At 44.0% G+C, this 71728-nt stretch overlaps 2 protein-coding genes across 3 annotated transcripts; one reads left to right on the plus strand and one right to left on the minus strand.

Moving 5' to 3' along the window:
- Positions 1 to 1439: 1439 nt before the first annotated feature.
- Positions 1440 to 42613, minus strand: LOC121299669 (inositol 1,4,5-trisphosphate receptor type 3-like). Of its 2 annotated transcripts, none has more exons than XM_041227558.1 (56): positions 42227 to 42613; positions 37225 to 37295; positions 35551 to 35672; positions 34023 to 34109; positions 32977 to 33135; positions 31376 to 31474; positions 31159 to 31242; positions 29988 to 30134; positions 29640 to 29735; positions 29072 to 29116; positions 28307 to 28446; positions 27941 to 28040; positions 27494 to 27654; positions 26614 to 26755; positions 26281 to 26442; positions 25610 to 25782; positions 24993 to 25112; positions 24085 to 24522; positions 23583 to 23727; positions 22727 to 22871; positions 21034 to 21230; positions 19812 to 19932; positions 19454 to 19508; positions 19167 to 19332; positions 18756 to 18932; positions 18501 to 18575; positions 18081 to 18200; positions 17499 to 17621; positions 16919 to 17119; positions 16560 to 16811; positions 16238 to 16363; positions 16031 to 16156; positions 15596 to 15716; positions 14657 to 14835; positions 14221 to 14369; positions 13754 to 13862; positions 13365 to 13455; positions 13006 to 13181; positions 11554 to 11713; positions 10782 to 10960; positions 10434 to 10634; positions 9471 to 9581; positions 7570 to 7665; positions 7089 to 7190; positions 6691 to 6774; positions 6342 to 6452; positions 5825 to 6143; positions 5380 to 5549; positions 5081 to 5245; positions 4518 to 4710; positions 4287 to 4391; positions 3892 to 4019; positions 3208 to 3373; positions 2954 to 3114; positions 2401 to 2562; positions 1440 to 2253 (listed from the first exon to the last, which is right to left on the minus strand). In XM_041227558.1, the coding sequence occupies exons 1-56, from the start codon at positions 42313 to 42315 to the stop codon at positions 2140 to 2142; spliced, it is 8016 nt and encodes a 2671-aa protein (XP_041083492.1). In that variant the 5' UTR covers positions 42316 to 42613; the 3' UTR covers positions 1440 to 2139. The 2 variants fall into 2 exon arrangements, with proteins under 2 accessions (XP_041083492.1, XP_041083491.1); XM_041227557.1 differs by having other exon boundaries at positions 11542 to 11713.
- A 23136-nt stretch (positions 42614 to 65749) lies between these two features.
- Positions 65750 to 71436, plus strand: LOC121300294 (ETS-related transcription factor Elf-3-like). The gene is made up of 8 exons (XM_041228803.1): positions 65750 to 65908; positions 66571 to 66717; positions 67556 to 67891; positions 68248 to 68346; positions 68743 to 68835; positions 68951 to 69067; positions 69656 to 69851; positions 70161 to 71436. Exons 2-8 carry the CDS (start codon positions 66579 to 66581, stop codon positions 70270 to 70272), a joined length of 1092 nt encoding a protein of 363 aa, XP_041084737.1. The 5' UTR covers positions 65750 to 65908; positions 66571 to 66578; the 3' UTR covers positions 70273 to 71436.
- Positions 71437 to 71728: the final 292 nt, after the last annotated feature.

Genomic DNA, 71728 nt, shown 5'->3' on the forward strand with positions numbered 1-71728 from the left:
GTTTTCGAAAGTTTTCGAAAAAATGCTGTAAAGAATGCTTTCAAAAATAAACATGTTAATAGTTTATATTTATCAATTAGCAAAATGCAAAGTGAGTGAACAGAAGAAAAATCTAAATCAAATCCATATTTGGTGTGACCACCCTTTGCCTTCAAAACAGCATTAATTCCTCTAGGTACACTTGCACAAAGTCAGGGATTTTGTATGCATATAGTCAGGTGTATGATTAAACAATTATAGCAAACAGGTGCTAATGATCATCAATTCAATATGTAGGTTGAAACACAATCATTAACTGAAACAGAAACAGCTGTGTAGGAGGAATAAAACTGGGTGAGGAACAGCCAAACTCAGCTAACAAGGTGAGGTTGCTGAAGACAGTTTACTGTCAAAAGTCATACACCATGGCAAGACTGAGCACAGCAACAAGACACAAGGTAGTTATACTGCATCAGCAAGGTCTCTCCCAGGCAGAAATTTCAAGGCAGACAGGGGTTTCCAGATGTGCTGTCCAAGCTCTTTTGAAGAAGCATAAAGAAACAGGCAACGTTGAGGACCGTAGACGCAGTGGTCGGCCAAGGAAACTTACTGCAGCAAATGAAAGACACATCATGCTTACTTCCCTTCGCAATCGGAAGATGTCCAGCAATGCCATCAGCTCAGAATTGGCAGAAAACAGTGGGACTCTGGTACACCCATCTACTGTCCGGAGAAGTCTGGTCAGAAGTGGCCTTCATGGAAGACTTGTGGCCAAAAAGCCATACCTCCGACGTGGAAACAAGGCCAAGCGACTCAACTATGCACGAAAACACAGGAACTGGGATGCAGAAAAATGGCAGCAGGTGCTCTGGACTGATGAGTCAAAATTTGAAATATTTGGCTGTAGCAGAAGGCAGTTTGTTCGCCGAAGGGCTGGAGAGCGGTACACGAATGAGTGTCTGCAGGCAATAGTGAAGCATGGTGGAGGTTCCTTGCAAGTTTGGGGCTGCATTTCTGCAAATGGAGTTGGGGATTTGGTCAGAATTAATGGTCTCCTCACTGCTGAGAAGTACAGGCAGATGCTTATCCATCATGCAATACCATCAGTGAGACATCTGATTGGCCCCAAATTTATTCTACAGCATGACAACGACCCCAAACATACAGCGAAAGTCATTAAGAACTATCTTCAGCGTAAAGAAGAACAAGGAGTCCTGGAAGTGATGGTATGGCCCCCACAGAGCCCTGATCTCAACATCATCTAGTCTGTCTGGGATTACATGGAGAGAGAGAAGCAACAGAGACTGCCTAAATCCACAGAAGAACTGTGGTTAGTTCTCCAAGATGTTTGGGCCAACCTACCTGCCGAGTTCCTTCAAAAACTGTGTGCAAGTGTACCTAGAAGAATTGATGCTGTTTTGAAGGCAAAGGGTGGTCAGATTTTTCTTCTGTTCACTCACTTTGCATTTAGTTAATTGATAAATATAATCTATTAACATGTCTATTTTTGAAAGCAATCTTACTTTATAGCATTTTCTCACACCTGTCTGAAACTTCTGCACAGTAATGTATATTTATAATATTACAATAAGATCAAACGGTCAATAAAGACTGCAGCCGGCACAGTTTGGTTTTAGCAGCTACGTTTCTAACGTTACCTTAAAGAAAGATCAACTGCCTACTAAGAATGTGCAAAGACAACAAAGAAAAAACTAAAAGGAACGGAAGATTATGGCATAATAAACCCCACCCCTTTAAGAGTTTGTATTTACATTTTAACTGTACAATTAACAAGGCTTTGAAGTTTACATTTGGCAGCACAGTGTCCAGCAGACCAGCCTTCCCTTCTGTGTGATTCATCTTCTGGGTGAGTAAACGCATTGGGAATGTATTGTTATCCTGGGCAACTTGCTTAAACAGTCTTGTGCAAAACATTGAAAATGTGGGGTCCCTTAATAACTCCTGGTCCTGCTGGTTGATTGATCGGTCAGCAAGTCAAACCAACACAGGACAGGGTTTGATCATGCCCAGCAGCACCCTGGGTCTCCAGCACCCACTCCACTAGTCCCATGACTGTGCGGTCCTGCTCAGCTTACTGAGCTGCTGCCCGGTGTTGTAAACAGTGCGAGTGTCTGCCGCTCGAGAGCCACGGGACGCCGGTTAGGACTTGACAATCTGGTGGTTTCCTACCCCTCCTCCAGCGGTGGCGGCAGTGTTGTTGTTCTGGACATCCACGAAGCCCATGCGCTGCCGTCGCTTCCTCTGCTCCGTCATCTACGGGAGAAAAACAAACAAAGAACAAAGAACAATGTAGGCGTCACGCCAATAAAAACACAAACATAAACCCTGGCAGTGGCACAAGCGGCTCCTGTTTGAAGCCTGTGGGAGACATCGCTCTCACGCCGGCGTTGCGCTGCGTACCTGCTCCTTGAGCTCCACCAGCTGGCCAGTCAGGGTGGACACCAGCTTCATGGTGGAGCCCAGCTTCTCCTGCAGGTTCCTCAGCTCGTTTTGCTCCCCTTCCGTGTCGTTCACCACCAGGGACATGGCCTGCATGCGCGGGAACCAATCCAGGTTCTTATTCTGCAAGAATGCCGCACTCAAACGCATCAACACACATGACAAAAAATACCATTCAGTCACCGTTAAGATTATTTATTAATTGAGGAGTTTTAAAGGTGTAGGGCTGTATTGTTCTTTCAGTGGCTGCTACTGAGACAAGATATCACAGGGAAGTTAAAAAACAAAATAGCGTTATGACTTTGTCTCCAAATGCTGCGATGCAAACAGCTTTTACACATACAGCCCGTAAGTTAACTGCACAATCCTATCTGCAAGTGCAGTTGCATCTCCCTGTGCGGCAGCCGTTACAAACCCACAGACTTGTCGAGGTGTGGCCCATCCCGTAAATCTTTTATTAATACAGCTCATGAGCTTGCCCTTCATTGCTGCGGTCCTTCGGTGCGATCCTTACCTTAATCATCATAGCCACATAGCTCTCAGGCCCGGTGTAGTCAGTCCTGTCCTTCTCCCGGACCAGCACGATGAAATAAAGGTAGTTCCAGATGTTGTGTTCCATCTTCACATGCTCTTCAAAGGAAACTGTCTTGTTGTCAAACTTGTCTCGTTCGAGCCCTGGACAACAAGGCAAGAGAAGGAAAGTTTGGGAACAACAATGCAAAGCCTCTGCAAACTGCCTTTGGCTCACTACACCAAACCACTACCTACCGCAGATGAAGCAGGTGGTCTTCAGGATCTCTTCCTTCCTCTGCTTCTCACTCCTGAGATCGGCGAAGGTGTCGATGATCACCCCAAAAATGAGGTTCAGGACGATGATGATGACAATGAAATAGAACAGCAGGTCATAGACCACACGAGCCGGGAACAAGGACTCCTACAGAAGGGAAAGAGAAGATCCCATGAACTGGGCTCTAAGCTACGCTAATACTGTGCTCCTAGTCAGTAAAACTGTTTAACATGCTCAGAGGAGGAGATGCATGTACGCATTTCTAGTAGCAAGCTTGCGGAACTGGGATTTGAGAAAGCAGTGGAGTTTATTCAGGATTCCTGTATCTTGATACCACCATGTGACAATAAACAAGACCTCAATCTCCCAGCCATTGCAGTCTGGGTCAACCCTGCCCCAACCTCAAGGGGAATAAACAGTACATGATAAAGACTTGATATGCAGTTCAATGCCTGGTTCAAGCAGGGTGGGGTCAAGACAGGGTAATCACCCCTAAACTCAACTGCAGTTGATGGAAATTTAGCAATATAACTAGGCTGGAGAAACCAGCCTCCCAATTAGGAAGTATTGTCACAAAGGAACAGGGGACGAACCTGAGGTTTCTCACAAACAAGTAAAACAGTTTGGAGGTTTTTATTTTTCTGCTGGATGGGGAGTTTCCTTACGTCTTTGGATGGCTTGCGGAGCACATCTCCCACCCCTCCTCCGTTCCGGAGGCCGTGATTCATGACCGTGACGATGCACATCAGCAGGGTGTCACAGGCACGCTCCCTGTCCTCCTCCTCCTCCCCTCCTGCACAGAAAGCACCGAGACAACATTCAGAGCCGTGGTGACTGCCAAGCACACTTCAGATGTGTACTTGTGAAGCTGTACCAGACTACTCCAAGCTCAACACAAAACAAGAAACAGACTGCATAGATCTATAAAATGAGTGAAGCTGGGACAAGGAATGCATTTGTACTTCTCTTCCCAGTGCTTCTTAACACTTTAAAAGCAGAACACTTTGAAAAAGGTTCCGAAGAGGATAACGAGTCTAAGGCTAGGATCTCAGCGACTCACCATCAGTGGCTGCAGGGACATTATCTTCAGCAGCACAGCTGACTTCATCACTGCTACAAGAGCTGACAAAGTCCTTCATCGCCTCCCCCTGTCTGGTGAACATGGCTGGAGGAGAGAGGAATTCACAAAGTGAGAAGCATCAGAAAAGCATTCACGCAACAAAGAAGAAAATACAAGCACATTTCCCTTCCACTGCATGCATTAACAAAGAAGTTTCCAATCCAGGCTGACCGGTGCTTTTGGGCTGGGGCAGCCGATCGACCTCCATGATGAAGTCATCCTTGAGGCAGAGGAAGCCCACGATGGAGAAGAGGTAAACCAGGATGAGGGCCAGCAGGGCGGTGAGCAGAATGGAGCGCCCATTCCGCGTCACGCTCTTGATCACGTTGAACAGAGTGTCCTCTCGGTAGATCAGGTCAAACAGCTGGGCAGCGGGGAGGAAGAGGGAGGAGAAGGGCCAGGAGTGGAGGGGAGAGGAAGACGAGAGGTTCAGGTGCAATAGGGTATAGGACTAGGGTTTTGGTTGGCACAGTATAAAGAGTAATATGATTCAGTTGGTAAGTTTAGAATGACGTGCCAGTTATATACAGGATGTATAACTCTACCGCGGTTACAAAGCGGAACAGTTGTGGCCTCCATTACGTCAACACACTAGTACTTGTAATCTTGTAATAAGGCGGAACACAAATGACTCTTACCTATCGCACTCCATTGTATTACTGGACTTTATTATAGTCTAAACTGTTCAAGACAAACAGAGTCCTTCTTGGAAGCGTGGCTCCTGCACTACCTACCAGGATGCTGTAGAAGAGCTCGTGGACGCAGAGCCCCAGCATGCTGGTCACCACATAGGCCACGTGGTACAAAAACTCCACGTCCATGATCATGGCTTTGTAGCCTCGGATGAAGGTGCCAAGATTCCCCACGAAGCTCACCAGAAACACAATCTTATTAATGAGCTGGAAGAATCAAGGAGAGAGGTTTAGACCTCTGCAACAGCAAAGTTACATTTATATGTACAAAGGTTGTTACAAACTATATATGCACTAATTAATACAAAACAATATTAACAATACCACAGAGCCGTGCTTACATTGAAAGTTCCCAGAAGGATGAGTGTAGGTCCTATTCCAAAGTATAAGATGGAGCGCAGGATGAGGGCCACGGAGAGAGGCTGAAGCCCCTGACGCTGGGTAAAGAGAGCCATCACAGACACACAGACCATGACCCAGAAGAGTATGTAGAGTATTGAGGAATCCACCACTGAACAGAGAGAGAGACAGAGACAGATGAGGGCAAGGGGTTCAGGGTACAGCCAGACCCACACAGGCACCAGCTCAATACAAAGCCTGGTTCATACTACAAATTAAGCTGGATTTCTTTTCTCTCTAGTGAAGATGCTTTCTCCTGGTGGTCGCAAGCATGAACCAGCCTCTAGGTCGACAAAATAACAGCTCACCCGCAACTCACAGCAGCAGGCTTCAAGTGCAGTCCAGGAGAAATCACTCCACAGACGCTGCTAGCTGTCCCTTTCTTACCCATGGGTCTGGAGTCGCTGTGAGGGTAGAAGAAGGCGATGATGAGGTTGATGAAGACGGCCAGGTTGAAGGAGATGCTCCCCCACAGCGGCATCCTCCGGGAGAACCAGTAGAGCACCGGCATGCTGCGCAGCTTCTTCTGCCACTCCATCTCGTTGTGCAGGAAGCAGGTCTGCTCGAAGAAGTCGCTCACCTTGCTGCCCTGCTCATCCTGCTCCGTGGTGGTGAAGACACGGTGCTTCGACTCCTCCGTCAGGTACTCGCAGATGGGATGCACTGGGAACACAATCTGCTCCATGCTGCGGTCATCACGCACGATCTTGAGAGGGAGTGGAGTTTCACCATGATGCCAACTGTGTGACACTGAACATGCTGCCACCTCGTCTGAGATATGCATCCCAGATGAGGGTCAGGTTTGTTAAAAGGGACACTTGAAGGACACAACCCCCCCACCCCCCCACCCCCCCCCCCCCACCCCCCCTTGGGAACTGCCCCCTACACACGTTCCCATCCCCACCTCGATCTGCGAAGTGTGCTTCTCGTAGTACTGCAGTGGATCTTCTTCCTCCTCCACAACTGGCACATTGGACTTCAAGATCTGAGTCAGCTGACTGTTATTGAGGGTCAGCTGGAAGCAGGGAGATGAGAGCAGAGTCACTACATTGTTCCAAACTCTCACTTGCACACACAGTCGAGTAATGCCCCAGAGCAAAACAACCACAACTAAACTAGCAGTGGAAGATTATTTGAAATGTGCACAGGAAGCACACAAATCATGACTAACAGAGAGTGCAGCGATCTGCTGTGCAGGAGCGGAGCCGCTGAACGCAGCAGGAGCAGCTCAGTGCACAACCACGTTTTCTTACCATGGATGAGATGCCCTCCACTCCCTCCCGGGTTCGTTTCTGTGGCTTCAGAAGTTGGTGGAGCTGCTTGTTGTGTCGAGACAACTGGAATGAAAATCGCACAGGGGAGTGAGAGCGAGCGGGAGAGACAGAGACACGTTTAGCACAAGGAAGGTGGTGGTCACTATTAGAATAAAACGCATCTCTGAATGCCCATGCCAGTACAGCAGTGTTACAAACAGACACTGCTGCCATTGTCTTTGTTGCAATGCCGGCTAATGAAAGACAAAATAACCAATCTCTATTCAGAACCAAAAGCGCTGCGCTGCTCTCTTAGGCAGTGCTTGATGAGAAGGGAGTTATTACAAGAATGTGTAAGCCAGCAAAATCGGCCCCATTTAAGCAACCCAGAGCCTCACCTGTACGGCCAGGATGTAGATGTTGTGGCCGACCTCTCTAGGCGACACCTCCGAGTCCTCACACTCCTCCTCCTGCCGGTATGCCTTCTTTATCACATCCACCTGCAAGAGAACCGGGAGAGCTAGGGCTAACTGAAGCTGATAAAATTAAGTTTCACCAGGGTGCATTGATCTGTATTGGTATTAAAGACAGAGTGCTGCTCTTCAAGAGCGCCACAAGATCTTTTAATGTCCACAGAGTAGACCGGATCCTGGATTAGCAGCACCTCATCCAAAAGAACTGAACCCCACACAACATCGTATTATTAATCTATTAGAGTCCAGAACAAAAATCACCCAACACTGAGCAACTAACACCATTACACCCGGTTTTTCTGGGAGGTCACCCTGCCCAAGTGCTGACCAAGCCCAGCCTGACTTACCTCTGATAGCAGAAAGCCTGCAGTGTTTAAAAAAAGGGTTAATTGTACAGCTTCCTTACCAGCTCCTGTGGCCGGAGGTTGAAGAGGATCCTCTCTGCGTTCTCGCTGTCGTGTCGGCTCTCCATCAGAGCCAGCAGCAGCTTAGATGCATTGTCCTGTTGCAAAAAGAGCACGGGGAAAAATCACACAGCCACACAGGACAGCGAGCAGCACCTCTATAGAAATCAGACAGGACAGCGAGCAGCACCTCTATAGAAATCAGACAGGACAGCGAGCAGCACCTCTATAGAAATCACACAGGACAGCGAGCAGCACCTCTATAGAAATCACACAGGACAGCGAGCAGCACCTCTATAGAAATCACACAGGACAGCGAGCAGCACCTCTATAGAAATCAGACAGGAGAGCGAGCAGCACCTCTATAGAAATCACACAGGACAGCGAGCAGCACCTCTATAGAAATCAGACAGGAGAGCGAGCAGCACCTCTATAGAAATCACACAGGACAGCGAGCAGCACCTCTATAGAAATCACACAGGAGAGCGAGCAGCACCTCTATAGAGTCTCATTACAGTAATCAACCCATCCAAGCATCAGACACTCAGAGGCACAAAACACTGTCAGCAAAAAAACCACTCCTCCACCCCCTAGAGTACCTGGCTCATCTGAATAAGAGTGGATTTCATTTTTACTTCCCTGGGATTCAATATGTTGCTTCACAGTAGATCCCAAAACCTTTTCTATGTTTTCAGAAGTTCTTTTTACAGATCTTGTTCTTATTCTTTAAAAGAGTGTTCTGGAGAGCAAAATAATCAATGTGCAAATCTGACTATGGGCGAGTTGGGTGACATCAAAAGTTGAGATGAGAATTTTAAACATTAAACAAACTCTAAAGTAGTGGTTAAACGTTGAATAATATACTAGATGTGTAACCGGTCATGTGACAAATTTGGGCGGATATTATAAAAAGGAAAGGGTGTGGCAATTGCCTCCAAGCAGCTTTTCTAATTGGTTGCAACAGAAAGATTGACACTGGGGCGGGTTTTATTCTGGGTCGATCTGGCGCTTCATTGGTGCACTGTATGTTCATGCTGTAGTGGGCGTGGTACGGTTCAGTCGACACAGGGTAAGAAAGGCGTTTTTTTCTGACGTTTGTTATATATTTTTAACAAAATTGCATCGCTAAGAAAACCGTGCTATGTAAATAATTATGCTAAGATGGAGTTACCAAATGCAGAAAAGCAAACACCCATAACAAACAGAACGCTCTAGATGGAGACTGTGAACACGTACAAAACGATTTTAAAAGGAAGTTTGTATTTTCAATATGAACTCAGGAGAACGCGTAAGTGTAAATTAATTAAGTATAGGCTTTCATGTACCAGTTCACTTGTATGCAAATCATTTGTTATTTTTTTTCCCCTGATATCTATGTAATCTGTCAAAACAAACAATAAATTGATTTCTTGTTTGCAGCACGATCTCTGACCAGTAGAGTTAATATAGCAATGTACTGGAATCTGTGCATTTGATAGATTCTGTAACATATGTAATCTGATTTTTAATTATGATTATTGGTTTTGTTTTTTAATAATAATAATAATAATAATAATAATAATAATAATAATATAATTTTGTGCCCACAGGGCCAGCACAGGTACATCTCAATAGGGCAGCACTAATACAAACAGAGACATTTACTGAGAAAAAATAATAAAACAAATGCTTTTAAAAAGACCAAATTCCCATTGGCCATAAGGTATATTATATTATAATAAGTATATATATAATATATATATATATATATATATATATATATATTTATATTTATATTTAATTTATTTTTTTTTTTTTTAATTTTTATTTATTGATTTTTTTTTAGTATTGCATGCAGGAAAGCCACTATAAGACCATTACCTTTACTAAAAATGTGCACGGATGAAGCCCCCCTCCTCCTTACCTTCAGCTGCAGCACCAGCTCCATGCGGTAGTGACACAGAGGGCTGATGTCATTGAGGATGAGGGCTGTGATGATGTCAATGCCGTTGCACTCGTGAGCCACGATGGAGGTCTGAAACACAGGAGCCACACATTGACACAGAGCACACCTGTACTGGATTCAATACAGCACAGCAAGACAACTAGATCTGAAACCGCAGAGCTCTGATCCACCAGTCAGCCTGTTCTATTGCAGGGGGCTACCGAAGGTCACTGATCGCCGAACTGTCAGACAGAATGTCGAGCTATTAATAAAAAATAAAGAGGAACCAAACAAAACACGACATTGAAAGAGGTAAATAAACCCGGAAATTAGAGATTTAAAAGGCGTACATTTACAATGAGGCACTGTTTACCAGCTTGTAACCATGATAAAGCACTGCTACGTTTCTACAGTGGCACCCTTCCCTTCCCTTTGGTTAATGCTCTTCAACCCATTGAGTATCACATTCAGTTTTCTTTGACAAAGTCAGAACACAATTCTCAAAGTTTCCAGTTTTTTAGAAGAGTAAAATGACAGGCATATTTACAACATGTATTCCCTATGTCCTATTTTTTTAGGACAGTCAGACGTGCCCGTAATCAGACCAGTGAAATTTCTCGCTTGCTATGAAGATCAGTAGAGCTTTCTCATCAGTGTAGGTAGAAAAACACCAAGCATTGTTAGGTTTCAATTTCTTATTTTATATCGAGGAGTCACAAAAGCATCGAAAGGTCTCTTTTGACTTAGCTTTTACGGTTAACAAAATTAGAGTAAGTTTCATACGGATATAATTAGAGAAAATTGAAATGACAGGTAGATGCCAGTTAAAAGTGCAAAGTAGCCTGTCTTCAAATGAGGACAATGGCTCTTAAATGGGTTAAATCCAGGTTGCAATTCTGAATGACAGGAGTCTTGTTCTGCCTGGCTGCCTGGGCAGCCTACCTGGTTCTCCTGGCAGGGTCCCTGGCAGTACTCTGTGAGGGTCTCCAGGGTCTGGATGATGAGCCCCACGTTGTTCTCATTGATGTAGAGCCCCAGCAGGCCCAGCCCCCCTGTGGTGCTCCCGCACATGATATCCAGAAACTGCAGCGTCTCGCACACCAGGTTGTAGTTGGTCTTGTTGTTCTGGCAGCGCAGGAAGTTCTGGATGGGGAGAAACACAGAGCTTGAGAAACAAGAGGAGGGGACACTGCAGCTACATGGGGTTGGAGAGCCAGGGATGCTCCTGTTTTCTATCTATATACAATGACCCCTGTTACACACGCCGTGTGCTCAATGTTCTGTGCTGACCTGCAGGTCATGGTTGTGGTTCTCACAGAGCAGCTGCAGGAAGCGCAGGATGGGTTTCATGATCAAGACGCCCGGGCCCATCTCTGCCTCCGCCTCTCCCTCTCCCTGCTCCGGCTCGGCCGCTTGGGCGGGGGGGTATTGAGAGGGGGCCCCAGGGACCAGGAAGTGGGCCGGCCCACCTGGGGACAACAGTCACAATGACAGCATTACACAAACTTACTCAAAGTGCTACCAAACTTTAAAAAAACACATCACTTACCGTCGCTGTGTTGTACATATCGCTAGAATATTTTTCTTAACACAAACGCATGAAGATTTTTATTGATGCAGGCAGCAACAGCAAAAGCAATCTGTTTTGCTTAAACTATGTGCATATTCAGTAACACTTTAAAACAACTGGCTATTAAGTGGAGAAAGACTTGGCACAGATGGTCCCTTCTTTACTCAGAGGGTGGTGAGGGTATGGAATGGGTTACCTAGCCAATAGTCATGCTGAATCATTGATATCCTTTAAGATCCTTTTGAGATCAACTGGCTACTCAGAACTGGACAATCATCAATGCTCTCCTCTAGTGCTCATTGTTTTAATCAACATCCTAAATGATCACAAGTCTTACAAGGGACACGGTCAACTGTAAACACTCCATATTTTTGGAAAATCCAATCTAAAATAAGCATCCCTCTCCACCCTAAACCCTGCTATACAGTCTCCAACGTGCAGCTTGCTACTCTCTTCCAAGCGTGCTGTGCTGAGCCTCACCGTCGATACTACCTTCCAGCTCTTTGTCCTCCTTGACCTTGTTCCCCAACTCGCTCACATTCACCGACACCGTGGCCTTGATCTCCTGATGCGCGTTCTTCATGTGGTCGTGAAGCACTTTGAAGAACTTCTCAGACTTGTCGGAGCCCATCATCAGCTTATAGAATGAGTTCTGAAAGGAAGAGGGGTGACACAGAGTTCAGGGCCGCTGATATCACAGGTCACTGGAACTTGCTTGGGGCTCCACCGGTTTAGTCCAAGTTAGAGTCCATAATCTCTCTTTCATATGACATGTGAAATTCAATGGACCGAGTTTATAGCTGTATATTAAGATTGGAAAGCTATTCAATGGCGTCTGGAGTCGCCAGATGGATTTCAGTTGTACCTCCTGCAAAAGCCTGTGCTGGGCAGGGATCGTAATGTGAGCGACAGATTGCACTTCACTGCTGTCCTGGTCAGCTATAATCTTACTGTACTCTCGGAGTACGGCAGCATCACACCTGATGCTTGATGCTGGGTTATTGGAGAGGACTGGTAGCCATGGTAATGATGCAGACTGAAATGACTACTGCCCAATCTCTGGAGTGGCGTCGATTTGGGTGTCGATAGACAGCTTGAGCAATATTCAGCTGCCGATAGGACCAATGCTTGTGTTGCCAGCAGGGTTCGCTGTAGAGCGATAAGGAGAAGCAGTCCCTGCTGGTTTTATCTCCCTAACCCACAGGAGCGCCTGGGCCAACACGACGCTCCCTTTGGAGGCCCCAGCAAAGACCGGCCTACAGCATAGCGTTGATTAACCTGGTGTGTCGGCACTAGAGGACCACTGACAGCTTCAGCAACAGGCCCTTGCGCAACAGTGTCATAGGCCGAAGAAAGGTCAACGAAAGCAGCTGCTGTTTTCAGTTTACGTTGGAAGTTACGACCAGCTCTGAAACCTGCTTGCTCTTTGGGGATCACTTGCTCCAGGATCGGCTTCAGTCTTTCCAAGAGAAGAAGTCGCTTCACCAGCTTGTAGCAAGTGCCGAGAAGGGATATTGGCCCGTAGCTTTTGGGGTCGTCGAGCTTCTTTCTTGGCTCAAGGATGGCTAGGACCTTGGCGGTCTTCCATTCTTTCAGTATTTTGCTGGAACTGTGAATGTTGGTAAAACGTAGGGGTGGCAAAAATATGGAAAGTGTATATCGATAATATCAAAGTCTTCCAAAAAACACAGAAAAATATAATAACTCAACTGCAATAAATAATGTATTTATTAGCGTTACCGTTACAAGCCTACTTCTTATTATTTAAAAGGTAGAGCAGAGCGGTTTCAGTCAATTTGGTTACGCAGTCCCCCAGACCCTGCCAGCCAATCAAAGCACTACTGAGGTGACGCTTCACAGCCCAACCCATCGAAAGCCCTCCTGAGCAAGCACCACACCATGTTCTAGAAGAGGCTCAATGGAACAGATGGAAAGCTGAGCTACCTGTATCTCGGTGTTGCCTCCCTCCAGCAGACAGATGGCCAGCTGAATGCTCTCCTGGAAGATCTTGTTGTTCTTGGAGCTTGTGATGAGATCTGTCACTAGCTCGGTGGCCCCCTCTCTGTCCAGGCGGCACTGGATGGCAGCGATGGTAGCCCAGTCTTTCTCCAGATCGGCACCTGGAGACACAAAGAGAGGAACGTAGAGACATGGAAGCTGATTCAGTACAGAAGACTCTAGCTAATCCAAACCCTGCTAGTTGTAATCTATAAACTGAACTCTGCTACCACAGCGCAATGCTGAGGGTTTACTGTATACTTCCATGTGCCTGGGGCAGTTCTACAGTATAGAAGAATTATTACCTGCTATACTTCCCGCAGGCAGCTCCCCCTTGCCGCTGGGCTTCTTGTTGTACAGATAGTTGTTAAGAAGGACTGTCCTTAAAGAAATTGCCTGCGAAGAAGAGAAGGGGTGGCTGCATTAAGAACAGGCACCGCTGGCACAGGATCAATTACACTTCAATTATTTTCATGCTAAATAAAACAATTACAAAAGTTCCATTAATTACTATGAACAACTGGGAATTCCTTTCTATTTAGATGCATCGATTAAATAAGCAGCAAACTTGACCAGTAATAGAAATGGCCTGACGTGCTTAAGTGGGGACAATTACTAAAGGCTTATTTTTCAATTTCTCCAGCTCTGCATTGGTTTACAGTTTACCAGTTTATCCAAAGAGGCCAGTGCCCACCTTCTCATCGAAGTCGTGCTTTTTGACCAGCATCTGCTGCAACGTACGCAGCACCTTGATACACAGCTTCTCATCGGAGGACATCAGGCTCTTGGTGTGCTGAATGAGCCTGCATACGAAACAGAGCCGTCCCGACAATGAGCAATCGGTTCACAGCAATGCATTCCCTCCCTTCTCACTCGAACCTCAACTCTCACAAGCCCCTGATCCTTCTGCTGAAGATCCTATAGTTTATCCAGGAGTGCAAGGCGTGAGGCTCAGCATTTGTGGTTCAAATACAGCAGTGTTTTTATAATGGTAGCAGGATGAGACTGCTTGACCATGGTCACATTCTGAGTTGTAAAAGGTTTTAAAGCTTTCATTATTCCCTTTCAATAGGTTTACAGTACATGTGTACTTGAATGCAAACAGACAAGTATGAAGTTCAAATCCCGACAAAATCTAGGCCTCGAAGCCTGCAGACTCACTTGGAGAGGAAGCCACCGGTTTCACAGCGGATCCGGGCATCGGTCCCCTCCATGAAGAGCAGCTCGGGTTTGTGCAGCACGTCCACCAGCACCGACAGCTCTGTCGCCACCAGGGGCCTGAGGCGATCCTCCATCGTGTTGATGACGTCCTTCGGGGAGACACACGAGGGTCATGTGTCAAACATGACCAGGACCAACACACTTTACAACACCCCGCAGGAAGAGAAGAGAAGTAGTTTCCTCACCCCCACCCCCCACCCCCACCGCTAAAATATATAAATGAATATACAAGGCAGACAATGTATTTAGACTTACATCCCTCCTCTAGTATCACTCCCCTGCTTGTCTGGAGCAGCTGTTTTCAACCTTATACTTACAAAACAAAAGAAAGAAAGAAAGAAAGAAAGAAAGAAAGAAAGCCAGTCCCGGGCCCTACCTGCAGCTTCTCGATGACGTTCTTGTAGTCCCAGGGGTTCTGGGCGGCAGCGCGAGTGCTGCGTGCAGAGCTCTTATAGCTGGGGTTGTTCCTTGACAGGGTTCCCAGGGTGCTGTGGCTCAACAGGGTGCTGATCTGACTGTCCAGATCCATGGGCAGGACGATGGAGCGGCTCTTAGCTGCAAACCACACAGAGACCCGTCATCCAGGGACAAGGATAGGACACAAGGTTACGACATGCAAAGCGGTCAGAACACTGTTCAAGAGAGACCCCAGCTTGACAACGGACGGGCTTGTTGGCGGCGCACCAAGATAGCTTTACCATTGGACAATGCAGTGGAGTTTTTGTGTTTTTGTTTTGCAAAATGGGCTAGGCCCAGGGCGTGCGCAGAGATGGGTGATGTAGCTGCTTGCACACAAGCACAACCGGAAAGAAATGGCAGACATGGGACCAGCACTGGCCAGATGAGCTGTGTAAAGGGTGTTTTACACATTGAAAAAATATGAATTTCGTATGATATTTAAATATAACTGGTGAGCAATTTTTTCAACTGGCTTATCCAGTTGATATTTCCTGTATTACTCGTCTGTGATACGTGAAACACCTGCTCATTAATACCAGCGACAGAGCGCATGGGGCTAGAAAGATCATTTACAAACCCTTATCTGGAGCGCTGCATGGGACTAGGAAGATCATCTACAAAGCCTTATCTGGAGCGCTGCATGGGGCTAGGAAGATCATTTACAAAGCCTTATCTGGAGCGCTGCATGGGGCTAGGAAGATACCAAGTCAATATAAATCATGCAACACTACTTTGTTTCTTATGATTTTACCATAGAATTCTGATTCAGCATTTTAAAGTCATCACTTCCTAACTGAGCTCTGGCCACCCCAGTCAAACCCCCCTCCACTCAGCTATCCCCTATCCTTGCGCCTACCTGTCAGTGCCAGGGTCCGGATGCAAGCCTCCACCAGTCCCTTGTGTTGCTGCTGAAGCCAGGGGCAGTCGAGAAGGCGGACAGTGGACAGGAGCAGCTGGACCATGAGGGTGTGATGGCTCTGCCGTTAAGAGATTGGAGACATTTAATATGCCAAATCAGATTGATGACGGAAACAAAAAGAATACCCCTTTCTGGATTCAAATGAGTCTAAATGGGATGCCAAAAGAGATTTATAATGCATGCTAGGAAAACCAAACATGCACCATTGCTTTAATTCCCGTATCAACCCCTCAGTTTAGTTTGCTGCCTACGTTCAGCTATGCGCTAGACTAAGGGATAGGCAGCCCTGACCTCTGCTACAATAGACGTTTAAACTGAGAGAAGCCAGCCATGAAGAGAACTCAGGAGTCACACTGGCACGGGGCATGGTACCTGCAGTGAGGTGCTGTTCTCAGAAAAAGGGGAGCTGAAGAAGGCATTGATGGTGTCCAGGACCACGGTGACCACGTACTTCTCCAGGGTAGGGTCTGATAAACGCTTCTCTCGCTTGTTGCACACCTGGGGAGGAACAAGCAGTGACTAAATTGTGCTGATTGAGTACAGTGTGGAATCCAGCCTGTGTTGTTTTAACAGCCCTACCATGGCCATGTCCACAGTGAAGTTATCGAAGAGCTTCCAGATGTGATTGCTGGTGTAGATCTCCTTCATCTCTACCTCCGTGTCCACGTAGCAGTGATTCACAAAGTTCACGTAGGCGATCTTCACCTGTAAGGAAGACAGGGAAATGCACAGCTGAGACGCTGAACCGAAAGCAGGTTGATTGGACTGTATTCCATCAAGTAACACCAGCTGCCTTACAAAAAGACACAACAAATATCAATTGATCTGAAATTGTGGGACATGAGTTTTTCCCCCAGGAGAATGCGCTGTTGGGTTGGGACCTCATGAAGCTGGCAGTTACCTCTGTGATGCAGTCCTCGTGCGTGATCACACGCACCACGTCTTCCAGGGGCAGCAGCGAGGTGCACTTGATCTCTGTGTAGACGTTCTTGCCCTCGGCACAGGCAGCCAGCAGCTCCACCAGGGAGATGTGGTACCTGAGGGGGCTGTGCTCCTCCACCCCCTCCCGCGCCGCCGCCATCATCTCCAGCATGACACCGAACGAGGCCTTGTCATTGTAGAAGACAACCACATCCTCCCCTGCATTCGTCAGCTAGCGAGCGAGCGAGAGCGAGAGAGAATGAATTAGAGTCAGAATGCACCAGTATCATGACTGACATGTCAAATTGTCCGTTGAGAAGGACAGCGCAGCAAACCCACCTCGTTCATGGTCATGTCCTGGCACTTCTTGACGTACTTGCCCTCTGCCTTGATGATGGTGTGCAGGAAGTCCAGGTACTGCACGTGGCGCCCGTGTGTGGCCAGGCAGTGGATGAAGTGGTGCAGCACAGCCTCGCTGATCTCCGTGCACAGCTGGTAGTTGTTCATGAAGATGTGCTTCACCGTCTCTGCCTCCAGGAGCTGCAGTAGGGAGAACGCAATAAACTCACACAAACAGGCAACTCGCATCACGCTCTGCATTTACACAGGAGAGGATGGGTTTAGAAACATTCAGAATTTTCTTTTGTAATTTTAGTTGCTTTCAAGTTATTAAAAAAATAGAAACTTTTTATATAAACTGTATGGACTCATACAGTTTTGCTGTAAAGTTAAAAAATAAATAAATAAATAAAATCACAAATGCTTAGAGGTTGAAATCCCACACCTGGTGTTGTGGTTATTATCTAACCCCTGCTATTTTTCTAACAGTCCATCCCTACTCCTGCTCCTCTCCTCCTTCACCCACTCCTCCACCCCACCTCCCTAGCTCCGCTGTCCCTTCCTCCCCAGCCGCACCCACCCCTGGGTTGAGGAAGAGATTGAGGTGCTTGTGGAGCAGAGCCTGGTTCTCTTGGTTTCCTTGGCAGAACTTCTGCAGGAAGTGGTGGGTGTGTTTGATGATCCCCAGCATCTTCGCATCAGTCTGAAGAGCAGAGTCACACAGAGAAAGGGAAAGAGGAACAGGAGGAGACCAGAGCAGACATTCGTTTAAAAACAAAACACAACCAGTGTGCTACCAGACATGTAAAACAAGGAGGAACAAACTTGGAGAAGGTTTGCAATCTGCCTTCCCCAGAATTAGTGATTTATACCACCAAGAATTCCATTTATTCATCATTAAACAGTAACTTTGGAAGAGTGCTCCGATAATACATAAATATCACAGTTTATATTGTGTAAGGAAGTGTCATAATTCACCATGCAAGATTCATCTCTATACCAAACGACTACAGGGGAGGAACACTCTAGGACTGAACACATGCTAGTATATACAGTAGCATTACAAATACATTTGCTTTTTCCTTTCTTTTAGACGGAGACTGAAAAGTTCCTCCAATGCCGAGTCCTTCTAAAGGAGATACTTCAAGGCTGCCGCTCCCACCTTGTCGTAGGGGATCTGCAGCAGGTCCAGCATGACCTTGTGTGCACCCATGTTCTTCAGCAGGCGCTGCTGCTTCTTCCACACACCCCCACCGCACATCTTATTGAGCTGCTCCAGAATCTGGGGAGGAGCAGGACAGGTGTGCTCAGTTACAGGGAGGCTACAGATATTCAGCCTATTCGCATCTCTGTATTAGAATTACAGAGCTCATGATCGGCTCGGAGAACCAATATTATATATATATATATATATATATATATATATATAATATATATATATATATATATATATATATATATATATATATACACACACACACACACACACACACACACACACAGTACAATTTGAGTTCCTTTGTACACCTGGCACATTGCATTTCTCTGGTGAGCTTTATTGCCCTCCAGGTGCTAGTGGTACCTCTTTGACAGTCTTGTAATTCTCACTGCTCTTTTCAGATTTTGCCTTCTTCGTGGCCTCGTCTCCTGCAGGAGGCTGGAAGGGAAAGTAAAGGGAGTGAGACTGCAGTGAGACCAGCTGTGTAAAGTGACTGAAAGCTGCTGTATGTCAGGAGTCCTGTTTTGTTTCTTGCTAGTTTGTTACTGTTACAGCAGTGTTATTCCTCTCTGAAGGTTTGCCTTGCTCTGAAACGAAATCCTGTACTGAACACCACACCTTCTCCTCTTTCTCCTCCTTTTCCTTCTTGTCCTTCTTGTTCTTCTTGCCCTCTCCTCCGCTGCTCTTCTTCTCCACCCACAGCTCAGACTTCTCTACCATGGTGCGCAGCCGGTCCAGGTCTGACTTGATCTGCTTGTAGTTATCCACATCCTGAGTAGAGATCAGCAGCTGGACCTGGAGGAGAACAATCACTGGGGCAGTCAGGGGCACGAGGAAAAGAGCAAGGCAAGAAGGGGAATGAACAAAAAGAAGAAGAAAGAGATGCAGGACTCAGTTTGGATCTGGTCTCAGATTCAGAAGTTTAAGCAACAGGTCTCAAAGAGGAGGAGGATCTGTTTTGAAGAACAAGATGATGAAGAAAAGCACCAAGAGCAGCAGGTGGAAGAGCAGGGGTGTGTGTCCCGGTACCTGTTTGAAGGTGTGCAGCACCTCGTTCCTCTGGCTGAAGTGCTTGAAGAGGAGCTGCAGGGCCCCCGAGACAAGAGGGGGGTAGTCGTGCATCGTCAGGTGGATGAGGACCCTCAGAAACATGCGGCCCCCCTCGTCATCCACCTCCAAGATGCTGTTGCCCTTCCTGAAGCAGAGAGGAATCATTTCATTGCACGAGCGGGAGAGCAACCCCGATATTCACTTAATAACAAATTGAACTGTGAAGAGGAGAGAGAGAGAGAGAGAGAGAGAGAGAGAGGACATACCCTACTCCAAACATGGCCTCAGCTTGTTCTCCAATGCGAAGCAGGTTAATTGTTGCTGGACAGAAGCAAAACACATACAGAATAACTGAAACCAACTGTTTGAACTCATCAAGACACAACTTCCTCCCCACTCTTGGGGTTAACACCACAAGACTGGAATTAAGTGCAGTCATCGAACGAGCAATGACATGAATTGAATGACTATAAAGATCTACTCATCTAGAGATCACAGAATCTAGCAGGTCATTTAAAGAATTCTCGATCATGTCAGCTGGCGTCAGGGGCACGGCACTCTTGTATCGGAGATGCTCGGAGCGCGCTCAGCCCACCCGGGGTGTAGTGTGAAGGGTCTACCTACCCGCCTCCTCAATGGAAGCCGTGGCGTCGGCGTCTCCCATGGGGTACACCTCCACAAACTCCTTCTTGAAGACGGAGAGCAGGAAGGAGATGCGGTAGTCCAGCCGGACGTTGAGAATGAACTGGGGGAGAGAGAGAGAGAGCCACCGTGACACCGTGCTGCAGGCTGGGTTTGCACCGTGCAGAGTGCAGATCTACGGAATGTCTTGGCAAGGTTTTGGGATCGTTGAGCAGTAGTGCCGCTCACTATTACACAGTAGTTGTTGTTCGGAGGCTGCACTGTGCTCTACTTGTGACTGACCTTTTAAATGGATAGTTTCTACTTTAGCACTGGAGCAAAGCGTTTTACAAATCGACAGCAGCAGGATGAAATAAACAGATTATAGCAAAAACAAACTCCAGCAACAATCGATAGCTTCCCAGCAGAATCCACTGAAACTAAAGCGAGCCGATCCGGTTTGGCTCACAAAAACAAACACCGCCAGTGTCCCCGATCCAAGCCGTGGTACTGCGCGTCTGTTTCCACAGATTGAAATGCACTACACTGCTCCCTGCTGATACCTGTGCCCTGGACAGTAGAACAAGACAAGGAGGGATCACCAAGGTTTTAAAATCCACTGTCTTTCATCTTACAGGCATTAGGCACATTATCATTGCCTCCCCCACTATAGCTGTGCTTAAACAACGTTTGATCTATATAAATATTTCAAGTACTTAAAGTTCCCAGCTAGTACTTGGCACCAAAGGGGTTGTTATCAATACGCTTTGCAGTGCCCTATCCGTTCTAATGAAGTGCACTAACAAGGGTATAATCTGTACATACAAACACAGCTAACACACACTCAAACTACTCGGGTGCTGCCTGTGTAAAGAACAGTTACACGCACCACAGCTCTCCAAAAGATGGTTCTGAAGTTTTTGAAGTTAGAGATTTAGGTTATTGGAGGTCATGCCTAGCCACAATAGACCCTGAATAGTCTATTTTTTACTGATGTCTGGTGGTCAATAAGACTCTATTGAGGGTGGCGCTTCTGTAGACACCTACAGTGTTAACGCAATACCCCTGCCTTCATGCAACTTGCATGTAATCTGAAACAGCTGAATCTACATCTGCTTGCTGTAGATAAAGCTCTTAAAATGAAATGCCACCTGAAGTTCTTTAGCATGCTTTGCTTTGATTTTCCCCCAAGGTGTGCTGCAGTAAAGTGCAGGGCTGTGCTCACCTGCATGATCTCCAGTATCTTGATCTTGGTGTCCATCACGGTGATGTCCTGCTTGTCGATGCTGTCCTTGGGCTTGCCGTGCAGGTCCGCCCCGACACTGGTCCGGCTCGATGGGTGGAACGGAGACTGTTTCCGGTTCAGGACCATGGTGGACATCATCTGCCCCACCCCGTGGATCGACCGCTTCATGTTCTTCCCTGGAGACAGGCTCGTTCGTTAGTTAAAGACTAAAACAAATCAGGCCTGTGAAACCAGCCGCGAGTCAAGAAGACAAAGGTTTTGTCTAGTGCCGTCTTCAGTGTAGGTTAGATCTAGAGCCCCGTGTTTTACACAAATATGAAACAGCACGAAATAAAACAAAATGCAACCTATAAAACGAAATAAAACTAAAAATCATTATAAAAGCAAACAGAATGACATTTTTAAAATGGGAGGTTTATACAAAAAATACTTTAAATACTTGCAATCGTAGTTGGCAAGGCTCAGTCCTTACCGAGGACACGGTCTGAACGGAAACGGAAGCTCTGGCAAGCGCTTGCACAGATGTATAGTTTGAAGCGAGTCGTTTGGGAATTGTGATGGAAGAGAAGAGACGTTTGTTTCTAAAATGACTGAACCGCGCACAACAATTAAACAACGCTGCAAAGAATTTGAGCATGAGGGGATGTATGCAGCGGACGTTGACAAAATAACGACGTGCAGATTCTGCAGCTGTGCGCTGGAACGGGAGTCGAAAGAGACCGTCGTTAAGCACTAGCTGTTTATTCCTTTTTGGGAAAATATGGCTTGTTTGCTTATATTTTGTATCACTATGCTAATTCTTTGTTTTATTTCAAGTGGTACCAACTTTGCATTGGAGCAAGTGCTGTGTTGGTTTTGAATGGATTTGAATGAATGAATCTGCTTTGCTTAGTGTTTAAATACTGAGAAAACCCAAGCGTGTTGTATACTGGATCCCTACTTCAGTGCAATGGGATTGAAATACAATGGGTAGATTGTTGTAAGTGCAGTTATTAATACATCCCCACAATAGCAGGGCAGTGTAAATATGTTTTATTTGATCTTATTGTATTATTATAGCAGGCAGGGGCAGTATTTACTGTAAACAGGCAGTTCATTAAAGAGTGAGGGACAGCACGTTACCATTGCTGTCGCTAATGAGAAATTATGATAACTAAATTATTTTTCTGTGCAAGGTCTGTTTATGTGAAAAATGTTAAAAAAAAAAAGCCGATAATGTTTAATGAAAAATATATATGTAGTTCAAATATGATGTACACTATTATTGATATACATCTATTGGGGTTGTTTTATAAATGTGTATCTGTAATAAATATAAAAAAATATATAAAATTAAATAAAACATTTGTGAAAAATATAATGAAAAATTATAAAAAAAAAAAAAAAAAAAAGAATTTCACGGGTCTCCAGTTATTTCTTACATCATACAAAATACAGTGTTCTGGGTGATCAATAAAAGATCACTGAACAGTCCCAATACTTGGTCTCCCTAACTCTTATGTTCATTGACTTGCGTTCAGGAGCAATTTTTCCGTTCTAGTTTCCCTCTTTCACCACAGACATATGTAACACATGCCAGAGCAGCCAAAAGTGTCATCTAGTGCAAAGCTCCTGTGAACCAAGCTACTGTGCTGGCTCTTGCTGCTATTAACAAGAAAGCATTTTCTCTCACCACTGAGGTCCTCTGGGAACATGTTCTGCATCATCATGGGGTTGGGCACGCAGTCTATGATCCCCAGCAGCGTCCGGGTGAGGCGCAGGAGCTCATAGAAGCTGTAGAAGCCGAAGTAGATGAGGTGTCGAGCCAGGCTGATGACCTGCAGCAGCGGAGAGAGGGGACTGCAATCAGGGAGAGCAGGACGGATTTACCTGCGGAGCACAGAGGAGCTACGTGCGCAAACGAGGGGGAAACGGGCCCTACTGTGAAGCAGATGCAAAGGCACGTATCGAATGGTATCGCACTAGCAAGACAAGTACTGAAGACAAGATCAGTTAATGTATTCTGAGTAGTTTCTTGCCCTTCAACACTGCAGACCTGAAATCAGGGTCAGGAAAGAGAACTCCACTCAACACTGCAGAGCACTCTAGCAGTATAGGAAAGAGAACTCCACTCTCAACACTGCAGAGCGCTCTAGCAGTATTGGAAAGAGAACTCCACTCTCAACACTGCAGAGCGCTCTAGCAGTATTGGAAAGAGAACTCCACTCTCAACACTGCAGAGCGCTCTAGCAGTATTGGAAAGAGAACTCCACTCTCAACACTGCAGAGCGCTCTAGCAGTATTGGAAAGAGAACTCCACTCAACACTGCAGAGCACTCTAGCAGTATAGGAAAGAGAACTCCACTCAACACTGCAGAGTTGTACTGGAAAATGACCCCCATTCAAATCTGCAGACCAGTAAACAAACTAATATCTGTACCTACTTAGTGCTTACTCATTTCAGAAGCACAATGTCTTTGCACACGAATCACAGTAGAGCTATGCAGTGTACATCTGTTGTCTTTGTGGGGTGTTGTCTAAGCTCTTACCTCATAGGTGAGTTTGTTCTTCTCCTCGTTGGCGAAGGGGAAGTCGTCGTTAAGCACATTGTTGAGGTATTCTTCCACGAAGCCCATGGTGCTGGAGAACGTGTTCTTCTTGTTGTCCCGCGAGTCGTTCATGTTGGAGTCGTAGCTGAGGAACAATAGGGACTGAAGTTCAGAAGCCATCTCAAACTACTACTAGTGTGGTGCGCACACCAAAACACACTCAAACAAACAGAGTTCCAGGTTGCGTTTGCAAACAAAAACACCCTAAAAGATTTATAGAAAAACAGTTCTGAAAGAAATTAGAAATGCAGACTTGTCTGACAAAGTGCATCAGGATTAAATATGAATTACAGGGCAATCATTGAATACGAAACACTACACAGAATACCAAACAAAACTTTATCACAGTGAAGCAAACCAGAAGAAGATAGAGAAGCAGACAGACAGTTTAGCAGCAGCCTGAGTGAAGCAGACCGGATTACAGACAGGGGGCGCCTCTTACTCTTTGATGGTGATGCTGGTGGGGATCTCTGTCCAGAGCCGTGCGAACCTGACCGAGGTGACGAGCTCCTGGGGGTCCCGGTCCACGTGGGTGTGCAGCATGAGGTGGCAGAAGGAGGCGCGCAGGTCGTAGGGGAGCATCTCGTCCGCCATGCACAGGAAGATGAGCTCCACGTCCAGCTGCTTGGAGATGTCATCGATAGCCAGGTACTGCCGGTCCAGGCACATGCGGGCGTACAGCTTCAGCTGGTATCGATAGTAGGTGAGCACGTTCTCATCATGGCTGTTCCCCTGCCTCGCCTCCATGGCCAGCTGCCTCAGACCCTTCTCACGCTTCTCGTTGTTCTTGTCCATCCAGACCAGCCACACCTCGTCCTCGTCCACATCGTCCTCCATGCCGAACCCCGAAGGGTGCACCAGCTCCTTCGCCATACGCCGCCTTCCATAGGAACAGCAGGGCGAGAGAGGGAAGGTGAGCGAGAGGGAGACAGAGGGAGTGAGACAGAGAGAGAGGACGAGCATGAACTGTAAAAAGGACTCCACTCTATGAATCCTCATTAAAAAAAAAATAAATCCTCACAAATCTTTAATGGCCACGCTATGGTGTTATAAAGAGTCTTTGAGAGTTTACATTAGAGCCAGAAGTTTTGTGATGATGGGTTTATATGCTAATATAAATATGCTATACTATACTATATACACTAGAACAATGGACTGGCCAGTTCTCTGACATGAATTATTTCCCTTCAAATGTAACAAATACCACATAGCCCATCGCAGGATTAACCCTTCAGCAGTCTGGATGAAACATCAGTATTGGTGTTGTTGAGCTGGCTGAGATAATATCAACTAAACCAGATGAAAAGGAAAGGAAGCAAGCCTGGCATTGTCCAGAGCAGGGGCACTCACTCAGTTCTGATGAGGATGTCCTGGTTCTTGGGGTCCAGCACACACTTACAGATGAGCTCCTGAGTGACCGGGATTGCCACGTGATTGGACACACACAGGTCTGACAGGTAGTCAAGGAATCTGGGAGAGGAGGGCACTGGTCACTCAGACAGAAACACAAACAGAAGCAGACGGCTTTCACACTTCAGTCGCATTTATGAAAGAGATAAGAATGCTATCAGATCTCTAGAGACACATTACACCTGCATAGACACATCTTTTTGGCTGTTTATCAACATTACATCAAACAAACAAAAACAGCTGAATTGAAACTAGCTTTTATAGTAGGCTTTTTGTATACTCAAATGCATGGCACTCTTGTCTCACTGGTTAAGCATTCAATCCAATCTCGGGGGGAGGTATTTCAAGCATGCAAAGACGGTTATTGGAGACATGGATTAAAAAGAAAAAAAAAGATACAGCGCATGCACTGCTCCCCGTTCCACGACAACATGTAATCGAGACTGACTGCGTGTATGTGCTTCTGGGTTTTTGCTAGCGCGTGCCGAACCCGACATGCCTCAACGCAGCACTGTGTTTAACCGAATCCCCTCCTCAGTTGGCAGAGCGCCTCCTACCTGGGCTCTCGGTTCTTGCGGACGAGGTTGACAAAGGTCTCCACCTCTTTCTTGGTGATGTGTTTCTCTAGCAGCTTGCGGTTGTTGTGGAGCAGCGCGGTGATGGTGTCCTCTGCCAGGACGTCATAGCCGATCTGGGACTGCATCACCCCGAACTGCTTGGCTATGTGCTCCTGGGGCAGGCAGAGAGTGGAAGGGGATCAATTAGCTGCAATGCTGACAATGCAGATACATTGTTTTACACCGTTTAGGCCATTTTGCACATGGTTTGGGTAACATGCATTTGACCGGCTTTACTTTTCTAAATTGATGAATTACTGAATTGTTATGAATTGGATTTGCACCATATAATGTGTAACTCAAACTAAATCAAAACATATAATTACGTACATATTGTGTACACATTGTGTACTTATATTATGTACATATTGTGCAAAAGCACAGTAAAGCATAGGTAAGCATTGTAAAGCATAAAAAAAACACATGGCAAATCATGGTAAACTATGGTAAATGCATTGTACAACCATGGGAAAAGTATGGCAATCACAGTGCAAACTTTTTAAGGGCAGTCTTACTTTCACCAGTGTGTTTGAGCCCCATGGCTGCCCCCCTACCCCCCTCCTCTGAAGCCTGCTGGAGCTGGTGCTCCTGGGTCTGGCCCCCAGCAGTACCTGGTTCTTGCGGTAGTCCTCCTGGGAGTGGCGCAGCACACGGTAGCACAGCCGGAACATGTACTGGTATGGGCCATTCTTCTGGTCAGACAGCTCCTCCAGCCGCAGCATGGGCCCCTCTGTCCCTTTGTCCGTGAAGGGGGTCTTGATGATCCCAAAGATCTGGGGAGACACACAGTCAACAGTCACCCTCGCTCTGGCTTTACAATCAGCGCACCCATAACCCTAACCCTGGGCCAGCGGCGATACCGAAAGCAGGAATACAAGGCAGCTGTTGAATGTGAATTGCAGCTGTTGCCTCTACTGTTTGCGCCCGTGTCCTGCAGCATCTACCTGCTTCAGGATATTCTGCTCCCTCATGAGCTTCTGCCTCTCCCGGTTGGCCTTGGTCATGGTCACGTCCAGCACGTTCTGCCCGGTGTTGGCCGTGTCCACCACGAAGAACACCAGGTCCTCCAGAAGCTTGATGGCAAACCTGTTCCAGCAACGAGTCAGAGACAGGTGATCAGCTGGAACCTTAATTAAAAGGCAGTTTAAAACTAGACAGACGCTTGTGCTGAAGGAAAGCTACTGTATTCTTGAAACTCCAAAACATGCGATTATTTGCATTTGCAACCAGCTGGTTTTAAATCGTTTCGGAGCTTCGCTTCGCAGTTCAAGACACCTGTACAGTTTTCACAGAGCGCTCTTACTTAGAAGTCAGCTGTGGGATTGATTTACAATGTGTTTTGATACAACGGGACACTGTCTATGCTTATTTAACTGAAAAAAAATAAAAATAAAAACTGCCAGACATGCAACACAGGCATTATGTGAGGGACACCCTCCCCATGCCACCTCACCTCAGATCACACCTGCTTGGGTAGCATGAAAGAAGAAATGTATTTGGTTACAATCAAAGGAGTCAGAAAAGTAATTGTGACACAACTCAAAGAACCAACATCCTCAACTGGTGGTAGATTATTTGCTAAAGGATCTGTGGCCATAGTACTACAACAGAAAGCTGAATCCAACATTCTTACCAACCACCCCCATCACTGTACAAACACCTGAATAATCTTTTTCAATACAATCAGTTTTCATTTTTAAAATGTACATTCTGGCTCACAACACATTCACTGGGTAATTCAACCTCGTCTCGCTCAACTGCGACCACGGTCTGCTTGCGGAGGGCACAGCCGGCTCCCGAGGGTATTAAAAAGGTAGCGTGTACCTCCTGTCGTTGTGGTTGATGAACCCTTCGCTCAGTTTATCCACGACTGTGGCTAGCATGAGGCTAGCATCGTTGGCAAAGTCCAGGTCCCAGATCTCGGAGACAGGCACAGAGACAATGGCAAACGCCTCCTTGTCCTCCTTGGTGGGACAGGTCCCCAGCTGTCAAGGCAATGGACGAGTGTGTTATACGACGTGTCACAGAGTGGGGGCGTCTCCATTGGGCTTAACCGTTCAAGTTCCAGGCACGTGACAATGTATTAATTAATTATGCTGTTGCACACGCATCCATAACTATTAAACTCTGAACAGTGCTGAATTTAGAAACGCCAAAAAGGACCTCAATTCAGTGAAAAAGGTTTAGACTGGATACTAATGCCAATATCAAGTGTAGTGCTGTGATGCTGGTACTGCTGGTTACCAGCTAGAAGGTGTGAGTGGTGCTCACCATCAGTCGGATGGGCCTCTCCTCGTCGATGTCAATGGGAACACTGGTGCTCTGGATCCAGGTGTTGGTGCACAGGTGCCTCAGCCTCACATAGGAGTTCCTTCAATTAACAACACAGGCAACTGTTTAGTCTCAACTAGCGCTAAATGGCTGCTGGATTTTAACGAGACTTAGACTTGCACACACTGCTAATATGTGTTGCCACAAAAAGCAGGAAAACTATTTTTTATAGCATTGTATAGATCAGAATCTTAGAAAGAATCTCTCTAAGTAAATCTTTATTGCTCATCAGAGGAGGATTCCTTTCTTACACACCGGTTTTAGAAATAGGTAAGCATGCAGTCCGCTGCTAAGCAGGCGCAGTACCTGGGCACGAAGGAGTCCGTTTTCTGCAGCGTGGTGGGGTCCAGTTCGAAGAGCGACGCGATGTCGTTCCCATGGGGCACAGCCACCAGCTTGTACTTGATTTTCTCGCCTGCGTTTCTCTTGCTGCACGAGCTGTCAGTCTGGTGGGGAAGCACAACAAGGGAGTATTGAGCAAGAAGCACAAGAGCGACACAGATGGCTCTCATGAGCACACAGACAGACCGGTTTAACAAGTGGCCAGGTTTCATTCAGTGTCAGGTGTATATATATATATAGATATATGAGAGAGAAAGAGAGAGAGCGAGAGAGAGAGAGAGAGAGAGCGACGATTCCAAGTCATACACCTCCCAGAAAAATTCTGAAAATCATTTAAGGAAACAAAAAGAAATAAAAGGAAATAAAATAAAAAACTATGAGACATGGTTATTTACATTTTAAATGTATATTTTGTCCCTCATTTTGTGGCAATTCGTTATAAATTCTGCAGCAATTTTAGCGATTTCTTTATTCTCTCCCAGGATTAATTTTAATTGGGATTCCTGGTCTAAGTGGTGAAACCTGTTAATGAATTTGGGGTAGTAAATATTTCTAGCTTTGTATACACTACAGTGCACCGTACCCAATATTGCACAGTATAGTGCACCGTACCCAGGGTTGACTCTTCATGTGGTGCATTTCTCAACACTCTCTCTGCTCTTTATAAACACGTGTGTGCGCTACACAGTTCAGATTAGAAACCTGCATCTTCTTCACACTGCTGCTTACCGAGGACTTTGCTTCCACACTGTCTCCTTTGTAACTGGGGTTTTCCTGCACGGTAAAGAAAATGAAGATTATAAAATCAGCACAGTTTGGGCTTTCCACTAATTCCCCATTCTTGCCATGCTGGTTTACTGCAAGCTACAGAAATTCAGACCCTTTCCCGACACCCCTTTGATCAGTATTCATACTAGCGATTTGTTTATTGCAACTCATGTTTGACCATTATAGAAAATTAATACAGATTTTTAAAAAAAAAAAAAAAAATTAAGTTGGGCTAAATAAATAAAAGCTAATCCAAAGTGACCTACAAGTCTGAACTTCATTTAAGAACATAAGAATAATTTCAGGGAGGGAAGGCCATTCGGCCTATCAGTGCTTCTCCAGTTCCTAGTATCTGATTGACGTAACCAAGCTGGTTCTTCATGAATGCCAATGTTAACATTTCCTTTCTTAATGTGTCCTCTGGCACTAGTTTCGGTGCCAGCAGGTTCAGATGAGTGACCGTCAACTCTAATTGAATAACTCAGCACAGCATTGCCTGTGCCTTGACCCCAGTGGGGTTCCTGCTTACCGCTGCTGCCATATAGTGTCCGGTCGCCAGGTGTTTGAACCTGTAGAGGCTGTTCCAGTGGCCAGCGCCTCCCCTGCAGGGGTCATGGTGGACAACCTGTACAGAGAACAAACAAGCCTTCACAAAGAAGCACATCTGTATAAACCACTTTTGTAATCTAAAAATGAATTCTAAATAATTAGAAAAGCATGCCCAATATGAATCCCTACCTCTAGTCCATGCTGTCCAATAATGAACTAAACATTACAAATAACGTTTTGTTTTTAAAACCGATTGCATTATGGAGCGCCCTACCCAAGCCAGTCCTTCTTCCCAGATAAGCCCTGCCCCCCCTGGCTCTGGACTCACCTCCACCTCCCACAATGCGTTGGAGCTGGTAGCAGAGGTGGCAGACTGCCGCAGTGTGGTCCGCAGGAAGACGTGCAGCTTGGCTTTGTACTCGTCGCAGGTCAGGAACTTTTCCTGCTCAGCATGGAAGAGCCGGACCACATCGCCCTGCGCAGAACACGACACAGACCTGTGAGACTTCTTCCCGGACACACAGTTCAACAGGAGACAGACCCCTTCCCAGACACACAGTTCAACAGGAGACAGACCCCTTCCCAGACACACACTTCAACAGGAGACAGACCCCTTCCCAGACACACACTTCAACAGGAGACAGACCCCTTCCCAGACACACACTTCAACAGGAGACAGACCCCTTCCCAGACACACACTTCTACAGGAGACAGACCCCTTCCCAGACACACACTTCAACAGGAGACAGACCCCTTCCCAGACACACACTTCAACAGGAGACAGACCCCTTCCCAGACACACACTTCAACAGGAGACAGACCCCTTCCCAGACACACACTTCAACAGGAGACAGACCCCTTCCCAGACACACACTTCAACAGGAGACAGACCCCTTCCCAGACACACACTTCAACAGGAGACAGACCCCTTCCCAGACACACACTTCAACAGGAGACAGACCCCTTCCCAGACACACACTTCAACAGGAGACAGACCCCTTCCCAGACACACACTTCAACAGGAGACAGACCCCTTCCCAGACACACACTTCAACAGGAGACAGACCCCTTCCCAGACACACACTTCAACAGGAGACAGACCCCTTCCCAGACACACACTTCAACAGGAGACAGACCCCTTCCCAGACAAACATTTCAAATTATATTTTCATGGAATGTTTTATAGTTACGAATTTCCCATAACTTTTTTTTTTTTTGCCGTCACGTTGACTTGCTATTATAAGCTGCTTCAATACTGCAGTTCAGTATTGATCTAATACTGTATGTGAGAAAGGAGAAAAACAAACACTGCACAGTAGTCAACAAGCAGTCCCCAGCCAGCAGTGAATTGAACTGAAAGCTAAATGAACTGCAAACAACTACTGATAAGGGACCATGCTTAAAAGTGAACTCTGGACCTCAATTAACAAAGCAGGGAAAGAAACAATATAGTCACTTCCGTGACAGAAGCAAAGCTAACTGGGCAGCCTGTGACTCACCCCCTTCAGCACCTCCTCCCTGTGATCACTGAACATCATGAACAGGTTGATCTTCCAGCTCGTGTTGCAGTTCACAGAGTTCACCTACGGGGGGGGGCAAGAGAAACGTTCAGACCCATTTCATTAACCCTTTCAAACACGAGCCTGCAAGCGCTCCGGGATGCCTGCACGGTGCTACAGAGCTGGAATGTGCCCCTTGCTGCTGTGCTGCTCTCACCTCTTTGAACCCCGGGTGGTCGGAGAGCTCGTAGTTGCTGGCGTGAAGTGGCTGCCCTGCGTTCAGAGGGTTTAAGATCACTTTGTCTCCCACGACCACCTGCAACACAGACACAAGAGTTACACCAGCAATCAGCATCATAAGGATCTGACACAGACAACAGCTCCTTTCACTGGGGCTCTCTGTAAAGCAGCTTAAGGCATGGGCTTGCAGGAAGTGATCGTTGAGTCACAGCAACTGTCTTTTCGCCGTTACACAGAGGAAGGATTGTCAAGTAAATCAAAGACTGGGTGTTTAAGCACACAGGCGGTGGACACACATTTGTGCATGAGATTTGCAGAACAAACCGAGGAAATGTGGAGTGCTGCTTATTTAGACTGAATTCATACATCACTGATCGCCTCACTTCCTGGACTTCCACTTAACCCAAAATATCCCTGCCGTTACTGTGATTTGGGGATCTTTCCGAGAACAACAGAGGATGTGCACACGTATACTTTGTTTTTAGAAGGGAAAACAGAAGGAAGCACAAATGAACTTCTGAACTCCTCAGCACAGAACACAGCTTTATAGCCGGGTTCCTGCAGAAGTGCTTCAGCAAACCAGCTCTCCTGAGAAAGCTGAACCCATGAGCCTGTGAATATTCACAGGTGATCGATATAAACTGGCTACTGCAGTCAGACACTGTGCAGACATACTGGTTTCCAGGCTCTCCTGGCAGTATAGCACAGAATCAATCTGGCTATTGGTACTCAAACAAACAGGAGCTATCAGAATGAAGGGAAATACTGCTGCTGTTATCACCTAATGCACCTGCTTTTTACCTATGGAATACTCCAATGGAAGTGTTTTCACTGTGCACAAACTTAGCAGGGGCGCGGACTGCTTAATATCCCCGCACCCCATTATTTCAATAATAAAGCTAGACAAGACGAGCTCTGAAACCCTGTGCTGAATTTCAAAGGTCATGCAGCTTTGTTCCGCGACAGTGCTTTGTTGAATGTACGGTGGCAGCGTTTTAAAAGCCCCAGCTGCGTTTGTGAGATTAGAACCATTATTTTGAGTTATAGTAGTGATACACACTTCTGACTACATTAAATACAACTGGCTCAATTAAATAATAAGGGACCTGGTTTGAACAAGCAGCTGGAGCACCAGAGAGGACCACAGAGTGTTTGTTATTTTTACAAGGTCTTATCCTCTTATAGGGCTCTCCTTATTAACGATGTAGCCGGGAGACACAGGTAAGAGACTTTGCATATTGAGTCCTGCCTTTAAACAAGAATACAAGTGCTAGTGTAACAGTATTATGGGGCAAATAGGATGCAATAACCATACCGCCTTCTAACCTGTGCTGTGGTATAAAGGACCTCTTTATAATGAGGGAGCACCGGACAGTACAGTGCAGTACCTCCTCTCACCAGCATGAGTCTGCAGGACCCATAACACCACACAATCTCACACAGCACTGCCTGTTACACAGGCTGGGAAGGACCAGCGATCCTTTCATATATAAGACAGTCTGTGAACAGTGTTCAGTGCGTGTGCGTGCGAGTGAGAGCGTCTGTTCGTGTGCGTGTGTCTGTGCGCGAGGTCCTCACGTTGTCTCCGTTGCTCCGGAGCTTCCAGAAGGGCTGGATGAAGAGCCAGGAGCCCTCGTTGCCCGTGGCGTCCAGAGTCACCCTCATGGCGTTCTTCTCCAGCAGGGCGGGCAGGCGCTTGTTCACTGTCAGGTACCTGTTACTCTTCATGTGCAGGAGCTGGGGAGACAGCAGGCATGGGGTTACCCTGCAGCAGCACGTCCCACTGTTAGTGAAACACTGCAGACATGCCTGGTTTGTCACCGTTCTTGTTTGCACCAAGTAAACTCTTACAGTGCTAACTATCTGGCCACAACCTAAACGAGCCACAAAGTCTGGTGCAGGCGAGTCCCTCAACTTTAACCACTAAGCCTTACAAGCTGAACAGTTTTCACCCATTATTTAAAATACCACGTCGGGCAGGCAGAATGTTTGGGCTACTGACTTTACCCTGATGAAGGCATGAACCACAAGCTTTGTCAGCTTCAGTTCTCCAGTTGTGTCTCAGGCTGTACCTGCACTCTACAGAGCCTCAATAACGTGGCCATCTTTACTGTGCTTGCTAGATTTGCTAGATCTGACATGCCCAAGACACAATTAGTAATCCATTATGTATTTTAATATAAGAAGAACAAGGTGCATATGAGTTATAGAAAAAAATAACAAAAATACCATTGATGTGTCAGGAACACACCTTGTAGGACTTACGCCAAAATCAGCAAAGTGTTTTATTTGGCTCAATATTGAACTTGTGTCATTAATCAGTCTTTTAGTTTGCGAATTGTTGAGCACCCTGGGGGGAGTGATTGCCCAGAGACAAAGAACTAAAGAGTAAATATCTGACAAGGAAACTGGCAGAGAAGCAGAGCACAGAGGCACTGAGCACTTGAGCGCTCATTCAGATTTGGTCCAATTTAAATACTGCCACCTACAAGTTAACAATGGCTTATACAGCTGTGATGTATACCATACCTGTGTACAGCATCTCCAAGGTGCCTCCTGCCCATGATGTAGGTATCACACCTGCACACAGATGCCCCTTACCTGTTAACACAAGGCTTGCTTACCTGTACAACACTGGCGTACTTGACCACCTCTCCGTGGACTTTCCTATTCTCCGTTTCATTCTGCTTCTGCTCCAGCGTGGCTGCGTGCTGCAAATGCAACGCAACAAAATACCGTCAGCTCATCCCGGGTGGTAAAGCGCTCTGAAAGCGCCCAGAAAACAACCCTTTCGAACGCAGACCAAGTGCCAGCTCTGTGTGCCGATTGGCACCTTCGGTCATGAAAGGAAAATTAAACTGTAACGCAACATAACAAAGTGGCAGCTTAGCGTTCAATGTAATGAGAAAAGCAGCGTTCTTGAGATTCTTTACACCAGGGGTTGCTTCTACAAGACTTTGCTAATTCCATTTCCTCATCTGACCAGGATGATATTGTGAAACTGAGGTTTTCAAAGCGTCAACAAGCGATCGGGATGACTGTGGTCCGGATTTCGCTTTGGTAATCTGATCGCACTTTTAATCGTGATTACATGTTGTCATTGGGTTTTTCAGACTTTAAAAAAGAGGAGATCAGCATTACTTTGATCCAAAATATCAGGATCATTTTGATCCTCCTGAGAAGGGGGATGTCAATTTTAAATAATCATAGAACGTAGAAATTTTGTTTGAATTCCGATAGAAAACACGCACTAATAGAGTCCAATAGAATATATAATACAGGTTTCACATATTAAGTTTTGTATCCATGCTAGCAAATTAACAACGTGCGTCTGATTAAACAAAACACATTTAGTGGTGCAGCTTTTATTAAGAACAGCTTTGTTTTCCACTTATTTACATGATGTGGAAAGTTTTTTTTTATCTAAAGATGTGGGGAGAATGACATATATTTTAATGTGAAATGTCAATGGAGGATCCTTCTAGAAGTAAATATTTGCAGTGGCATCCCTCACTGCCCACCCAGCGAGTCCACCCTGCTGTGGTTCTGCTAAAGAAAGGTTCATCATGAGGCTCCGGCAGGTCGTCCAGATAAAAGTAATCTCGATCACAAAATACAGGATTAAAAAAAATCCACATTCAAAGTTTTGAAAAACCGCCTCCCTTGGAGATTTGCATTCAGCCTGTTACTGAAGTTACCCTATCTATACAGCCAGGAATCTGGATAACATTCCAGTCTTCACTTCTTGCTGTGAGGCAGGGCAGAACATCTGAATATCTTTAAAGCTGCAAACAAACACTGCTAGTGAAATGCCCTTGCTTTACTGCAGGCATGAGTTTAGCCAGTTTAGTTTAGTTCACCTCCAAGTGCAAAACTGGTATACAGCGTTTGTTTAACCACCCGCACTGAAATCACTGACTCCACAAAAAGGCATACTGGCAGGCTAGAACCTGACTAACCAAGAGTACTAAAGGAAATCTGGAATGCATGATGTGGTGTGTAGAACATATTTATCATGGAAGAGTTACACAGCTCTGCCCGTTTCTGCGCTCTGCTACTGGAGGAATGTGGAAATATGTGTTTGAGCAGCCGTGCAACAGACAAGCTAGGTGACAAAGACAAGCAGAGACACAGACACATTTAAATAATCACCTGTAATTTCTGTAGGAGCACCACGTCAGCAATCTTATCCTTGTCATGTTTGGCTTGCTTGGCTTTCCAGAACTGCTTCTGTGCCGAGTAGCGGCTCATAGGACACACCTTGAACAGGCAGTCTGCGGAGAGAAGAGGGGACTTCCATGAGACAGGGAGAGGGGGAGTAGTGGTGGAGGGGGAGGAAGGAGCGGTCCGCAGTCTGGTCTTAGCTCACAGAGTGGGGCAGATAAATCTTCAGGTGTGTGTGAATACTAAAGCCACCAGGCAATCCCAAAACCCCGAAAGGTTCCCCTGACTGCATTGTATACAGCAGCCTGATCTCCTTCAGCAAATTTCACAGGAGCCCTGGGGTATCAGCTACAGGCTTGATCTCCTGATTAGCGATCCAGTCAATATTTATTCAGCACACCCGCTCCCTGCTCCAACGGTTTCCTGTTACAAGCATTCATCTGAGTGACTCAAACCTCCTTCTGGATGCTGTGGTTTTTATCAGGTCGGAGGCTGTCATGCATTGGCACTGTCTGGGAGACTATAAAACAGCTATTGAATTTCTAGAAATCAGCTCCAATTCTGACACTCTTAAACCTTTCAGGGCAGTGTAAGTGTGGGGAAGGGGCCAAGAAGAGTACGTTTTTCACACTGCAGTAACTTCATCTCCTATAAAACTGGAGCAGGACACTGCGTCTCAGCGGTTCTACCCTAGATAAACAAGTTCCCATAATAAACCACTCCTATTAATATTGCATGCATTTTCTTTTTATCTTCCCAATTTAACCCAGCATCAAACGCTAGGCTGACGTCAACAACCACAGAGCCAGCTGACGTGTCTTATGTTCAGACGCTTTTCTCTTTCATCGGCACCCTGGCTGTCTGTTCCAAGCCAGGTTTAGTTCAGCAACCATCCCAAGCACAGTGAACCCAACCCTCTTAGCTTAAATCAACGGATCAAACAGGAGGAATGGCAATTCACAGATCGCAGCGGCCCCTTCAGCCAACCAAGGCTGCTGCTGTAGGGGGTAACCTACTTGAAGAAGTTTCATAGCCTGGAGAAGGGGTTTTCAACCAGGGGGGGACTTCTACGAGTCATACAGGGTACGCAGGACGACTCACAAATAAAATTTAAATGATCTTTAAACCACTGTGCAGCTCAAAGGTCAGTATAGTATAGTTTGAAAATGATCATTCGCCCATATGCAGACATGCTTTCCACTGAGCAGACTTCCACTCCGATATGACTGTGCGCTCTGCACTGCTCATGAACTTTACAGTTTTCAACTCGTCGTACAACTGAATACTAATTAGTGACCTAATTTTTCTGCATTTTTTGAGAAGTATAAATGATCCGGTAAACAAATATTAAATCACAATACATACTTTGATGGTTTTTGTTTTATTTATTATAAATCAGGTTTAAAAATAAATAAATAAATAAATAAATAAAACAATGCATGAATAATGCAGTCATGCACGTCTTTAGACTTTGTGTCAGACAGTAGCCTCTCGTGCTCAAGACAAGGGCACAATCTCTGGATGAAGTGGAGATCGGCTTTCTAACTTAGAACACATTGTATCTCAGGGAAACAGAGTGCCCGACACATTGAGTCCGAGTTACCAGCTCGTACCCCACAGACAGGCTCTATGATCGGACAGGTTGTCCCGATTTTGACTTACCCCGGAACTTTTTGGGAGGGTTATCAAGGTCGCCAGCAGCTGGCTCCACCACACATCTGTCATCTATCAGGCTAGGGAGAGAAGAAAAGACACATTAACCTCAGCACAGCTGCTCCAAGTGTTTCAAACCAGTGAGGCTCCGTGCTGCGTTTCCAGTACAATCGCATGTTCAGAGCAGAACATTCCTACTGCCCCGCGGAGCTCCCACGTGTATACCCAGTGCTGCCACACCAACTCTGCAATCCATCAAACACTTGCTTTGCAGTAAATATTGTTAAGGGACATTATCTGCTCCTTTTTAGATTTAAAAAAAAAACATACCAAAGAAGCTCTTATTTAGTTTAGCCTGTTCGATGCAAACGTGTTTGTCCGGCGGCCCTCCACATTTGCCTTTTGTGCCGAGCGATTCTGTTACTGATCTGTACAAGATTAACCCTTTCAAGAGAGGGCTTTGGGGGTCTTGTCTCTTTAATGCAAACTTATTCTGCGGATATGTCAGATCAGGAACTGCTTTTTATCAACCCAGAGTCTCCTCGTTGTCATTTCAACTGTAATGCCAGCGAAGCACAAGGCTTTACAGTAGAAGCACTGAAACCCTGCTCAGCAGGGGGGCACAGATAAAATAAAGTGAATGGGCAACAAAACCTCCATCAATGCTGAATCGCTGTCATTGAAAAAAAAAAAAAGTGCTCCGCCATGCAACAAGACTTTTCCTACACTAATATCAATTTCCTAGATGACTCAGCATTTCTTATTAAAATAAAACAAGATCTCTCCCATAGATCCCAGCCACAAAACCAAAGCAAAGGAAGCCAAGCTATTTATAAAGCCCTACGGGTGTGGTGCAGTGGGAATAAAATGAGTGAATTCCTGAGAAGGGGAGCAGTGACTGTAGAGCTGCGGTGTGTGCATTCCAACTTCTGGGAGCCTTTATTCTGCTCCCACACTTTAATTACCATGTGAGAGCAATCACTATTAGCAGTCAAAAGATATCAATATGGAATTCTGCCTGGGGACTTTCAATAGGACTGAATAGGATACCAGAAACATCACAGAGCTTTCCTTAGGGATACCTTTTAAAAGGATCAGCTTCATGTGCACCTTACAAAAAATAACTAAAACTGGAGAGCTCCCAAAGGTCCATAAGGCAATATGAGGGGGAAGAGATCCTGGGATAAGTAGTTTAACACTCCACCTACACACTTAACACAGTCACACTAGCTGGCCTAATAGACCGCCAGAGTTACGGTATCAGGTTTACCCACTGCTACACTTTCACTCTGTGTTTACATAACCATTGCTTTCTAACACTGGTTTGCTTTACCCTAGGCTAAACATCCCCACTCAATAGCAACACAGATTAACAGGAGCCTGGCATGATAACCGTGCTGCATGGACTCCACCTGTTCATCGTGGTGCTACACACACAGTGCAACAGCAGCATGGCACCAAGCTGCAAAGCCCCATGCATCTATCAGGGCAGGCTTTGTCTACATTAACAGTTATGTACGCCAGCACTGCATGGAGGTTTAGACGTTTGCTCCGATGAATTCTTGTGACACAATTTGTGGTGACAAATGTCCAAGAACTGGATAAACGCTTCTCTAGATAAATACTAAACTCTGACAAGCGACATGCGCACCCCTCCACTCTACCCCTTCCGAGGAGAGAACCACACAGTGGAAATGAATTTTATTATATTTGATGCAGAAGATTTTCCTTTTGTAAGCCAGGTTCCCACATTGACATAGCCAGAGATCTCAAGTCCCTGAACACACAAATCACAACAGTCTGTCAACACTGCCGACTCATACACAGGTCTTGAAGACCCTTCTTGAAGACAGCCCCGTTCAACACACAGTAGAGCGATTTCCTGCCATGCTCGGTTATAGTTCTGTAGGGTCAATTAGCGATGAAGGCTGGATGACTTATGCCCACCCCTTAGCAATTCAAAGTATTATTTCTCTATATATGTAAAATATGACAAAGACAGACAGTAACAACAGCACAAAGACACAATTGCTAAATGCCAGTAAGTGGACTGACATTGTTAAAAGCCCTGGATACAAGATCACACAAGAACGAGAGCACTCTCTCTAAACTTGTTCAAACTGATACTCATCTCTTGACCACTGTACTGTGCTGGTCTTGTTGATGTATGCACTTAAGGAATGAAAGACACGTTTTAGGTGATTGCAGTTTGATGAAAGCTTTTCCATTACTTAAACTGAATTAGGAACAAGTGGTTTTTAATCTTTTAAAAAGGTACATTCCATAAGCTACTGTACACTTGTACAGAATATTCAAGACTACAAAGCAGTGAGGTTTCAGGGACAGGAACTGACTGCACAGACTTAGAGAAATCAATGATGGGATATGACAAGAAGCACGGCTTATTTCTTTTTGACAAACACAACAAGAATTGCACGGATAGTAAAATGTAATTAAGATTTTGATTCCGAGAGTGCATGGGGACGGGCGAGTCGAATTCAGAAACAGCTGAACACAGCTGCCATACATGTCTGGAAAATAAATAGAAGCGAATCTCTCTGAAATGACCTGGATATTCTTCAGCTGTGGGTTATTAGTGCGATCTGTAGGTTGATCAAATCAAGTGAAGAAGTTAAACGATTTGACGAAGTGCGCTCATCAGCGTTCTTCTCAGTATCTGTTAAACGTCAAGAGACTAGAACTGGCAATGCCTTCAACCTTACCATTCCTTAACTGCCTGTCTCTCCGCCTTTACAAACTGATAACCATCAAACCTGGAAACCGACAGACGCACAGATGTAATCAAAATAGAAATATGCCTCACATTTTAACGAGGAAGCGTGAGATAACACCCAGTTAACCAAAACTCTGGCTCGCGTAGACAACAGTTTTAAATGAAAAGTTTTACTAATTAAATAAGTTAGACCAAGTTGTTCGTGGGTTTTTTTTTCATTCTTGATGTGCCACATCTAACCACCTCCCTAATCTTCCCTAGTTCAGAAATCTCCAGGGGGTACAGCTACAGTCACAAGAACACAAGTCCAGCCCAGGGTCCCGGGGCTCTGTTGAGGGTCGATTGCAGCACTGGAAAACAAGCTTTTAACAAACGGGTGCTTTCTAAACAGATGCCTTCCTCCAATAGCAAATGCTCTTTGGATACTGAGGACCCCGGACTGGTTATTTGCATGCAGGATATGCTAAATGCAAATGTGTGGGCGGTGAAGTGCTCCCAACCTAGGCGTGAGGAAGGTGGGATGGAAGCAATGAGCAGCACTGTCTGAATCCTAAACACAGCCTGCTCCAGTGATCTTCACAGAGGGGCTGATCCTGCCAGGGTCCGACATGGAATTAAAGCAGGGCCCATGGAATCAAACCACTAATACAGCAGGCAAGTCTGTTCTAGGGCTGGCTGATGCACATCTGAAAACATTTAATGGCCTATTGACAAACAACTTCCCTTTGTTTCTACACCACAGTTTATATCAATTGAAAAGATCAGGTCAATACAAAACATTTGCACAAAATGAACATGAAGCTGCTAAGACCAGAAAAAAAGCCTGAGTGGCAAGATCTGGCTGAGAGTGCAGGCACAGTCAAGGTATTACAAATGGACATAATCTGAAAAAAAGGACGGGGTTTTAAAATGAAACCTGCATTATGTTATTCCAGAAAAGAAAAAAAAAAGGGTTAGCAAAGTTTGCACTGGAGGAAAAGCTTAGGAAATTGGGACCAAACTTGGACAACGCAGGTTATAACTTTCTTACATGATGTGACGCCCCCAGTCCCTGTGTAATGTAACCCCACTATCACTAAATAGTCCCCGTTCACTTAAAGACCCCGCGAAATAGACAGGAAGTCCACTCAAAACAAAGCATTTTCACAGGACCTCATTTAGAGCTTTGAAATGACTTCCTGTTCATTTTGATTTCTTAAATGAACAAGGAGTTATTTAGAGATATCTCTATATGACAGAGGGCGTGCCATGCTAGCAAAACATTATTTAAATATAGCTGTAAGTCAATTTGAGATCTCTCCACTTCATTTTCGATATCTCAAAATAAAATTAACATATGGTCAAAGCAGTTTATTTACAGGTACCTGCAAATGATTTACAGATCTCAAAACAGCCACTTGAGATATCTTTAAATAATAATTTGGATTGCCATAGGGATCCTTAAAACACAGCTCCTGCATTAGCCTTGCAAAATTCAACAACAAATAAAAATCAGTGGTCTGTTTGCAAGGCTGCTTTATAACCTGTTCAATGGTATAAAGGGCTCCCTTATAGCCAAGGAGAGGCTACAACTACTGTACTTCTGCTTTCACACTGGGACGCTTAACCTGGGTCAGGACCTGGTGCCATGTGGGTCGGCTGCGCGATTTCATTTTTGATAAAGCCGGGTGGTTCGCTGGGACCCGGGTACGACCCAGGTAGGTGGCTTCACACTACGCAGGGTCGGTATCCGGGTAGGAATGCCATTGCGAAATGGGCTTTAGATTATTACTCTGCATTCATCCCCACATCGCCCTAGAATGCAGGTGTTGTAATTCATAGCTGTTCAATATTTCTGGTAAAAATGCCTTTTTCACAGCAGCCAATGCTGTAAGGCACAATACAATCAAACCCTACATTTGAAAAAGGCCGCTTGCGATAACAGTGTGGTTAGATTACACTGAAGTATTCTCTGACAAGGGGCTTTCCAATTGAATGTCAGGTGGCAAGGCGGGTTTTACTATTCCTTTTAATACACAATACTAGTTATAATATTATAAGTTATAATGAACAAAACGTGCTGTGCGTGAGAGTGCGCCTGAAGCGCATCAGTGGAAACATGTTTAACCGCGATACATTACGATGAACACACACCACATTATTAGCAGATACCCGCCTCCTCTTATTCCACTTAGCAACTTGAAACTTCGTACTAAATCTTAACTGTCCGTCATAGAAAAAGCTTGCAAAATATTACTAATATTATCAATAATATGTCCAATTCAGGATTTCACTTACCCCAGAGTGCTGATGAACCCGTTTACAGAGCCCTCTGCATACAAGGACACAATATCCCCTATGTGCAGAAAACTGGACATTTCCGACATCTTTAACTCGTGTTATTAAAAAAATGAAATACATAAATAAAACAGTCCCGCAGATGAGCTCAGTTCATGCAGCCGATCTGTCGTGCGCCGCCACAAGCCCTGCAATACTTTATTAACACGCACTCACAGCCCAGACCGCTTCCTGATAATTCCAAGTTTAAATTAGCTAAACTATTGGAATAGCCAGAGGTTGGGGGAAAGAGAGAGAGAGAAAGAAAGTTAGACAACCAGGCAGCACTGCGACTCGAAGCCGGATCTGCGCGATGAAAACATCTCCGTGCATTTGTGTTTTTTTTTTTTTTTTTTTTTTCATTTTAAGTTGCACACCTGGGCCAATGGCAATAGAACCAGGAAGTTGAGGAGGCAAAAACTCTATGCAAATTGTTGCACACAGCAGAGTCAGCAACACCCACTTTCTGCTGATTCCCGCCCCCCCGCACCAATGCTGCCGCTGCTAGGCGCACTGCCGTGCTGGGTGGAGCGCATGTTGTTTGGTGCTTTGATGTGGTAAGAATGTCAGTGAAGGTTTTCTTTTTCACGCATTGAAACTGTGTAAAGCTGAGCCTGTAGCACCGCAGCTCGTTTCCATAAGAAACACAGACGCGCCTCACTGTGCACCTGCACTTTCGCTATACGGTGCGTTTTCTTTATTCTGCCAATCAAGTCTTTGGATGTTCATAAGTGTTGGGCGGTCAGAGGATATTAGTTCGATTTTGCCAGCTTCACGTGTGCAATGCCACGCACCCTGCTTTACTGAAGCTCCGGGGACCAGACAAATGGTTGTTGAGCCGACAATCGTGAGCAGCATTGCTTGCTGCACTAGTGGTCACTTTGTGCATACAGTAATCAGTCCTCATCCAATTATATTTCAGTGGCACCACAAGGTCCATGTAGCGGCTCTGTTTTATAGGAGCAATTGTGACATAAGAGAGCTACAGTGGTAGCAGTCATTGGTAGAATGGTATTACAATGCAATGGACTAAGACCCAGTGCAGTGCTATGGTACCATAGCAGTACCAGAGGGCAATGGTATCATTACCCCAATATAATATTTGCTCTAAATCCATTGTGTTGCCATTGCTGGTAATGCCAGCAAGTCTTGCCCTCTGGGTCTCCTCTAGGAACACGCAACACTGCACAGTAGGGCGGTGCTAAAGAGCTAGCAGCCCTTCTTCAAGGTAGCGCACTCTTTCAATGAGGAATCTTTTCTCTCTTTCTGAGTGTTGAGTTCAGAGCAGTTCCAGTGTGTGTATGTGTCACAGCCACGCCTCCTCTTCACTCTGACAGCTTGTATTGTTGAGTTCAGAGCAGTTCCAGTGTGTGTGGGTGTCACAGCCACGCCTCCTCTTCACTCTGACAGCTCCTATTGTTGAGTTCAGAGCAGTTCCAGTGTGTGTGTGTCACAGCCACGCCTCCTCTTCACTCTGACAGCTTGTATACAGGAAGCGCTGGGTTCTCTGTGGTTTATTTGTGGTACAAACTCTTTTATTCAAAAAAGAATTTTCATATTCGGTACAGAGAAACTCAAAAAATATACACTTTTAACACCTACTGTACTCACACACCTTAATGTAACTCACACACACAAACACACACGTTACACAGTACAAAACAAACACGCTCACAAAACTATAAAGCTATAGTTCGGTCAAAATGTACTATACAGTATTTGCACTATACAGAGACGTAATGATTCATGTGAGGCACATAGGGGTGAGCAGCATATGCCAGGTGGTTTATAGAGTTGCTATGACTGTGCGTTTCTCTATCAGGTTTATGGTTTGTGGAGGCTTACAGGGTTAAGGGGTGCTGTTTAATTGCAGGTAAATTATAAGTCTCGTAAATAAATAAGTGTTGCAACAGGGCTTGTATGCACATCCCTTATCAAATACAATGGACTGTAATGGCAAAGCAATGGCTCTTTTGTAAGGACAGCAACACGAGGCCTCTTTTGGCAGAATGGAAACATTAGAAGAGTAGCAAGTTCACAGTTGGTGGGGTGGGGCTTGTAGAGTGGAAGGTTCCCTATAATGTTTGCAATGAAAAGTTCTGCTGTGCGACGGTGAAGCTGGGCAGTGAAACGGTTCTGAAGGTCACAAAGGGTTAAGGATTGGATTTGAAACCCTCTGGGACCGCACCTTTAAATAAGGAATAGTCTTGAGGGCAGCAGCTTAATCTCACAGGTCCATTTAAAGGTTCTGTAAATAGCACACGCATCAGGAATTCCTCCGGGTTCATACTGAACAAAGGCTGAGGCCAACCCACGCAATTGCAGCCCTTATCTTGCGACAGCCACATTGCTGGTAAGATGGCAGTGCCTTGAAATGGATTTCCTGTGCCCCTACTAAACAGCTCTCAACACATGAATGCATGATGCACTAGTTCCACCCAGATCAAAGCTGAGTGTGCAGAGCTGTGCCGTCCAGTGGATAGCTCTTGAGTCATCTCTTGCTCACTGAGCTCCACAGTGTGTCTCTTTCTGATTTAGGAAAGGAGTTTCCCCATTTAAGGATCTCAATGCCTTTGAAATGACCACAAGGACAATCGGTAGTCTATACTTGAAGGAGTAAAGTCAAAATGCACACAAATGGATGTTCTATTTAAACATGTCTAATAAGCACAAACGCAGCCTGGTTCAATCGTATCTCTTTTTAATATATCTTTGCTATTATTCAGTCATCTATTTGTTTTTAGTAAACTAAAAAAACGCATTTTATGTTACAGACTTTTCATCTTATGTAGGTTAGCAGTGCTACACAAGGTCTGTTCAAATGTAACGAGTGCTATCTGTTAAGTGAGTTTAAAGACTGAGAGAATGTGGCAGGTGTAATTGATTAATTCTTAGATAAATTGTTGCACCTCATTACCATTCAAAAGGCAGTGCAAGCAGAGAAACAGCGGACATGCAAGGCTGTGGGAATATCTGCTCTACACGTTTGTTTGCGATTATGTCCCGTTGATGGATAGTATAATTGTTTTGAGCTTTCTTTTGCTCTAACCCGTTTAGTGTCGTTAAAGCTGCGTATGTGGCTGTTGAGCGGTCTGTGGTTGCAACCAACCTGTACACGTTGTGTGAAAAGATTGTGCTAATGTGGTATTGGGCACTCCCTGCAGGAGTTAAGCTTATAAACGTTCTGTTTCAAGTTGTGTGTGTTTGTATTCCTGGAACCTTGCATGCTGCTTTTAGAAAGGACAATGTGCATGTTTCTTTAGCTTAGAAAATTTTTTTGTGTGATATTTTCTTGGTTTGGAGTGTACTAATTACTTGGTTGTAGAATCATATTTAGCATAGTAATTACTCATTTTAACACTACTCTCCTGATTCTATGAGCTGCCTGTTTAATTGTACAATGCTCTATGAAATTCAATCTTTAACTACATCACTGATGCTAACCGTACCTGCACAGAATTCCATTTCTGATTATCCCATTGCTGTTAATTGTAGTTTCTGTATTGAAACCTGATTTTGGATTATTTCTTTGTCAATCGTAATCTACTTGTGTTACTTGCTTTTCTAGTGTGAGTTTTGTGTTTGAATCATGTATGTGATTGTCACGTGTTAAACGCACAAAACTGGTAGCACCAGCCACGTGACAATAAACCAAACCTTGTTAACTGTGTACAAAAGTTAACTCTCCCATTTTCCACTCTGCAGGTTCTTTTGGGATTCTGGGACACTAACTTCGATTTTCCCCCGCCCCCAGATGATTGTCCAAGGACCACAACAGAGGTAAGTAAGTTTTTATTGCATTGAATGGCCATCATAATCTTTATCAAAATAACAATTTACACAATAAAATGTAATCCCAACTATCAATGACATCTAAAATAGCGATTCTTACTAATACAATTGGATTAGGTTAACCCTATCTAAAAACAAGTTCAATTGTGCTAATAAGCAGGGAGGGTCCCGGTGCTTCTTGACCGTGAGAAGGAGGCCGTAGCACAGAAAGATACAACCTCCTTGTGTCCCAGCTTGTAGCATCACTCCATGCCAAAAAATGGCCCTTGTTCTCGTCACTGTAAATTAGCCCCACACAGACTGGCCACTTCAAAACCCAGGGCCAGCTTCTTCAAGTCCTGAATGCTGTCCCGCTGGCCTACAAGGGGTCAACCCAAAACCCCAGGCCCAGGTAGCTGCTGTAACAAGCAAAAAGAACGAAACACAGCCACTATCAGTGCAGTTCCATTGCAACGTATTGTATCCCAATTTTAGGTTTCTAACAATACCCCAGCAGGTTGTTGTATGTACAGACCACCACAATTCTGTACAATCAGTATCAGTAAAATAAAACAACCAAATAATCACAGCAAAATTATAACCAGCAAATCGATCAATGAAAAGTGAAAGTGCAGAGCTCAGTTTGATCACGTATGACATAATTCTTTTAACAGAAGCCGTGTTTCATAAATAGTGTCATACTTTTATCTCTTGGTTGCCTCACCTTGTTTTTGCCCAGTATGATGTTTTAGTTGCCCTATATCACGAAACCTGTGAGTTTTGAGTGATCTGGTAAATTAAAACTAAATTCTGTAGTCGTAATACCTTCAGTGATGTAACATGGCTTCAGCATTAATTGGTTCACGTAGTTTCCAATTGTCACTCACCAAAGACCCCCCACCCTCTACACTACTATTCCGTGGACAAAGTTCAGACGTTGCCACGCCAGATCATTCAGGCGCGGTCATGTGTTACACAGATAGCTGCTAACTTTGCATTAAAAGAATGGTTTGCTTTAGAAGAGAATTCACTTTATCAGTCGAACTGGCCCATTTTCATGCTCATTTCCATTACTTTGTCAAACTTCATTCATCCACAGCTGTGAACCCCAGTTACTAGGAAACAAAGCCTGTTCCTGCTAATTCTAATATCGTGAGAAATCGCCCAAATGACGCTGGAATACAACATAATGTTATCATGAGCGATGCCTTTCTAATTACGAGGAATGTCAGATGAGCTCATTTAAACTTTGAGTGATGCAAATGCAGGTATTTGGCTATTATCACTAAGTAGGATGCATTTGCCTATGAACCATAACTGGCAGGAGGGATCGTCACCTCCAACACATCACTGTATTTCTGTCCCTTTAGTACAATGACATGGTTATAAATCTTATCATCCAAACCAGTGTTTACCAAACGTGTTGATTGGTGACCCAAATGAACACAGGAATAATGATTTCACGACCCAAAATTATTCACTATTTGTATTTTAACTGAAATACTTCTTAAACAATCAAAATGCCATTTCATTTATATGTAACTACACTATATAAAAGGGATGGAGAATTCCAGTCCTGGAGGGTTGCTGTCCCTCCTGGCTTTTGTTCTAACTGTGCTCTAAATTACTTAATTAGACCAATAATTGGTAATAATTGGTCCAAGTAATTTAGAGCACAGTTGGAACAAAAGCCAGGAGGAACACTGGCCCTCCAGGACCGGAATTGCCGACTAGGCACACGAACCTGGAGGGGTGAGGGGGGCACTTCTACGACTATGACAGCTAGCTCAGGTTTTTGAGTTCCCCTTCATGCAGACAATGGGGATACAGTTGATCGCAGACATGCATTGCAGGAGAGCCCTCGTGGGGAGAAATGGACTATGTGGGTGCATTGAGTTAATGGATGGTGGAAAGGTATGCATGCTTGTGATTGGGGGAGCGTGCACGATTGTTAGCTGTGTGTGTGTTACCTGACTGATCATTAAACACCTTATGCTTTATTTAAAGCAGAAGACTGGTGATAAAACAACATTTTTTACATAATTACTGCTAATAACTTGTATGCAAATTATATTTATTTTGACTATAAACTTAAGAAGTTGTATAGTTGAACTAAATCTTAACAGTGTGCACTGAACGTCGTATTTTATAGATTGTTTGGCAATCCATCAGAAACCTTGACACCACCCATATTTGGGTTGCGACCCCCACTTTGGGAAACACTGACACAACCCTGAACCCTGGACCCTGAACCCTGAACCCTGATCCCTGATCCCTGGACCATGTTCACGGAAGAATTTGGAGTTTATTCTCTTTTTGCAAAACTCTGTCCAAGCCCTAACAAAACTATGAATAGAGCCTTTTATGTCAGAAAAAAAATTATATTCAGCTGCATAATATACTTCAGAAGTGATTTGATGCAATGATCTTTCAATATACAATTGACTCGGAGCCTAGCCGTGATTTGACACTGTATTGACAATGCCCCCCTTCACATCCACTGAAAGGGATGGCAATGATTGACAGGTTTCTTAGTCAAACTGCCACAGCATTGCCTAACATGAGTCATCCACGATCAGCCTTGCTTCACAGAAGTGTTTTCATGAGTAACACAAAGGGACAGGCGCAGTATATCTGTGATTCCAGTTTATCTCGGACAAACATCTAAATTGTGTCTAAACATATAATGGTATGGATGAGCAATACTGTACAGGGAATAAAGAGGACACTATAGGAATTAATTATCAAGCTTTTTTTTATTATTATGGTGCTGAATGTGAGAACTATTCTTTATCGTCTTTGATTTTCTTTTCTTTTTTTTCTTTTAGTTCTACAGCCATTTCAGCACAAAGAGGAACTGAAAGTGGGCACGGAGCGAAAAAAAAATTAAAGAAGTGAAAATATGCTTGTAATCGCCCTTAAAGTGTAAGTAGCGAGGTTCAGAAAAATATAGCGTCGCCACGTGCTGCTACAGCTGTTTGCACTTCTAACTTTAAAGTCTGTTCAAAGTTATTTTCAAAATAGCTGTTCTAGTGCACTGGGGTTTGAGATCTGTCGTCTAAACTCTGCCACACATCAATTAAAAGAAAAATACAGGTACTTTGCTTAAACACTTGTAGCAACACATGGGAACAGAGAACACTAGATTTTCCTGAACCCTGCTAATTACCCTTTAAATGCCCATACAAGCTGTGCTGCAGGAAAAACCTGTGTCCCAGAAACTAATGGTTTTCTATTGAACAGATTAGTCAGGTTCTCCTCACTAACAGGGCTCACTATTAAGTATCAAAAGCCCAGAGACTGTCAAGAATGTGGAGAAGCAGGAGACCTCGGTCTCTCCTGGAATTTCTTAATTGCTGTGATTACTTGTGCCTGGGGGTGTCAGGGCTAGAAATAAGGGTGCTTAAAATAGTGTCAAAGCTTTAAAACCCATCTGATCCCACTTATTAGCCTATTGACGATGTTACTGACCCCTCTTTTATTGCTATCACTTGTTATAGTTTTATATTATGGTTTTTCTCAATTGCTAAATCAATGTGAATGAAACTGTGGTCAAAGAAACCGAAACCAGTAACTGCACGACCGAAACAATGGCCTCCTTTGCAAAACCATTAGTGTTTTTATAGTTCTTTTCACAATGATTGCAAAACACTTGTAAAACACTTCACACAAACTTTAAACTTCACATGTGCAACGAGAATTGCTAAATTTTTCAATCCTCTATCAGACCTTAATCATAATGCACTGTGTTCTTTACTATACTGTAATGTAAACATATACACTGCCGTAATGGTTAGACTAACTGTTTACTGTAATCTTGATATTGTAATACTGGAGCTTGATGCCAGTGTTGCTCCTCATGAATACGTATTTGTGGATGAGGCTGGTTTAAATGTGACCAAAAAAAGGAGACGTGGACGAAATCTCATTGGTCATCGTGCCACAGTTGATGTCCCTGGTCAGTGTGGAGGAAATATAATCATGTGTGCTGCCATTTCTAGAAATGGTGTAATCTCCCATAACACCACCATAGGCCAATATAACACAACATGCCTGCTGGTGTTCCCAGGTTCAATGTATGAAAGTGTTATCCCCCAGAAGAGAGAGTGCTGGAAGGGCCAGAGCTGACAGACTTTGTCATTGTGTGGGACGATGTCAGCTTGCACCACTCTGCGCTTGTCCGAGGGTGGTTTAAAGCTCATGCACTCTTCTCAATGGTGTTCCACCCTCCCTACTCTCCCTTCCTGAACCCCATAGAGGAGTTTTTCTTTCCGCCTGGTGCTGAAAAGTGTCTGACCGTAATCCCCATGAGCAGGCAACACTTCTCCGGGTCATGGAAGAGGCATGTCAAGACATCTCTCCAGATGCATGTCCAGAGATGTCTTGCCAGAGAAAACATTCTCTGTGATGTTGATGAGAACATGTGGCCTAACAGAAGTCAGAGGCTGGGTGATGAATACCTGGAAAATTCCTTTTTTGTTAAAGTTTGTTTTCTGTTGTAATTATAGCAAACTATGATTTTATTTACAAGTTTACAGCGATGTCTGGGTCACCTGGGGCTACTGAAAAATAAAAAGATATACATCTATAGGTAACATGTGTGATCACATTACACAATTTCCAATAAAGTAAGAAGAGTAATCAGGGAGAAATGGTATGAGGAAAAAATTAATAAACAGGGTTAAACATTTTGATGTTTATAATTTGAATTTATTGCACCTTTGTGAAATGGTTGATAATGTGAGCTTTTCATTTGGTGACAAATGAGACATGTATTTTGAGATGTTGCATTTTGCAAAGGATTTTTGAAGTTTTTCAAACCACAAGACTGGCTTGATTCGTATGTTAACTGTTTTGGTACTGTAGGATATTGTTCCATGAGCAGGCAACACTTCTCCGGGTCATGGAAGAGGCATGTCAAGACATCTCTCCAGATGCATGTCCAGAGATGTCTTGCCAGAGAAAACATTCTCTGTGATGTTGATGAGAACATGTGGCCTAACAGAAGTCAGAGGCTGGGTGATGAATACCTGGAAAATTCCTTTTTTGTTAAAGTTTGTTTTCTGTTGTAATTATAGCAAACTATGATTTTATTTACAAGTTTACAGCGATGTCTGGGTCACCTGGGGCTACTGAAAAATAAAAAGATATACATCTATAGGTAACATGTGTGATCACATTACACAATTTCCAATAAAGTAAGAAGAGTAATCAGGGAGAAATGGTATGAGGAAAAAATTAATAAACAGGGTTAAACATTTTGATGTTTATAATTTGAATTTATTGCACCTTTGTGAAATGGTTGATAATGTGAGCTTTTCATTTGGTGACAAATGAGACATGTATTTTGAGATGTTGCATTTTGCAAAGGATTTTTGAAGTTTTTCAAACCACAAGACTGGCTTGATTCGTATGTTAACTGTTTTGGTACTGTAGGATATTGTTTCAGAAAATGTGTTTAAGTGATCGAGAAAAACTGTAATTGAGGACATGCAAATATTTAAAAAACCTGCCAGCAACCAGATTCTGTGAAGTCTGGTTTCTTGTGCTTCAGGAAAGTGCAGTTCTTTTGAGCTTTATTGCTTCTAGTAAAGTGTATTGAGGGGCTTTTACACAAGAATCATACTTGTGACTAGGGCTGCAATAAAGTTCTGTCCAGCCCGTCAAAGAAATAAAAAAAAGGCAAGCAGCTCTGCCGGGCTGACTGAGGACCAATAGCATGGATGGAAACTGTGTTTTGGTAAAAGCATGGTCCCAGACAGTGAGTGTAGTGGGTCATGACTGTTCGGTTAACCCAGTGTCTGTGACTGATAAGTGACATTCCTCACAACACCATGAGCAAGCAAGCAGGGATCAGATAGAGATGTGTGATAGAGAGTGTGTGAGGATGCAATTAACCAGAGGAGAATCCCCTTGACCTCACATTGCTGCCGTGCCTTTGGCAAACAGGACAGCCAGACAAGGAGCACATCCTGTTCCCAGTTAAACAGAGAGAGGGTGAGGCCCGCTGAGTGACACAACAGGCACATACACTGCTGCAGGTCTGTGCAGTGCAGGGTAGTCAGTCTGGATTGAAGGTTCACACTGGGAATTCCGAATGCTCCTCCCCCTGTCATTAGGAAAGTGCATTGAAGAGAAAGCCCAGTCTTTTACAAAGGCTTGTAAAATATCATTCTAAAGAACTGGCCAAGCAATCATGTTGGATTTTTAACTAAAATAAGCTGTCATAGTTATCTGGCTTAACTTTAAATGTATATAGACGTCAAAAGTCATAACATATATTTAAAATGTACATAATCTTGTTAGGCCGTTACAGTTTTTTGACCTGCCTCTAACTAATGTTTCCAGTGCAGGAATGGCCAGGGTCCCTGGAGCAAACAGACACTTAGAAACTTGGACACTTGGAAACAAACCACAATTTCTCCCGTCTGATAAAGTCATAACATTCACTTTAACTGATGTACATGCTTCACCCAAGGAAGTGCACTTCCTCCCATTCAAACAGGGCAGCGGCAGCTAGGCTGAACACCAGGGCGCTGAATCAGGTGGTGCATGAACGAGCACACCGCACACAGCACTCTGGATCAGGACCAGTGAGCATGGAAAGCAGGTGCAGTGTTTCCCAGCGGCTCTCCTGCAGCTGAGATTCAATCACACACAGGAGAGGGTGGAGGCTGGCCAGGTTATTGTGCTTTTACGTTTAAATGCCAAAGGCTCAGTTTAACAGCTTCATTAATTTCCTGTGAGACCATTAAGACAGATTGCACCTGACTCTGAGCCATCACTGCCATCTGCTGTCAAAAAAGGGTTCCTGCATTTAAACTGCGTCCTTTATGCACTGCAGTAACACTAAAATAACCGTTTAAGATTTCGACTTTGTCATAGATTACGCTGTTATTGATTTAGTAAGATAACATATCGTTGTGTGTTTTATAGTTATGGATGAGATACTGTTTATATTTAAAAAATGATATCAAACTCAGAGATGGGAAAGTCCAGTCGTGGAGGGCCACTCTACACCAGGTTTAACTGGAATCGTTACATTGTGAACTGGTAGAGATGTTTAACTGGAATCGTTACATTGTGTACTGGTAGAGATGTTTAACTGGAATCGTTACATTGTGAACTGGTGGAGATGTTTAACTGGAATCGTTACATTGTGAACTGGGAGAGATGTTTAACTGGAATCATTACATTGTGAACTGTAAGAGATGTTTAACTGGAATCGTTAGATTGTGAACTGGGAGAGATGTTTAACTGGAAGCTTTACATTATGAGCTGGGAGAGATGTTTAACTAGTTCATTTACACACTTTAGGACATGATTGTGGCAGAGCAGAGCTCTGCCCTTTATAAATTGGCAGTTATGGGGTTAAATTCCCTTACCTGCCTGGGTTTATTGTGTTCAGGTGGCTGGGGTTGATTAGAGTAATTAACGATCAATCAGCACCCAGCCACCTGACATAAAAGGAAGCCTCAGCTTCCCATTAGGGAGCCGAGGGAGCAAGCTGGTGTTTGTGCTTGCTGGGTTTTGGTTTGCTGTTTTGTGGGTTTTTTTTGTTTTTTCTGTTCCAGTGAAGGCATTGCCTGGACCAGAAACCTTTATTTTTGTAAGTTTTGTGTCTTTCTATTTGTTTAAATCCCTTTGTTTTGGCCCTTGTGCCCTTTTGTTTTGTGTTTATATTTATAATAAAAGTATTATTTTTTTGAACTGCAGTCTGTCTCTGGGCCTCTATCCACTTGCCAGCCTGTCATAGTCATTGAACTAATACCTGGTCTGGAAGGGCTATGGTTGCCCATCATTGTACTAACGGCTTGTTTCTTGTAATATTGGCTCAGAAAATGTCTTTCAATGATGAAAACATTTTAAAAGACTGAAGAAGTGAGTTTTAGTTTATAATGTTTATGTAATACTTGACATGACAGAATGGTGGCAGCGCTGATCAGGTACAAGAGCATAAAAACACTGTCTTCCATTGGGGTGTTTGACCGTAAGGTGCCACTGCAGCTGTATTTATAAACATGCATGAAAGCTGGTCATAAAACCACAGGTGTTTTTGTGTGTATGTGTGTGTTGGCAGGTATTGCTATCAATATGCAGACAAAATTTGAGAATGTCCCCACAAAGATAGTAACTCCTGAAAAATCAATTTTGTGGGGATTTAAAACACTTAAGAACTAATTATGCCATTTAAGAAAAGTGCCAAAATATTTAGTTTGTTTTTTGACTTTCACCCTGTGTGGAGTTTTGTCTGACTGGAGTTAGAAATAATAAATAAAAATACAGTGACAGTCAATGAGAAGTCCCCATGAATATAGGAATGCAAAGGTGTGAACTAGCTGGCTGATACCAAGGTATAATTCAAACTGGGTTACAGCCCTAGCACCTCAGGAGGAGCTCAATGACCCTGGCTCACCATTTCATGAATAAGGTCCTTTTCTCTGATGGGATCGACTTGGAATTTAGAATCAGTCTCGTATTAAGATTTGCTCACTAACCAACTATCGGACTGATTGACTAACTGCATTACAAACTAACTAGGCTCCTGCCCAGGTCCACCTTTAGCTACTGGTCCCCTCTGACTGAAAATCTGATTCTATCTGACTAGCTGTACCAATCTTATTGACTGGCCACTGTCACCCCCCTGTGTGACGATCTGCGTAATGCACTGAGCCGGGTTTGCCAATGTGTTAAAAATGCCCCTTCTCCTAGGGGTAGATTTTGAATTAAGACCCAGCCCCACCTCCCTCAGAAGCTGTTTGTGGTGCCAGAAGCTTGCCTCTCCCCTTGGAGGACATGTGATGAAAGCTGACCCCGAATGCATCTGGTAATTGAAAAATTTAAAAATAGCAAAAAAGAAAGGATTAGCTAATAGTCGTCACAGTACGCAGTTGATATTTTAAAATGTCAGAGTACAACAGGACTGAAAAAGGTGAATCACAGCTATTGGTAATGTACCAAGTTCTTGCATGATTTAACCTGCTGTCAATAACCCAACCACAACTTGAAACCAACCATAACTTCAAAAACACAATGTTACATTCCAGCCACGTAGACAAGCATTTTACAATTCTATTATAACTCTCACAGACAGAGATCCCTGATAATTCCAGCTGTGTTCTTGCCCTGGAGAGAATCTGCAGCAAATGCACTGCTCTGCCTTTATCCTGTGCTGTTACAATTGTTTTGATGTTTTTATTCACAGGTGCTGGTGTCAGAGAATATGTTAACTCTGAATACTGGTTCCCCTTCTGAATATTTGTACCCCCTTATTTTATTTTTTGTAACAAAGTGTAAGATGATGGCACCAGGAGTACCTGTACCTTTCAATGTCAGAATAGGATCCGAAGGTGTAGAAGAAGGAGGAAAGCACACAGCACTTTATTAGGAGTGTCTATAAATGCATTCAAATATATAAGCAGCAAGTATAACACTGAATATGGATACTACCCCAGATTCTAGTGGGAGGACAGGCGACAGGCATCCTCCTTCAACAGGAGGTAGCTTTGGAAAAGATCAGCTGGCTCTGGGTTTTGTTTCTCAGTCTTGGTCTCTATCTCACCTTTTTATCTCTCTTACTTTCTATCTGAGTTGTGTCATCCTCAAGCAGCTCCTGATTCACATCTCCACAAATATTCAATGTACCCATTCCTTATCTCTCCTGTCTCCAATATATATTTTGAATATGTTCTGGACTATCTTGACTTGGCAGGCTGTCAGTAACTCTTTTATTTCACAAACGCTACCTCGTTTGAAAGTCCTCAGACATTACATGTATGAAAAATTCAGTTCTCAGCAGGAAAGCGTTAACATGATTATTAGAAGTATATTAAAACACTAAAATGGTTCGAAGTACTAGATATTACAAAAGCAATCTTTCTTTGCGTATAGGTCTGTTATAGAACTTTCAACTAAAACCTTCATTTTGAGACTACTTTCCCTAACCCTAACCTTGTACCATCCAGCCCTTTCTGACAAGTCCCGCCTCACCTACAACAGAGATGATAACAGCTTGCAAACATTGTTCACATTTACTAGCATTATGCATCTAGAATTTACATAAAAATAGGACAAATAACAAAAATGCATCTAGTAGGTGTAAATAACCTTTGGGCGAACATTATTAATTCCCCTCATGTAGACATACCTGTAACACAGGCTAAAAAACAGTAAAATGATAAAATAAAAAATACAAAGATAAGCAAATAAAATAGATTAAAAAAACAATTATATTTTTAAGTTGGATTTAAAAGGCTAAACTCTGAAAGTAAGTCCTTACTCCTGACTTGTGAATATTGAGAAAAGGGCAGTGAGTTTCATACTGGGGTTTTGGGTTGTGTGATAGAGAACACAGAAGGTGTTGTTGAGCGTTCTTCCATTTTAATCTTTAATCAGACGTCGATCAGAATATCTGATTAAAGATTAAGATGGAATGTAGAATCAGAACATGAACTACAGTTCCAGCAGGTTAACCAGTTCTATTGCTTTAACCAAGAGCTGCAAAGCCATGATGAAATGCATGAGTCGTGTTACTCTCTTGTTACAGATCTACCTGCAAACAGGTATTGCCTGCAGCGATGCCCCAAGCTTCCAGGTAATGAAATCGGTGACTATTAGTCAATCTCACCTCTCTGGCACTGAGTTTAGCTCCTCGAACGAACCCAGCTGCTTACATTTACCACTCTTGATGCGTCAGTCTTTCCTAATCTAACTCTTTTGAACAGATGGGCAGTGGTTTTGATTTCTGATAGGCGTAAACAAGGCACCCTGAATGCTGCCACTCAGAGGGGAATGGTACCTCGACATGTGAAACTGCGACGCCTATCATTGTATCCATTTGCCTGGGCACACAAGGCACTTTTCTACCTCCGTGAATACATTTTGTTATATATTTTATTGTCTCATACGTGTATTATAGAATACTCTTGTAATATATACTATTGAAATCCATGTATTTTTAGTTATATGTCAGTCAGGGCAATGGTGCAGGGAATCAGGGATCAAGGAAGTCTATTCTTTTGCAAGCTGATTCTATCTTGAGAACAGCAGTTCACAAGTTCAAGGCCATAAGCAGCTGCTCTTCAGTGCTTCTATTTCAGGTTATGACAGTAACTGAGTGTGAAAAAAACAAGAACCTAGGAAACAGCTCAAGTGAACCCCAGCTGTGAAGCACAAGGGTATGTACAGGATCTCTATGTACAAGATCTCTATTTACAGGATCTCTATTTACAAGATCTCTATGTACGGGATCTCTATTTACAGGATCTCTTTGTACAGGCTCTCTATGTACATGATTTCTTTGTACAGGATCTCTATTTACAGGATCTTTATGAACATGTCCTCTATATACATTATCTCTTTGTATAGGAGCTCTATGTACATGATCTCTTTGTACAGGATCTCTATTTACAGGATCTCTTTGTACAGAATCTTTATGTATAGGATCGGTATGTGTAGGATCTCTGTGTACATGATCTGTGAAAGCGTTGCAGGATCTCCTCTACCACTGCTCCAAAAATATAGCCAGGGGAGATCGACGCGTCCAGTAAGGCTGACTTGCCCGCATCTGGGACCCCCGCCTGAGACAGCCACAGCTGTCTGCGCACCGCCGCTAAGCCTACCAGGCTCTTGCCCTTGGAGCCCTGAGATCTGCAGTAAAGTGCCCGAGACTGAAGCTAGCAGCTCGGGACGGGTAACAGAGCCCAGCATGCCATCTAGGTACGCCGTCAAGAGGCCTCCCGTGTCAGCTTTGATATAAAATGTTCAGCAAATACCTGACAAACAGGCATGTCCCAGAAGTACTGATTTGGCAGTCATCCTCCAATTGAAAGGGAACTAACCCGTTGGTTCAGTTATTAATACTCATAACTGCTGCAACTACATTTTCAACCTCCAACACTTTCAATGACCAGGTCCGTTCTTGCGTGGTGGTCACGTTCACGGGTTCTTGATCACAGGTCACTTAACCCAGTTCTGTTGCGGTCAAAATGCACCCCAGTTTCACCAGAACTTTATTTAGGTAGGGCAGTGACCTGGCTGTGGGTTTGCCATCGGTTCCAGAGAAAGGTAGTTAAAGCCTGTTGTGTTAAATTGTAGCATCTTCATTACACTATTTTGCACTGTACAGTAATGTGTAAAATGCATCAGCGTGATTTGTTTTGTGTTACCGGTAGGCTAAAGTAAAAAGAAAGTGCTCTACAGGTATTTTTTTTTTAAATCAGACAACTTATGTCTCCCTCCAGACATGCCTGGTTTAGCTAGGGACTATTGATTATGAAAACCTTTCTGGTCTGGGGGTGGGGGGCACTGCTAGGGCTGCCAACTGTCCGGTTTTTAAACTTAACCTGCCATCCGGTTTTCTAGTACACTGAAAACCGAAAACACACTGTCTCTGTGCAGGTGGTACAACATTATGAGACTGCTGTGTCTTTAATTATCAATTGCTGTTGCCAAAACAACAAACAAGCTGGACAAATTGACGTCACCAGGATGGGCAGCACAATTTTAGCTTTTGATGCAACTGTTCAACAACTGAAAACAAGTAAAACAGTCTAATTAAGCAAATTATCTGTTCAATTAAGGGTCTAGTTAAGTAATTAAGAGCTTGGTTGGAATGAAAACCAGCAGCCACAGGGGGTCCCCAGGACCGAGTTTGAGAAGCCCTGGTTTAAGTGTTTTCAGGGTATCAACGCAGCAAAAGTAAATCGGCCAAAAGCACCATTTTACTTTTAATTTGTAGTTCCCAACGCTCTTGAGCGAAATATAGGAAAAAAGGTAATTACCTGTGTGACAGAGAGCGAATGAATCAGAGTTAACAACCTCCCTCCTGACCTGTGAGGGTGCTGTGTAACAGGAACAGTGTGCCCCGGGCTGGATGGTTTGACAGTTCATTCCAGGGTCAGTCCGAAGTTGGCCATCCAAAAAGGGGGCGAAGCCACAATACTAGAAGTCAGCATCTTACTGCGGTAGACGATGTGTCAGTCATGGATTGGAGGAGACGTGATTGCACGCGCTACCAAAGAGGCGTGGCTGAAGGTATATCAGGATGTGTGGCCGAGCGATCTGTTCCTCTGTAATGGTTACGTAATGAAGGTGATGAGTGAAGTGAAACCTTGAGTGTTTAGTGTTGTCTTGTCTGTCTCATTAACTGTTGTTGTTTGTCATTGTAGATGGCTAAATATCTGTGAGGTGTCTCTGTTCATCAAACCTGGACTGCACTGCTCCACTGTTAACGCTATTTCACCTATTCACAACACCACTTGTACCAACATATATTTATTTTTTTTGCAGATCCCAGGCACTTTCATCCATGCATATGTATATTATAGGACATCATCTATATTAAATGATAACTTGGCGCGAGGAACTACCCTTCCTCTCCATTTAAATTAAATGATTTATTTCTGTTTTTAAAATATATATAGAAAGTGGTGGCATGTGTGGGATTTGAAACTATAACCTTCAGTTTGCAGGCGTGTTGTCTTACTGTCACACGATTAGTGGAGAAAACAAGTAGTATTTTGAAAGATGAAGTCAGCCAGCTGAGAATTCTCTGGACTTATTTTTCACATTGATTGCCCTAATTGTTTCTACTAACTTGGCTGGTGTTTATCAGGCACAATAAAAGTGGATCAAACTTGCACCAAAAACACAAGCCAAGTTAGTAGAAACAATTGTGGCAGCCTTAGCCCCTCAATTTATTTTACAGTTGTGCCTATTTGCTAAGTGCTGTGCAAGGCTGCCCCAATGGTTTCTTGACTCTTGTTTTGATATCTCCACTTTAAATTACTGGGCACTTTTGATAACTTTCCAATGTGTTTTTCTTTCAGATTTCATATATGCTGCCATTCAATTATTTTCAGCAAATCTCTGTAAAGATAGAATCTGCTGGCAGCTGGGGGTAGAAATGATGTCGTCCGTTTTTTTAAAAATTGAAAGTTGGCAGCCCTACCCACTGGAGGTGCACTGGCCGGGGCCCACACAAACCTGCCGTGGGCCCAGCATAGGCAAGTATTGTAAAGCCCAGAGTGGTATAGTTAATCATGGTAAACTATGATAAATGCATAGTGTAACCATTGGTAAAGCATGGGTAAATTGGAAATGTATTGTGCAAATTTGCTGTTGTCAAAAAAACCCAAAAAACCAAAAAACAAACACTGAACACATATGCTCAAATTTATAAAAATGCCAATCTTGTTTGATTTGAGAATCCCCTCGCAGCTCTGTGCCATTCACTAGTGGGGCCACTACACATTTCACCACTGTTTTACTTCGTCAGCAGCCAATCAACGGGCCAGAACAAGCACACGCATGCTGAAACCAAGCGCCGTTTATTTACCAGCCTTGCCTGTGCTTCTGGCAAAGAGATGCTGCTTCAATGAGCTCTCAGTGTTCTGTAGAGGTGCATTCTACCCTTGAGCTGTTGGTGACAGGATATCCTTTGTAAAGAGTTTCATTGCAGTGGGGTTTGTCACTATTCAATATGTGTAACTAATGAGGTTTATGTTTCACCAAAACTGGCAACCACTGAACTAGGGGGTTCACCTAGGAAAAAATATATAATCTTTGGTTAGGCAGGGATGATTCACTGTGGGCATTAAAGGTTACATTTTAACACTATCCCCTTGGAAACCAAGGTCAAAGACTGTTTACACTCTGAACTGAGGTATAAATCTACTGGGCATGCTTCTGGGTGTGCCAGCCATCACACCACAAACACACCATTAACCATTAGAATGAGTGACTGTCTATTTATTTATTTTTTAAATAATAAACACTGAATACATAAGCCCACTTTTTTTAAAACAAACTTTTTTTCTTGTGGACAGTAACACCCCCCTAATTCCCATCTCCTCCCCCAGGGATAAAAAAGAACCCAGTGAGGCATCTGTATTGAAACACGTTCCCTGCTCTGTCAATCTGCTTCTGTGATTCATTCAGGATTCCATTGCTCCCAGTCCCACACCCTCGAGAGTTTGACTGGAAACTGAGAGACGCCTATTTTCGTAAAGGAAAATAAAACACACCTGGGAAATTTCCCCTGAAAGTTGTTTTGTTCATTCCTTGAAAAGGGAGCGGTGATGTAACCTGCAGATAAAACTGAAAAACCGGTCGACCGACATTCTGAATGTTTTTTTTCCCATAAACTTAATGGTAAGTATGATAAATAGTGTGACCACCTGCTGAAATTGTAGAAAAAAAAAAAATAACAAAGAGGGACCTGCCTGTGTGTCTTAATCACGACATGCATGTCCGACTAATCCACTCTCTAATCCCATGGAAGATGTGACAAAGTGGTTTGCAGTGTGCAGGTGCAGGAGTTATGCGGTGAATCTAAAGTGCAAGGAGGTTTATTTATAATCCTGGTCTGGTGACTGAGACTAATAATCGTGTACTGCACCGTTCTAAATAAAGGTTTGCAGTCCCAAATAATAAACACAGTCCAGTTACACGCACAATATTCCATCACGGTCACCTTTCCCAGATGTGTGCTGCAGTGCTCCTGGTGCTAACACAATTATCGTGACACAAGTGTAGTAATGTCTGGGTTCATTCTGGCCTCTGGCGACAGCTCCGGAAGGTGTTAGCTGTCTACTAATAACAACAAGTAACAATCAGAGACCAGACAAAACAAACAAAACACTCACATACAATATTTTGAACACAGGTCCTTCCAGGTTGTTTCCTTAACCATAAACAAAGGAACAGGTGACCCCTTGGTAAACGACTGCAGACGCTCCTCCAATCCACGGCTGCCACATCGTTTTCCTTCCGGGTCAATGAGTTAGTGCACTGGAGTTCCACCCCCTTTCTAGATGACGACTTCCTTTTAACCCTGGGAATGAATTGTCAGGCCATCTGGTCCAGGGTACTCTGTTCCCTGTACTTAGCAGCCTCACAGGTCGGGAGGGAGATTGACCACCAAGAATCATTCTATTTCTGTCACAAAGGTCATTCGGGTCAAAACGTAACATGTAGTACATGTTGTAATTCAAATTATTAAGCATACTCATTTGGCCAATCAGATTACTGAAAATTAAATTAGAGGCAATGAATTTAGAAAAAATCATGTGTAATAAATTATCCAATTAAAAATTGTCTTACATTTGCCATTTCCAAACAAATTGAAGCAGTATATAAATATAACTGGATAATAATAACACTATGTAACACAATTTTTGTTGCTGGGTAGTAAGTGTTATTTTCTAATTGCTTATGCCTCAAAAGTATAGAAAATGGCTATTATTCCCCACAAACTTTGCTTTTGTGACCAGGACAGTGATATTTCAAAATATCACTATTTCCAATGGGAAAACGGGCAAATGTGTGTCTTTTCGTTCACATAACGTCAGAAAAAAACAACATATGAATCCAAATTAACATATATTTATACTAAAGTAATATAAAAATGACTACAAAAGATTTAGAAGTGAGTAGTTTTTCGAGATTTACGATTATACTGTAAATACAGTATAATCGTAAATCTCGAAAAACTACTCACTTCTAAATCTTTTGTAGTCATATTTTGAAATATCAATGTCCTGGTCACAAAAGCAAAGTTTATGGGGAATAATAGCCATTTTCTATACTTTTGAGGTATAAGCAATTAGGAAATAACACTTACTACCCAGGAACAAAAAAAAAAAAAAAATTGTTACACGGTATAATAATAATAATAATAATAATAATAATAATAATAATAATAATAATAATAATAATAAGCAGCTGAGTACCTTGTTAATACAGACTGAACCGTGTTAATATGGCCTGTAGTAACCTAATTGCAATTTAGAAGTTAAACATTGGTGAAATTATTGTAGATCACAATAATTCATTGCTATAGTTTTGGACTAAAACAATGTGAGCAACAAGGACAAAAATAAAACCAGCACTGAAAACAGGACGATCCCAGTTTTCCAGTGACACCCGTTAACACTGAATCAGCAGCAATCGACAAATGTATATTTGCACCATAAAAGAAAAATTTCTTTCCTTAGTCTTGGTTTCATGCTTGAATAGGTGTTATCCTGAAGGTAACTGGCTACTCTTGTAATTACGCTGCGCAGTCATTACAAGTGTATGGCCCCATTCACATGGGAACGATTGCAAAAGACCCAGGACCGCATCGTTTGAAAGAACGCTCCTGGGAAGTGAAACTTCACGCAGGCGTGGCTGTTTGCAAGTGGTTTCACACTATGCAAGATAAAAGGGGCTGAAAGGGGCTTTGGTTTGAGCAGGACACATTGGCTGATGAGGGTTAATGGCATATTAAGTGGGAGTCTGAGTAAGAATTTCCACGCTCTCTGTCAATCCAGTTCTACCACTCGACAGCCGCAAGAATTCATTCCGCTGCGTTTCTGAAGCCGGATCAGGTGTCGAGTGTGATTCGCACGTACTTTATGAACCGCACGTTTCCCGGAAAACTGCAGGCAAGGTCACCTCTCACCTTTGCGAAGGTGTCGAAGGATGGACAGTGGCCAAGCTGGTGAGGTTTGCGTTGTATGCTCGTCCCGCATACAGGGCAAACTGCTCCTGCAGCCTTTTATAAACACACCTGGATCATCAATCCAAACTGAACAACTGAATAAATCTACAGTGAAAAAACAATGTGTGGTGTATATATATATATATATATATATGTGTGTGTGTGTGTGTTACAAATATATTTTGTAACTGCAAAGAATTGCCAAATGTATACTGTAGTTATTGGCTTGTACGAGGTTTTAGTGCATTTATTTTTCTGGCCATGGGAGGGCAGCAGCAGCCTATTTAAACAACCTTTTCCGCTGCAGCAATGTCATTAATGGATTAACCCTGTTACAGTTTAAGGGTGTTTTTACTGAGAAATAAGAAATACATCGCCACTTATAACAATGGCAGCTTATAGAACTTTTGTTCAATTTGGTACGAAGCTCTTGTGACTTTATGATTGGTTCGCTTGTTTGCTTGTTATCACAGTAGATACACTGTGTTAACAGTATGTGAGGCTTCTTATCGCGTCTTGCAGTACCAGTACAATGCGCTGGGGTCATGCACTGAGCCCTGTTCCTGATATGCTAGCATGACACTGCAATGGGCTCAGTAGTTCTTATCACTGGAGTATAAAACTGTTACCCCAGTGGCACCATTCTACCAACACCTTGCACTGCTGCTATCTCTTATTATAGATCCCTTGCCAGTGCAGTGGCTCTCTGTGCGTTGCTGTGTAAAAGATCGTTTGAGTTTTACAGGGCTAGTTTAATTTGGAGGCCTGGGTTTGATGTAAGCTTTATGTGTTGCTGTACTGGCGCGAGGTAGAAGGCGCTAGTGTTGCTTACACATCAATTACATGCATTGCATTTATAACTAGAGCCGAATTCCTTGAATATTTTAGTGAATGTAGGTCTGAGTGGTGATTTCCATCTCTGGTCCAAGCGTGCTGTCGCATGGCATTGAATATGTTCCTAGGAAAGCAGAGGCTCATGTACACTGTGTGTGGTGCCAGCACATGGAAGAGCTGCCTCTGCTCTAGGCATCAAGCCCATCTTTTACTTGCTGAGTCACTCAGCTGTTCTCACCTGAGTTTGAAAGATAAATCCTGGGTAAGCAAGCCTGAATGCCAGCAATAAGGTCCCCAGACAAACAGTCCTGGACTGGATGAAAGTGGTCTGGTGTCACAGGTGCTCCTTTACAAAAACTGAGAGCAGTGGTCTGAATCTGAGAGACAGGACTCCCCAACCTCTCCGCTTAGGAGAGACAGGACTCCGCGTCCTCTCCGCTCAGGAGAGACAGGACTGCCCAACCTCTCTGCTCAGGAGAGACAGGACTCCCAGGCCTTTCCGCTCAGGAGAGACAGGACTCCGCAGCAGCAACACAGCGGGTCCTGAACAGAGATTCTGTGAGAGGATGAGGAGAGGGAGACTGCAGTCTACAAAGTGAAAACAAAACCAACCATACCTCAACACAGCAATGTAATACCACCTTCATAAAGTGAACAAGGAGGGAAATAGCAAAGAAGAACCAGAGTAATGCTCTTCCCATTGCTGGTGTGGTGTGGTCTGGCTGCAGCACAGCACTAAACTAGAACAATGCATAGTGGAAGCATGAGAAAACAGTGCAGGTGTTTAACGTGGTAAACTGCAGACAAGTGCAAGACTCTGCTGTAATGTGACAACGAAGACCCTGAACAATTTACTTCAAAGAAAAACAAACCAAAAGAATACATGCTTGCTGATACAGTCTCACAAAAACAATGATTAACAGCATGACCTCATAGGCTTGAGTTTCGTTTTGAGGAAAAACTCTGTTTACTTTTACTCTCTAAAAATATCCTGCTCCCCAGTGACCCATACCCCTTGGTCTGTCCATCCAGTCCGCTAAGTATTAGCTAACACTATGACTTCATTGGTGTGTGGGCTGCACTGCCCTGCAGGTGCAGATCACCTCTCTGTCAGCAGCATTCAAGAATATCTCCTTAGGAACAGGCCAGGGGGCGGGACAGTTCTGTCAATGAGTAAAGAAGCTGGAGGCTGTCTGCAGCTTCCTGTCAGCCAGGGGGGAGGGGCCAGGTCATAATACACCTGCATTATGCAAATCTTTCATGACTTTGACAATGACAGAATCAGCTTGGAATTCCCCTGGACCCGTTGCTACATGACACCCTCAGCTCTTTGACACGCCCTGCTGGGTAGGAAGAATATAAATAAGAGGGCTGTAGTAAGTATTGCCAGCAACAGGTGCATCAGTGATTGAGAAGTAGCAGGTTGACAGATTATTACACCTGCTGAAGAATATCATCTGTGGATTATTATTATTATTATTATTATTATTATTATTATTATTATTATTATTATTATTATTATTATTATTTTCGTGCTTGGGTGTTCTTATCAGGTATGCACGTATTTTTTTTTATTACATTATTAGCGTGGCTGTGTGGGAGTGGATATACTTTTTTCTTGTAGGGAATTTCTTTTTTTCGAAAGTTTTTTGCTAAGAACAACTTAAAAAGTCTGACTTTTGGGATTTAAAAAAAAAAAAAAAAAAGATGAAAAAAAGAAAAACCTCTTTAGAATCTTCACTGGTTGCTGAACTACGTCATGTGAAGATATAAGATTCTACATGTATGGTTTTGGGTTCAGTCACTGTACTGGCTTCAGCATGACCGATATGTTAGTCGATATGATATATATATATATATATATATATATATATATATATATATATATATATATATAATGAAGGACAAGCAATTGAGAAATGATAACTGAAAAGTCACTAATTTAATTATTAGCTGCAATGTTTTGGTTTCTACCTCCTTCAGAGAGCATGGTAGAAATAGGCAAGCAGACTGATGCTGTTTTTAAAGTGTGAAAGCTGCACAATGACTTGCAGATCAATGTTCTAAGAACACTGAGACACAGTTCTGAGGTACAGATCCAGTTCTAAAAGGATTGTCTTCCAGGTTCAGTCCAAGTGTGTGTGTGTGTGTGTGTGTGTGTGTGTGTGTGTGTGTGTGTATATGTGTGTATTTTGACAATGCACTTTTTCTGCAGAAGAGCTGATGGCAGTGTCATACGAGTTCAGCCGCATTCTCACTAACGTCATGAGCACGGTGTACCAGACTGAGGAGAGCAACCCTGGAGGCATTTCTCTCCCAGACAGCAGGGAGCTCCTGCAGCCACTGTCCCTGGAATCACAGGGTAAGAGTCAGGCATGCTGGACACATGCGCACAGCTGCAACTCATCTTCCTTCTTTTAGACAAGTTTACCGTAGAGATGTAAGGTAGCCTATTGAAAACATGGCAAACCATGGAAAGCTATAGTACATTTATTATTTATTATGGTACTTTATTCACAATGTATTTACTGTTTTTTTAAACCCACATTGATTAATTAAATCAAGCTGCGCAAAACCTTTTTTAAAGTGCTTTAGAGGTGTTTATACTTCAGAATTTTCAAAAGAAATGTTAAGGAAGAGAATTTTTATTTTAAAAAAGTCCTTAAATAAAACTTTCCTTAAACCCCTGGTGTCAGGGGATGTCTTTCTTTCTAGTTCTGTGATGCTATGGGGTTACACTTTGGAAAAAAAGCTTTTGTCTTCTGCTGAAGGCTGCTTGTGGTTCAATTAGAGAGTGCGTGACTAACTCTCATGCTGTGCAAAGCCATTAACAGTGTAACTAGCGATTTGTCAGCCGATTTGTGTTACTCTTCAATAAAACAGAAATACAGCAATACATGCCGGCTGCAACTGCCACTGTTTCGCGGTAACTGAAGTTTTATTAGTTTATAGACTCTTTCAGTGTGTCAGGTGGCACTGTGGTCGTACTCAGCAGTGTTTGAGGGTGGCACTGCACTTTGATTTACTGCTCTGTAGAGAATTCATTAAACTCAACAGACCAATACATATAAATCCAATCCAGTAAGGTGTGCATGAAACACACTGCAGACAGACAGTAAGCTAGAGAGATGGATAAATAGACAGACAAGCTGTGTCCAGTGATTGTGCTTTATTGAAAGCGGTCCTCTTGCTGTATTTAGACCCCAGCAGCTGGTGCAGCATCAAACCGCAGTTCTGGAACAGGAACCACGTATTGCAGTGGATCAGCCACCACGTGGAGAAGTACGACTACGATGCCAGCACCCTGGACATGTCCTACTGCACCATGGACGGGGCCACGCTGTGCCAGCTCTCCTGTGAATCCCTGCGCACCATGTTTGGGCCCCTGGGGGACCAGCTGTACCGCAGCCTCTGTGAGCAAAACTGCAAGAGCCTGGCGTACGACGACCTCGACACCGCCTTCGAAGACGTCAGCTACATCATCCGAGGGGACGAGGGGGACCTGAATCTGCTGGACACCGTCCGGTTCGGCGCAGGTGAGCAGAAAGACCTTCTCGCTGGCCATAACGGGGTGAAACACGTGAAACCAACAAACACAGCTAGCGTTTATGTAGCTCCTACTGTACATTCAATGTTATGTTGCACGCTGGTACTCAATAACATTGACTTGGTAAATAACCTTGTGTAGCTATGCTCCTGAAAGTTCCATAGTGTAATAAACCCACAAATGGTCCATGTGGAGCACAGAGAGGTATGGTACAGCCTATGAAAAACATAGCAAAGATAGTATGAAAAAGCAGAATTACTGTTCAAGTTTACCATGGTTGTCCTTTATAAGAGATGCCTCTCTCTCAGGCTCTCCGGTAACCCTCTCTGTCTCTTGTGCCCCCAGCCTGGGACAGTGACTTCAATATCATCATGGATCCTTCCTGGAGTGATACTGGCTATGAGTCCGGCCCCACCTCTCCCGACAGCCTCAACAGCTCCAGCGGTAAGGCAGCTTCAAAAGAAAGTCTTAGAAGGGCTTCAGGAACACATCCTATCCGTTGAACCCATTGTGAGCCTGTCTTTGAATCGTGTAGCTCGTTATAAGCAGGGTAACAAGTGGTGGTTCTGCTTTGCAAATTCCAATCGAGACACGCTGCGATAAGAAAGAAACCAAGAAACAGTCATGCAACTCTCAACTTGGAAAGCATATAAAGAAAGCTATTACCTAAAGAAGGGTTGGTTTCAGTAGCAAAGGCTTTTTGTACAGTTGCAAGTTGCGCGGTTCTCTTTCCTTGTTAGCGAGAAGCAGCTGAGAGCTGAGTGATGGGAAGGTGTAATAACCGTGCCCGCAGCAGTGTCTTTTCCTGCAGTTTTACCAACTCTCTGCTCTTCCTTCCAGGGTCCCAGAGATTCCAGACCCCTTGCTCTCCAGACTCCGTTGGAAGTGATTCGGACCTCGATTCATCCAAATCAAAATTCACCCCCACGACAGGTAAGCCTGAGGTGCTGCCGCTGCAGCTTCCCGCACCGCTCTCTTTACTGTACCGCTGCGTTCTCACTCGCTTACTGCGCTTCGTGTTATTGATGGGAACGCGTTTTGCTTTCAGATCTGTACATGAAGATCGAAGGCTGTGACCTGAAGCCCTGTAAGCGAGGGAGGGGGCGGCCCAGGAAGCTGAGCCGCAGCGTGGCGGACTGCATCGAGATCAAGAAGAGCAAACACAGTAAGTAAGGGGTCCTGCGATGTACACATCTGCACCGCGCAGTGTGAGGGGGCAGGATTACTACATTCAGAAACAGTGCACTTGTGGTAGGATATAGGGGTGACACTCAATCTGTGCACTGGTGTTGAGATAAGGCAAGAGTGTTTGAAAAAGTAAACATAAGGCCTCGATGAATGCTAACAAGGCTAATAGTCACTGAACTGTAGACATGCCCAAGAACATGGGGTTAATTTCCCGGCGCTATAATTCCTGAGCGTTTTGAGTGCTGCAGCTATAGCTACCATTGTGGAGGTCTTGGAAAGTGTGTCATTAAAATATAGCTATTCAAGCATTTGTAAGTTAATGGGCTTATTTTCATTAATGGCTGAAAGTATTTTTTTTGCAAACAAACATGTAGCTCCTGCTATAGTGTAGCATGACCACTTGATCTGTAGAATCTGGATTTCTGCGCTACAAGGACTAGCAGTAAATGAGAGCGCTCCACAGAGTTCCACTTTGTTCCTGCATAACTTGTGTATTCCCTGTTTAAATGAATGGATCACTGAGTGCACAACACGAATCCTAACCTCCATACTCTCCTGGCAACAGCTCCTCGTGGGACTCACCTGTGGGAGTTCATTCGAGATATCCTGATCAGCCCGGAAAAGAACAACGGGCTGATGAAGTGGGAGGACCGTACGGAGGGGGTTTTCAAGTTCCTCAAGTCTGAGGCAGTGGCACAGCTCTGGGGGCAGAAGAAGAGGAACAGCAGCATGACGTACGAGAAGCTGAGCCGTGCCATGAGGTGAGAAAAGCGGCTCTAACCTTGTCGTTGTTTGTTCTTCTACGCTTGTTTTTGTTTTCCTTGTTCTTTCTCACCCTCCTTCTCCTTCTACAGTGTTTTTCTATCCTCTTCTTCTTTCTCTCTTTCTTATGGCTATGATTTATTAAACAGAATGTAGACTAAGTCTCTGAAAAGCCCATCTGCTGTACAGAGCATGCTTAGGTCTATAGCGTGGTGAATGGGCTCAATCCGGGCATTGCTTGACCTGCCACACAGCTTTACCTGTCCCACCCCACCCCACTGACCTGTAGTCCTTTCATTGTCCAACAGGTACTATTACAAGAGAGAGATTCTGGAGCGAGTGGATGGCCGGAGGCTGGTTTATAAGTTTGGGAAGAACTCCAGTGGCTGGAAGCTGGGGGAAGTGAATAGTGGAAAGTGAGTGGCCCGAGTGGCGGCACTGTGAGTTTGGAAGGTGCTTGCGAGGCTCCTGGACAGAGCTGGGTTAACGCCCGGAGTCCTGCATGAGATAAAGACGGTGCGTTGGAAGGACTCGGGACGACAGAGCTGCATTTCTGCTCTATTGTTTTAGACTCTCGCCAAAAGTGGCAAAAGTGTGTGCGCGCCTTTTTGGCGTCAGGAAAAAGTAAGCCAATATTTCGGCAATAAGTAGGTTGTATGAACCGCTAAAATGTAATTATTATTGTTGTTATTATTTTATGTTTTATTGTTAAAGTTATTGACAAGGATCCTGGGACGCTGACAATCACCAACCAATCATTCAGACAGATAAAGCATTTGTTTTAATTATTTATATATACTCTACATACACCATCGGTTTGAAAAACTGCGGCTTTAACTTTCAAAATTAATTGGTTGCCTTGTTACATCACAGCTGACGCATGGCACGTTAATAATAATAGCAGTCCTTAAGGAGAACCAAGTGCAACGCCCTCAGCCGTGCCGTACAGCAGGGCATCAGGGCATCTACATGGCACTGCCTTCAATGTAGCTGATTGCTTGTGTGAGCTCACCATCTCAAACGGATGCAATGTTCCAGCCCCAGACTCCATCAGGATGTGAATGTAAAGGCTTGCGCTTCTGTCACGGTGAACGATAACGCCAGGTGCTCTGTGTGCTTTGCTACCCTGCGTTCTTCAGCAGCACAATGAGCACAGTGAGGACGTGCAAGTCACAGCTCCAGATAAGAGATTACGTAGGGTGATACTCACAGCCTCAGCATAGCACTTGCAGGACTGCTGCTGCTCTGGGTGTCAAACATTCGCTTCAGCATTGAAACTGGAGCTCCACTCCCACTGCTGTGAGCGCTGAAGAGCCCCATTGCATGTTTCAGTGATGTATGGAATTATTGCATAAATTTCCAAAAGATCTCTGCAGAGGCACATGCAAGGAACTGCAGCAGCACTACAATAGCACTGATCAGACCCTTTGTGATTTCAGTAGTTTCATTGTGAAGGGAATGCATACACTTCATTTAAATTATATTTCTGTTTGTTTTGTATGCTTATATGTATCAATGTATACTGCACAGCCTTTGCTTTATGATAGAATATTATTCAGCTGGACTGGTAAACTTTAATATTTCGATGTGTTCATTTGTATATATTTGTTTCTCTAAATTCTGTATATTAATCCTAAAATACTTTCCTTTTGAATTGTATGGGAATATTATTTTGTACATGTAATACTATTTTGCAAATAAAAAGATTATTAGAAAAATATATATAAAAAAAAAAAACTTTTATTGTATTTCTTGTTGCTTGTGCACTGTGTTAAGTTTCAGTTTTGTTTGCAACTGAAGAGTCATTTTCCACAGCAGTTAAACCCGTTTCAGAGATAACAGTGGCATTATTGATTGTCACACACTCAATAAAAAG

Source organism: Polyodon spathula, chromosome 25 (genome assembly GCF_017654505.1).
Source record: "Polyodon spathula isolate WHYD16114869_AA chromosome 25, ASM1765450v1, whole genome shotgun sequence".
In the NCBI taxonomy this organism is placed as follows: domain Eukaryota; kingdom Metazoa; phylum Chordata; class Actinopteri; order Acipenseriformes; family Polyodontidae; genus Polyodon; species Polyodon spathula.

What these genes read in the sequence shown, in the direction of transcription:
- LOC121299669 (XM_041227557.1), bottom strand. Translation starts at nt 42,315, where the DNA reads ATGTCGGAAATGTCCAGTTTTCTGCACATAGGGGATATTGTGTCCTTG. An exon ending in GACCCTGCCAGGAGAACCAG is followed by an intron (nt 9,582 to 10,433) that starts GTAGGCTGCCCA and finishes CCTGTGTTTCAG; the next exon opens with ACCTCCATCGTGGCTCACGA. An exon ending in CAGCGACTCCAGACCCATGG is followed by an intron (nt 5,550 to 5,824) that starts GTAAGAAAGGGA and finishes CTCTCTGTTCAG; the next exon opens with TGGTGGATTCCTCAATACTC.
- LOC121300294 (XM_041228803.1), top strand. Translation starts at nt 66,579, where the DNA reads ATGGCAGTGTCATACGAGTTCAGCCGCATTCTCACTAACGTCATGAGC. An exon ending in CACCGTCCGGTTCGGCGCAG is followed by an intron (nt 67,892 to 68,247) that starts GTGAGCAGAAAG and finishes TTGTGCCCCCAG; the next exon opens with CCTGGGACAGTGACTTCAAT. An exon ending in AAAATTCACCCCCACGACAG is followed by an intron (nt 68,836 to 68,950) that starts GTAAGCCTGAGG and finishes TTTTGCTTTCAG; the next exon opens with ATCTGTACATGAAGATCGAA.